The 72,089-nt window shown below is 48.1% G+C and overlaps 1 protein-coding gene across 2 annotated transcripts; it reads left to right on the top strand.

Annotated features, from left to right (window-relative positions):
* Positions 1 to 27,153: 27,153 nt before the first annotated feature.
* Positions 27,154 to 66,601, top strand: AGGF1 (angiogenic factor with G-patch and FHA domains 1). 2 transcript variants are annotated; one of them, XM_077287230.1, is made up of 14 exons: positions 27,154 to 27,612; positions 32,739 to 32,829; positions 37,301 to 37,461; positions 37,808 to 37,939; positions 41,227 to 41,409; positions 49,497 to 49,743; positions 54,286 to 54,397; positions 54,479 to 54,530; positions 56,879 to 56,980; positions 63,754 to 63,919; positions 64,336 to 64,418; positions 65,208 to 65,335; positions 65,718 to 65,817; positions 66,342 to 66,601. In XM_077287230.1, the coding sequence occupies exons 1-14, from the start codon at positions 27,337 to 27,339 to the stop codon at positions 66,534 to 66,536; spliced, it is 2,028 nt and encodes a 675-aa protein (XP_077143345.1). In that variant the 5' UTR covers positions 27,154 to 27,336; the 3' UTR covers positions 66,537 to 66,601. The 2 variants fall into 2 exon arrangements, with proteins under 2 accessions (XP_077143345.1, XP_077143355.1); XM_077287240.1 differs by lacking the exon at positions 49,497 to 49,743 and adding an exon at positions 42,882 to 42,948.
* Positions 66,602 to 72,089: the final 5,488 nt, after the last annotated feature.

Raw genomic sequence — 72,089 nt, 5'->3', positions numbered from 1 at the left:
TAGAGCAACATCAGGCTGACGCAACACAGGGGCAGAGGAAAAACGGCGCTTAAGCTCCCGAAAGGCCTCCACAGCATCAGGGGACCAATCAGCAACATCAGCACCCTTCTTAGTCAAATCGGTCAATGGCTTAGCAATATCCGAAAAACCAGCAATAAATCGACGATAAAAGTTAGCAAAGCCCAAAAATTTCTGAAGACTCTTAAGAGAAGAGGGCTGCGTCCAATCACAAATAGCTTGAACCTTGACAGGATCCATTTCAATGGAAGAGGGGGAAAAAATATATCCCAAAAAGGAAATCCTCTGTACCCCAAAAACACACTTAGAACCCTTCACACACAAAGAATTAGACCGCAAAACCTGAAAAACCCTCCTGACTTGCTGGACATGAGAGTCCCAGTCATCCGAAAAAATCAGAATATCATCCAGATACACAATCATAAATTTATCCAAATAATCGCGAAAAATATCATGCATAAAGGACTGGAAAACTGACGGAGCATTTGAAAGACCAAAAGGCATCACTAAATACTCAAAGTGGCCCTCGGGCGTATTAAATGCGGTTTTCCACTCATCCCCCTGCCTGATTCGCACCAAATTATACGCCCCACGAAGGTCAATCTTAGAGAACCACTTGGCCCCCTTTATGCGAGCAAACAAATCAGTCAGCAACGGCAATGGGTATTGATATTTAACAGTGATTTTATTCAAAAGCCGATAATCAATACATGGTCTCAAAGAGCCGTCTTTTTTTGACACAAAGAAAAAACCGGCTCCTAAGGGAGATGACGATGGATGAATATGTCCCTTTTCCAAGGACTCCTTTATATATTCTCGCATAGCAGCATGTTCAGGCACAGACAGATTAAATAAACGACCCTTTGGGTATTTACTACCCGGGATTAAATCTATGGCACAATCGCACTCTCGGTGCGGAGGTAACGAACCAAGCTTGGATTCTTCAAAGACGTCACGATAGTCAGACAGGAACTCAGGAATTTCAGAGGGAATAGATGATGAAATGGAAACCACAGGTACATCCCCATGAGCCCCCTTACATCCCCAGCTCAACACAGACATAGCTCTCCAGTCGAGGACTGGGTTGTGAGATTGCAGCCAAGGCAATCCTAGCACCAAATCATCATGTAGATTATACAGCACCAGAAAGCGAATAATCTCCTGGTGATCCGGATTAATACGCATAGTTACTTGTGTCCAGTATTGTGGTTTATTATTAGCCAATGGGGTGGAGTCAATCCCCTTCAGAGGAATAGGAGTCTCCAAAGGCTCTAAATCATACCCACAGCGTTTGGCAAAGGACCAATCCATAAGACTCAAAGCGGCGCCAGAGTCGACATAGGCGTCCGTGGTAATAGATGACAAAGAGCAAATCAGGGTCACAGATAGAATAAACTTAGACGGTGAGGTGCAAATGGAAACAGATTTACCAAGCTTTTTAGTGCGTTTAGAGCATGCTGATATAACATGAGTAGAATCACCACAATAGAAACACAACCCATTTTTCCGTCTAAAATTCTGCCGCTCGCTTCGGGACAGAATTCTATCACACTGCATACTCTCTGGCGACTTCTCAGTGGCCACCGCCAGATGGTGCACTGGTTTGCGCTCCCGCAAACGCCTATCGATCTGAATAGCCATTGTCATGGACTCATTCAGACCCGCAGGCACAGGGAACCCCACCATAACATCCTTAATGGCATCAGAGAGACCCTCTCTGAAAGTCGCCGCCAGGGCGCACTCATTCCACTGAGTAAGCACAGACCATTTACGGAATCTTTGGCAGTAAATTTCCGCTTCATCTTGCCCCTGAGATAGGGACATCAAAGTTTTTTCTGCCTGAAGCTCCAAATGAGGTTCGTCATAAAGCAACCCCAAGGCCAGAAAAAACGCATCCACATTGAGCAACGCAGGATCCCCTGGTGTCAATGAAAAAGCCCAGTCTTGAGGGTCGCCCCGGAGCAAGGAAATCACAATCCTGACCTGCTGTGCAGGGTCTCCGGCAGAGCGAGATTTCAGGGACAAAAATAATTTGCAATTATTTCGAAAATTCTGAAACCCAGATCTATTCCCCGAGAAAAATTCCGGCAAAGGAATTCTCGGCTCAGATACAGGTGCATGACAAACAAAATCTTGCAAATTTTGTACCTTCGTGGCGAGATTATTCAAACCTGCAGTTACACTCTGAAGATCCATTACAAACAGGTGGACACAGAGCCATTCAAGGGTTAAGAGGAGGTAAGAAGCAGCTAGACAGCAATTAAGGGCTAAGCAGCAAAACTCTGAAGGGAAAAAAAAAAAAAAAATTTCCCTTAAACACTTCTCTATCTCCTGCTTCAGCCCAAACAATTAACACTTTGTGGCCGGTCAAACTGTCATGATCTCAATGGCAAGAGAACATAGCATCAGCATATATAGGAACTAGCTCTTGGAAGATGGGAACTGAGCTGACCATGAACTAAACCTAACACACAACTAGCAGTGGCCGGGTAGCATGCCTACGTTGATTCTAGATGCCCAGCACCAGCCGGAGGACTAAATAATGCTAGCAGAGGAAAATATTAGTCCTAGCTCACCTCTAGAGAAATACCCCGAAAGGAGACAGAGGCCCCCCACATGTATTGGCGGTGAATTAAGATGAAATAACAAAACGTAGTATGAAAATAGGTTTAGCAAATTTGAGGTCCACTTACTACATAGCAGAAGACAGAAAGAACACTTTCATGGTCAGCTGAAAACCCTATCAAAACACCATCCAGAAATTACTTTAAAACTCTGGCATTAACTCATAACACCAGAGTGGCAATTCCTGTTCACAAGAGCTTTCCAGACACAGTAACGAAACTACAGCTGTGAACTGGAACAAAAATGCAAAAACAAACATGGACAAGAGTCCAACTTATCTAGTAGTTGTCTAGGAGCAGGAACAAGCACAGATAGGCTTCTGATAACATTGTTGACCGGCAAGCAACTAACAAAGCAGCAAGGTTATATAGCGACTCCCACATCTTGATGGGAACAGGTGAACAGAGAAGATGAAGACACCAGTTCAATTCCACCAGTAGCCACCGGGGGAGCCCAGAATCCAAATTCACAACAGCAGTGTCTGTGTAGAGGTAATACAGAGATCACTGGTGGTATTATACACAGGAGCTCTGTATATAGTGTATAGGTAATACAGTGATCACTGGTGACATTATACACAGGAGCTCTGTATATAGTATAGTGTATAGTGTCAGTGTATAGGTAACACTGACTCACCAGTGACGTCTCTAGGTGAAGTCCTTCATCTTTCATCCAGCACAGACCGCCATCATTTCTTCCAGCCAGGACTCATTTCTGCAGAAAATAACACAGTTATCTCGAGCTCCACTTGCAGAACACATTACTTAATTTTTCACAACTTCTGCATTACACCACATGAAGAAAAAGAGGCGACATAGTGTCACTCTACACAGTAACAGGACCGCCCCCCCAATTAAAACAGTATACTCAAAAAATAAAATAAATACATCACTGCAGTAATAATATCCCTTAATTAGCCCCTATGGTAATAATATTCCCCACCCTGGCCCCGTTTATCTCATTCCTGGCTCCAGCCATATGTTCTCGCATCCTGCCCTCATGAGTATCCATTCTACCCCATATGATCTCCCCATCCTGCCCCATCTGTCTCCATCGTATCCATCCTGCCCCATGATCCAATCCTGCCCCATGTCTTTCATTCTGCCCCGTGTCTCCAATCATGCCCTGTATCTACATTCTGCCCATGCCTCCAGTCCTGCCCTCAGTGTGTCCAGCAATCTACCCCAGTGTGTCCAGCATATTACCTCCAGTGTGTCCAGCAACCTGCCCCAGTATGTCCAGCATATTGCCCCAGTGTCCAGCAATCTGCCCCAGTGTGTCCAGCATTGCCTCCAGACAGTGTATCCAGCAATCTGCCCCAGTATGTCCGGCAATCTGCCCCAGTGTCCAGCAATCTGTCCCAGTATGTCCAGCATTGCCCCCAGACAGTGTGTCCAGGAATCTGCCCCAGTATGTCTGGCAATCTGCCCCAGTGTGTCCGGCAATCTGCCCCAGTGTGTCCGGCAATCTGCCCCAGTGTGTCCGGCAATCTGCCCCAGTGTGTCCAGCATATTACCCCCGTGTGTCCAACAATCTGCCCCCAGTCTGTCCAGCGTTCTGCCCCCAGTCTGTCCAGCGTTCTGCCCCCAGTCTGTCCAGCGTTCTGCCCCCAGTCTGTCCAGCGTTCTGCCCCCAGTCTGTCCAGCGTTCTGCCCCCAGTCTGTCCAGGGTTCTGCCCCCAGTCTGTCCAGCGTTCTGCCCCCAGTCTGTCCAGCGTTCTGCCCCCAGTCTGTCCAGCGTTCTGCCCCCAGTCTGTCCAGCGTTCTGCCCCCAGTCTGTCCAGCGTTCTGTCCCAGTGTGTCTCCAGCAATCTGCCCCCAGTGGGTGTCCAGCATTCTGCCCCCCCCCCCCCTCCAGTGTCCCCCACTGCTCCAGGGGCATCCGCCGCTCCGGGGGCCGCTCTGGGGGCCCCCCGGCCGCCACCCTCCCACCCTCCTTGAAGACGATACTCACCCTGCTGCCTGCTCCAGCGATGGTCTCGGCGTCTGCTCTGCACTGCATCTTCTTCCTGCTTGTGCTTGTGCGGTCATGTGATACTGATTAAAGTCATGAATATGCGCATATTCATGGCCTTAATGAAGCGGTACCACGTGACCGCACAAGCAGGAAGAAGATGCAGTGCAGAGCAGACGCCGAGACCATCGCTGGAGCAGGGTGAGTATCGTCTTCAAGGAGGGTGGGTGGGGGGCGGCCAGGGGGGCCCCCGGAGCAGTGGGGGCCCCTGGAGCAGTGGGGGCCCTGCCAGCAGGTGTCAGTGCCTGGGCCCACCGGGGGATCCACCGATTCCCCGGTGGGCCAGTCCGAGCCTGCTCGTGTGTAGGAGTAACTATGTGTGGCCATTATACTGTACGCAATATCATGTGTGGCCATTATACAGTATTGAGCATCACGTGTGGCCATTATACAGTATGGAGCATCATGTGTGGTCATTATTCAGTAAGGAGCACCATGTGTGGCGATTATACAGTATGGAGCGTCATGTGGGGCCATTATACAGTATTGAGCATCATGTGTGGACATTATACAGTATCGAGCATCATGTGTGGCCATTATACAGTATGGAGCATAATGATGGCCCCACAATGTACTGATTGAGTAAAACAAAAACAAAAAAAAATACTTACCTCGATTCATTCCCCGCTGCTCCAACCAGGCTGCAGCCGCAGCAGCAGAATTACTAGTGCAGGAAAGCAGAGAGCAAGCTCTATACTCACCGATTTCCAGGCTCCAGCAACATGTGCGTTGCAGCATTCAGTTGATGAACGCTGCGTGTGCGAGCCCGCCACACCCCAATGATACTGAACCACCAGGGGCGGGGCTAAAAATGGGCTGTCGGCCCCCAAACAGCAGGCTGGCAGCCCACTGGGCAAGTGCCCGGAAGGGCAGATTAGCAGTCCGGCCCTGGGGATTCATGAGTCTGCAGTCACACAGACTTGTCATTTTAGACCGTACAACCCCTTTAAGGGTATGTTCACACTGGGCGTTTTTGCTGCTTTTTTATGCTAATTTTTAGCTGCTTTTTACAGTACCAGCAAAGCCTATGAGATTTCAGAAATCTCATACACACATTGTTTTTTTGTCATCAGGATTTTGTGCTTTGCAGCTTTTTTTTTACATAGAGCATGTCACTTCTTTCAGCGTTTTTGCAGCATTTTTCACCCATTGACTTGAATGGATGGTGAAAAAAGGCTGCAAATACGCAGGTTGACTTTTTTGCAGCATATTTGCTGCAGAAAAGTCAAGGACAGCGGGATGTGACCTCACACTCGGCTCTACTACATGTAGATGGCAGGCTGCATGATGCGTCCATGCAGCCTGTCATGCCTCAGAGTGGACCTGAACCCCATTATTATTATTATTATTATTATTATTATTATTCTTTTTTATAGCGCCATTTATTCCATGGCGCTTTACATGTGAAATACGGGGCAAATATAGACAAATACATTAAACATGAGCAAAAACAAGGCACACGGGTACATAAGGAGGGAGGACCCTGCCCGCGAGGGCTCACAGTCTGCAGGGGATGGGTGATGATACACTAGGAGAGGGCAGAGCTGGTTGTGCGGCGGTTCAGTAGGTTCAGGATCACTGCAGGCTGTAGGCTTGTCGGAAGAGGTGAGTCTTCAGGTTCTTTTTGAAAGTTTCTATGGTAGGCGAGAGTCTGATGTGCTGGGGTAGAGAGTTCCAGAGTATGGGGGAAGCACGGGAGAAGTCTTGGATGCGGTTGTGGGAAGAAGAGATGAGAGGGGAGTAGAGAAGGAGGTCTTGAGAGGATCGGAGGTTGCGTGTTGGTAGGTACCGGGAGATCATGTCACAGATGTATGGAGGAGATAGGTTGTGGATGGCTTTGTAGGTCATTGTGAGGGTTTTGAACTGGAGTCTCTGGGCGATAGGAAGCCAGTGAAGGGCTTGGCATAGGGGAGAGGCTGGGGAATAGCGGGGAGACAGGTAGATTAGTCGAGCAGCAGAGTGTAGGATGGATTGGAGTGGTGCCAGAGTGCTAGAGGGGAGTCCAGAGAGTAGGAGGTTGCAGTAGTCGAGGTGGGAGATGATAAGGGCATGCACTAGTGTTTTTGTGGTGTCACGGTCAAGGAATGCGCGGATCCGGGAAATGTTTTTGAGTTTGAGGCGGCAGGAGGAAGCAAGGGCTTGGATATGTGGCTTGAAAGAGAGGGCAGAGTCGAGGATCACCCCGAGGCACCGGGCGTGTGGGACTGGGGAAAGTGAGCAGCCATTGACATTGATGGATAGGTCTGGTGGAGGGGTAGAGTGAGATGGGGGAAAGATGATGAATTCTGTTTTGTCCATGTTCAGTTGTAGAAAGCGAGCAGAAAAGAAGGCTGAAATAGCAGACAGACAGTGCGGGATTTTGGTAAGTAAGGAGGTGAGGTCAGGTCCGGATAGGTAGATCTGCGTGTCATCAGCATAGAGATGGTACTGCATACCGTGGGATTCTATGAGCTGTCCCAGACCGAAGGTGTAGATGGAGAAGAGTAGGGGTCCTAGAACAGAGCCTTGAGGAACACCGACTGACAAGGGGCGAGGTGAGGAGGTGGTGTGGCGGAGGGAGACACTGAATGTCCGATCTGTCAGATATGATGAGATTCAGGAAAGGGCCAAGTCTGTGATGTCAAGAGATGAGAGGATTTGTAGCAGAAGGGAGTGGTCCACAGTGTCAAAGGCAGAAGACAGGTCCAGGAGAAGGAGGACAGAGTAGTGTCGCTTGTTCCTGGCAGTTAGTAGGTCATTGGTGACTTTAGTTAGGGCAGTTTCAGTTGAGTGATGGGAACGGAAGCCAGATTGTAATCGATCAAAGAGGGAGCAGGAGGAGAGGTGAGAGGACAGTTCCAGATGGATGTGTTGCTCCAGCAATTTGGAGGCATAAGGAAGAAGAGATATCGGGTGATAGCTAGACACAGAGGATGGGTCGAGGGAGGGCTTTTTGAGGATGGGTGTGATCTTGGCATGTTTGAAGGATGAGGGGAAGACACCTGTTGTGAGTGAGAGGTTGAAGAGGTGCGTTAGGGTTGGGATGAAGACCGTGGAAAGGTTAGGGATGAGGTGGGATGGGAGCGGGTCGAGCGTGCAGGTGGTGAGGTGTGATCTTGACAGGAGGGTGGAGAGCTGATCTTCTGTCATGGTGGAGAAGCTGGTTTTGGAGGAGCAGGGGTGAGCAGCTAAGAGGGGTGCAGCGCCCCAGAGTCCTGGTCGTTGCAGTACTGTGGCTCCGCCACTAAGGGGAGCTATGGTGCGTCTGATGGCACTGAAGGAGTTCATCTGATCAGGTATCACAGACACCAATACATTTCACAGCCGGGCCTCCGGGGGGAGCTAATGGTTCTATTCACTAGGCCACTCCCCACCATAGTGGGTAAACTGGGGGTCAGGCAGGAAGTTAGAGGAGAAAGCTGACTGGGTTGGAACCAGGCAACACCTTGTGGCAGAGGGTGTTGTGGGGGAAGATACAGTAGGGTCTCTGTCAGGGGTGGGATCCTGGCAGAGGCTTGGCAACTTGAACGAACGTAACGGGACCGTGCCTGCTCAGGATAGCGGCGGTGCCCAAGGAAGGATTAGAAGCGAGATAGATTGTGCTGAGTGAGAAACGAGATCAAAGCAAGAGGAGAAATACCAGTAGGAGTCGTGCTGTAAGACCGAAGCAACATCCTACTGAGGCGCACTACCGGTGGCCGGAACGCCGAGGGAGTATCATAACATTCAGCTTCAAGCAATACTCCAAACAGCGGCAGGACAGTCAGTCTAAGGCGGGCTGTCTAACTTAAATCACCTATGCAGTCTTGGGGGGCAACTTGTGGAGAGGGGCGACTCTAGGGTCCCGGAAGAGCTCCGAGCCTACCCGTCAAACGGGTGCCATCCCAACCAGAACACCAGGGAGGGACGGAGGATTAGCAGAACATCATCTAATCGAGTTGTGAGGGAACTTAAGAAACAGACACAACAGTTGTGGGGACTTTCTGTAAGCACAGCAGGGAAGGACCACAACACCTAGCGCTAGAAGGAAGGCACAGATTTCCACCTGCTAGGAGAACTCCGGAGGTGCCATTGGGCCGGCCGGACTTGCGCAGCCTGGTTATCCGGATTCCGGACTGAGGACCCAGAGATCTTCAGTAAAGAGGTAAAGAGACTGCAACCTGGTGTCCTCGTTATTTACTGCACCGCACCACCACAGCCTCATCACTACCATCATCCAACATATCTATCACTGTACGCCCCTCGGCAGGGTAGCGGACCGGGCCTAGCCACCGTGACAACCCCAGAGCAGAGACTCAGAGGCCCGGGACCAGGTACCCCTCGGCCCTGCGGCAGTGGGGGCGCTGCAAAACTTGGCATCACGAACAGGATCTACTTAAGCCTGAGGAATCGGGTCATGTGTGCCTTGGAATTGTGATTTATTTTGCTTGAACTGTGACTTATTGCAAAGACTGTGGATTGCCACTTGCCGCCAAAAGTTCCCGCCAAAACCGCCGCCATTACAGCGCTAAGGAGAGCGCAGGAGGAGACGAAGGGCGTGGAAGTGGGCGTGAACAAGCTGGAGAGCGCGAAAAACAATGGCCGCCCAGTCTAAATATTTCTGCCCCTTGAGGACGTGTCCGTCAGCAGCCGAGATCCGCCTACTGATCCTCAATGGGGGGCGGAGACAACGAAAGCGAAACCGCCCACGAAGGAGAGAGCGGGAAAAGGACCAGGAAGAAGAATTCAGCGACATGGAGGACGCCATGGCCAACCGCCCAGAGCCGGAGCGTGGGGTCGGAGCCGAGGACTCCCCCAGCTACCCGGAGAGGCACCGCAGCCAGACCTCCATAGTTGACGCTGACCTCCTGCAGACCGGAGCGGACGAGCTGATCCACCAACTCCCGCAGACGCAGCTGAGCACTGAGGCCGGGTGGAAGAAGACCATCATCGGGAGCCTCACCAGACATCTGTCGGCAGTCTCGTCTGGTCCGGAGCAAGAAAGAAGTTCCAGCGCTCCGAAGCCAGAAAGCAAGGCCCTGCCGGAAAGCGAGATGCTGCGAGCAGAGATGACAACGTCGCAGCACGAGGCCCTGCAGCCAGCATTCCAGACCCCAGCGGAGGCAGAGCAGACCGGCACCGGAGGGACCGCATCTGAAGCAGGTATGAAGGACGACCCTGCCCTGATGACTGACACCACTCCCGCGACTGCTAGTGCCACAGCTGCTGACTCCGTTCCAGTGACTGATCTTGCAGCAGCCGCTACCTCTGCTGCAGCAAATGCCCCTACTCAAGCTGCGCAGACCTCCATCGCTGTGCATGACCTAACCGTACATGAAAGACGGATTAACGGCGTTTGTCCAGCACTGGGTGCAACCCTGGACTTCACCCTTCCCGGGCCAAGAGGGGTTAAGTGCCAGGTGCAGCCCTGGAAGCCGTCCAACTAAACCTCGGAAACCTGAAACTGTAAATAGTTAACTGTTTGTTTCCTGCTGTTTTGCTGCTAAAACCCGTTTAGGGTTATTCTTAAAGGGATCCTTTTGTTGACCCGGGATCCCTATTGTTTTGTTTGTTTTTCTGAGTTTTTGTTGTACAAGTTTCTAGTTGAAAAGAACTGCCGCAATCATGAACAGTGCATGATACAAACTTTTTGTACATAGTTTGCACCTTATTAAAGGTGCTCCCTACTGGTTTTACTTAAAGAAGGACTCTTTGTGAAGATACCACACTGGAACCTTTGCTGAGTATGGACTGGTAGCTTGAGAAGATATGCTACCTCATAGAGACTTGTTCCCCTCTTAAAGGGGATGTTCATTTGTTGCACGTAAATGGTGATATTGCTTTAAGACAGATAGCAATAATGTTCGATGAAAGAAAGTGATGATAATGTTTATATGAGAAAGTTATATGTATCCAACTAGTTAATTGTAAAGAAATGCTGATGATGTTCTCTGAAAAAGAAAGTGAAAGATAGAAGAAGGATGCAGTGGGCCCGTAGGGGTAGACGTGGTGTCCAGCCTGCATGTTAGTGAGAAAGATAATGAGAAGGTTTAATGTTCGATAAAAGAAACTGTTTTTGATAATGTTGATAGATAGTGGGGATAGAAGGTGAACCCTGAGTCCTCAGAGGAGTCATGTAAAAATGGCTCGGTGCTCTTAAACTGAAAGTAATGTTATGTTCTATACTGTGTATAGTAGTTGAAAAGGCAGTAGGCCCGGGCTGAACGGGGCGGTCCTGCATAGAAGGGAGAGGCAGTAGGTCTGGTGCCGTTAGGACAGGCGGTCCTGCAGATTTAAAGAAGGAGAATGGAAAAGTTAAATTACCTTATAATGTGATTATAAGAAGGTCTTTAGTGGATTCAGAGTGTATGTCCTTAAAGGCAATGTTAAATTATTGTTCAACAATTTTGCACTTAGTAGAATACCCGGTTGGGTAAGAAAAGTTATTTATAGCATGTTGCTATGATATCTAACCATGTTTGTAACGTTCAAGTGTCCTCACCTCCCATAAAGGGAAGCCCTGTTTAAGTATACTTATTGTATACTTAGAGTCCTGGTCGTTGCAGTACTGTGGCTCCGCCACTAAGGGGAGCTATGGTGCGTCTGATGGCACTGAAGGAGTTCATCTGATCAGGTATCACAGACACCAATACATTTCACAGCCGGGCCTCCGGGGGGAGCTAAGGGTTCTATTCACTAGGCCACTCCCCACCATAGTGGGTAAACTGGGGGTCAGGCAGGAAGTTAGAGGAGAAAGCTGACTGGGTTGGAACCAGGCAACACCTTGTGGCAGAGGGTGTTGTGGGGGAAGATACAGTAGGGTCTCTGTCAGGGGTGGGATCCTGGCAGAGGCTTGGCAACTTGAACGAACGTAACGGGACCGTGCCTGCTCAGGATAGCGGCGGTGCCCAAGGAAGGATTAGAAGCGAGATAGATTGTGCTGAGTGAGAAACGAGATCAAAGCAAGAGGAGAAATACCAGTAGGAGTCATGCTGTAAGACCGAAGCAACATCCTACTGAGGCGCACTACCGGTGGCCGGAACGCCGAGGGAGTATCATAACATTCAGCTTCAAGCAATACTCCAAACAGCGGCAGGACAGTCAGTCTAAGGCGGGCTGTCTAACTTAAATCACCTATGCAGTCTTGGGGGGCAACTTGTGGAGAGGGGCGACTCTAGGGTCCCGGAAGAGCTCCGAGCCTACCCGTCAAACGGGTGCCGTCCCAACCAGAACACCAGGGAGGGACGGAGGATTAGCAGAACATCATCTAATCGAGTTGTGAGGGAACTTAAGAAACAGACACAACAGTTGTGGGGACTTTCTGTAAGCACAGCAGGGAAGGACCACAACACCTAGCGCTAGAAGGAAGGCACAGATTTCCACCTGCTAGGAGAACTCCGGAGGTGCCATTGGGCCGGCCGGACTTGCGCAGCCTGGTTATCCGGATTCCGGACTGAGGACCCAGAGATCTTCAGTAAAGAGGTAAAGAGACTGCAACCTGGTGTCCTCGTTATTTACTGCACCGCACCACCACAGCCTCATCACTACCATCATCCAACATATCTATCACTGTACGCCCCTCGGCAGGGTAGCGGACCGGGCCTAGCCACCGTGACAACCCCAGAGCAGAGACTCAGAGGCCCGGTACCGGGTACCCCTCGGCCCTGCGGCAGTGGGGGCGCTGCAGGGGCAGTGGGCGCTGTGGGCCAAAGCTTTCTCTGATCGTATCGATCTTCTGTTTAAAGAAAGAGGCAAAGTCTTCAGCAGAAATGAGAGGGGAGGGAGGGGGTGCAGGGGGACGGAGTAGAGAATTGAAAGTGTTGAAAAGCTGTTTAGGGTTGTGAGACAGGGAGGATATGAGAGATGAGAAGTAAGTTTGTTTTGCGGCAGTGAGCGCGGACTTGAAGCTGGCGAGGGACTGCTTGTATGCGGTGAAGTGGTCAGCAGAGCGGGATCGCTTCCATCTTCGCTCAGCGATCCTGGAAGCCCGTCTCAGTTCTTTAGTCAGGCTGGTCAGCCAGGGCTGCCTGTCGACTGTACGAGTTTTGCTATGCATGAGCGGGGCGGCCGAATTGAGTGTTGCTGTTATTGTGGCGTTATAAAAAGCAGCAGCAGCATCTGTGTCATGAAGGGAGGCTATGTCGGTAAGAGGGAGAAGGGACTCAGAGAGTGATTGTAAGTTGAGATGTTTGAGATTTCTGCGAGGGAGTTCGTGGAGTGGGGGTTGCACACTAGGAGAGGAGAGGGAAGAGAATGTCAGTAGGTTGTGGTCAGACAGGGGGAGGGGTGAGTTAGTGAGATTAGTAAGGGAGCAGAGGCGGGTGAAGACGAGGTCCAGCATGTGGCCATCTTTGTGAGTGGCCTCAGAGGACCATTGAGTGAGGCCAAAGGAGGCAGTCAGTGATAAAAGTTTAGAGGCAGCTGAGGTGGAAGTGTCAATCGGGATGTTAAAATCACCCATGATGATAGTGGGGATGTCAACAGAGAGGAAATGAAGTAGCCATGTGGTGAAGTGGTCGAGAAAGGTGGAGATGGCTAGGTCTGGGGGGCGGTAGATGACAGCCAGCTGGAGGTTGGAGGGGGAATAGATGCGGATGGAGTGCACCTCAAATGAGGGAAGAGTAGCGGAGGGTGGTAGCGGGATTGGAGTGAAGGAGCAGGTGTCGGACAGGAGCAAGCCAACTCCTCCACCACGTTTGTTGGTGGAGCGAGAGGTGTGAGAGAGGTGGAGACCGCCGTAGGAAAGCGCAGCCGGAGAGGCTGAGTCAGAGGGGGTGAGCCAGGTTTCCGTGATGCCAAGGAAGGAGAGTTTGTTGGTGATGAAGAGGTCATGGATAAATGGCAGTTTGTTGCAGACGGAGCGTGCGTTCCATAGTGCTCCAGGTAAGGGGACCGGGGGAGTGGGGGCTGGATGAATGGGTATGAGGTTGTCATGGTTGGGAAAACGTGCGGAGGATCGAGGTAGGGGGTTAGAAATGAGCGTGGGGATGTGTTGAGGTTCATTCACTTGAATAGGGGGCCCGACAATACCGTGTTTGACACGTTGTCATATGCATGACAGCGCAGCAAACACCGCTTCTGATCATCCCTGCCGGTCAGAGAGCCGCGGTTCCCATGCTGTCAGAAGACAGCGGGAGCGCTCAGCTGTGATCAGAGGTATAAAGTTTACCTCCGGTTACTGGTCAACTAATGGGACAACTGATCCCATCATCCGACACCTGCTACCACTAATAACAACGAGAGCAGGAGAGGTAGATGGGGACATTCATCTGCAGCTCCTGCGCTATAAATAAGTAATTTAAAAAAAAGTGTGGGTTTCCCCCTATTTTTGATAACCAGCCAGACAAAACTCACAGATGGGGCTGGAACCCCCAGCAGTCAGCTTCAGCAAGTTTGGTTATCAAGAATAGAGGGGTCCTCACACTTTTTTAATATTATTTAAATAATTTTAAAAAACGGCGTGGGCCCCCCCCCCATTTTTTACAACAAGCCTTGCTAAAGCTGACAGTTGGGGTCTGGTATTCTAAGGCTGGTAAGGGGCCATGGATATTGCCCCCCCAGCCTAAAAATAGCTGCCCAAAAAAGGCACATCTATTAGATGCGCCAATTCTGGCGCTTTGCCCAGCTATTCCCAATTGCCCTGTAGCGGTGGCAAGTGGGGTTTTCAACCTGGACGGTGCTAAGGTGCGACCATCCTGGCTGAAAACCACTGGTGAATGAGATGCTGCGAGCGGAGCTTCAGTGACTAGTGGTGATGTCAATGAACCTGCGCTCCCTCTCAGCCTGAACTGTGTTGAACTCTGGACCGTGGAAAAATGCACTGTCATTTTCCCACGGCCCAGAGGTCACCGCAGTTCAGGCTGTGAGGGAGCGCCGACTCAGTGACATCACCGCTAGTCACTGAAGCTCCGCTCACAACATCTCATTCACCAGTGGTTTTCAGCCGGGACGGTCGCATCTTAGCACTGTCCAGGCTGAAAACTGTATATCCCTCAGATATGGATTACTGTGTGGGACACAACAACAGACAGGCATGGTATATTGTGGGTTATTTTACTTTTATTACAGGAAATTGAGGGCTTTGCAGAAATTATGTGTAGTTGTAAGTATGGTTTAATTAACAATAACACACTTAGGTAGGAGAAAAAAGGATCATCCCCGCGCTGCCGCAAGAATTCCAAAAATTGTAGAGGTTTCAACGTGGTTTATTCTACGTGTTTCAGGGTTCAGGTGATCCCTTCATCAGGACATACCACAAATATTGTACAAATATTGTATGGTACAATATTTGTGGTATGTCCTGATGAAGGGGTCACCTGAACCCTGAAACACGTAGAATAAACCACGTCGAAACCTCTACAATTTTTGGAATTCTTCTTGCGGCAGCGTGGGGATGATCCTTTTTTCTCCTACCCAAGTGTGTGTTTCAATCAGGTCCTGCACTGACCTGTGGATCTGCAGCAGCCGCCATTAATATATGTCCTTCCTTCAATCTCACCAGGTGAGTAGTTCTCTTGGTGGGCAACTTTGTGTAACGTTTGATAAGACCCTATTTGCGCTTTTGTGTCTCCCTCTTTTCTCTGATTAATTAAGAATAAGAAAGGAGCCCATGTGTTTCTTTCAATTAGGACTTTATTCTGGCTGTGTCTTTATTTACCATGCAAATATAGAATTAGTAATGGGGGTCTCTTATTGACGCCTCACTGTGTTACTAACCATGGGTCTTGATGTCACCTGAAGGTGACATCAACCCTCCAAACTATTATCCTACTTGCCACCGCTACAGGGCAAGTGGGAAGAGCGAAGCTAAGTGCCAGAATTGGCGCATCTTAAAGATGTGCCTTTTCTGGGGTGGCTGAGAGCTGATGTTTTTAGCTGGGGGGCAATATCCATAGCCCCTTCCTAGGCCATTAATATCAGCCTGCATTTGTCTGCATAGCCTTTGCTGGTTATTAATTATAGGGGGACCCCATGTCATTTTTTGGGTGGTCCCTCTTTTTAATAGCCAGTAAAGGTTAAGTATACAGCTGTGAGCTGATATTAATAGCCTGAGAAGCTCCATGGGTATTACCCCCTTCCCAGGCTATAAACAGCTTCCCCCAGTTGCTGGCTTTCCCTCTGCTGGTTTTGAAAATTGCTCGGGAGCCCCTGCCATTTTTTCCCGAAAAATAATCTTAATTAAATAAATGTCCAGTAATTTGCACACACACTGTACTAATTGTATTTGTCACTGACATCTACAGTACAGACCAAAAGTTTGGACACACCTTCTCATTTAAAGATTTTTCTGTATTTTCATGACTATGAAAATTGTAAATTCACACTGAAGGCATCAAAAGTTAACTATGAATTAACTCATGTGGAATTATATACTTAACAAAAAGTATGAAGCAACTGAAAATATGTCTTACATTCTAGGTTCTTCAAAGTAGCCACCATTTGCTTTGATGACTGCTTTGCACACTCTTGGCATTCTCTTGATGAGCTTCAAGAGGTAGTCACCGGAAATGGTTTTCACTTCACAGGTGTGCCCTGTCAAGTTTAATAAGTGGGATTTCTTGCCTTATAAATGGGGTTGGGACCATCAGTTGTGTTGAGCAGAAGTCTGGTGGATACACAGTTGATAGTCCTACTGAATAGACTGTTAGAATTTGTATTATGGCAAGAAAAAAGCAGCTAAGTAAAGAAAAATGAGTGGCCATCATTACTTTAAGAAATGAAGGTCAGTCAGTCGGAAAAATTGGGAAAACTTTGAAAGTGTCCCCAAGTGTAGTTGCAAAAACCATTAAGCGCTACAAAGAAACTGGCTCACGTGAGGAACGCCCCAGGAAAGACCAAGAGTCACCTCTGCTTCTGAGGATAAGTTTATCCGAGTCAACAGCCTCAGAAATCGCAGGTTAACAGCAGCTCAGATTAGAGACCAGGTCAATGCCACTCAGAGTTCTAGCAGCAGACACATCTCTACAACAACTGTTAAGAGGAGACTTTGTGAAGCAGGCCTTCATGGTAAAATAGCTGCTAGGAAACCACTGCTAACGACAGGCAACAAGCAGAAGCGACTTGTTTGGGCTAAAGAACACAAGGAATGGACATTAGACCAGTGGAAATCTGTGCTTTGGTCTGATGTGTCCAAATTTGAGATCTTTGGTTCCAACCACCATGTCTTTATCCGATGCATAAAAGGTGAACGGATGGACTCTACATGCCTGGTTCCCACCGTGAAGCATGGAGGAGGAGGTGTGATGGTGTGGGGGTGCTTTGCTGGTGACATTGTTGGGGATTTATTCAAAATTGAAGGCATACTGAACCAGCATGGCTACCACAGCATCTTGCAGCGGCATGCTATTCCATCCGCTTTGCGTTTAGTTGGACCATCATTTATTTTTCAACAGGACAATGACCCCAAACACACCTCCAGGCTGTCTAAGGGCTATTTGACCAAGATGGAGAGTGATGGGGTGCTACGTCAGTCACCGGGAATGGTCTTTCAACAATCTTGAAGGAGTTCCCAGAGATTCTTAGCACTTGTTAGCCCTTTTGCCTTGACTCTGCGGTCCAGCTCACCCCAAACCATCTCGATTGGGTTCAGGTCTGGTGACTGTGGAGGTCAGGTCATCTGGCGTAGCACCCCATCACTCTCCTTGCTTCACGGTGGGAACCAGGCATGTAGAGTTTATCCGTTCACCTTTTCTGCGTCGCACAAAGACACGGTGGCTGGAGCCAAAGATCTCAAATTTGGACTCATCAGACCAAAGCACAGATTTCCACTGGTCTATTGTCCATTCCTTGTGTTCTTTAGCCCAAACAAGTCTCTTCTGCTTGTTGCCTGTCCTTAGCAGTGGTTTTCTAGCAGCTATTTTACCATGAAGGCATTCTGCACAAAGTCTCCTCTTAACAGTTGTAGAGATGTGTCTGCTGCTAGAACTCCGTGTGGCATTGATTTGATCTCTAATCTGAGCTGCTGTTAACCTGCAATTTCTGAGGCTGGTGACTCGGATAAACTTATCCTCAGAAGCAGAGGTGACTCTTGGTCTTACTTTCCTGGGGCGATTCTCATGTGAGCCAGTTTCTTTGTAGCGCTTGATGGTTTTTGCCACTGCACTTGGGGATACTTTCAAAGTTTTCCCAATTTTTCGGACTGACTGACCTTCATTTCTTAAAGTAATGATGGCCACTCGTTTTTCTTTACTTAGCTGCTTTTTTTCTTGCCATAATACAAATTCTAACAGTCTATTCAGTAGGACTATCAGCTGTGTATCCACCAGACTTCTGCACAACACAACTGATGGTCCCAACCCCATTTATAAGGCAAGAAATGCCACTTATGAAACCTGACAGGGCACAACTGTGAAGTGAAAAATATTTCCGGTGACTACCTCTTGAAGCTCATCAAGAGAATGCCAAGAGTGTGCAAAGCAGTCATCAAAGCATAAGGTGTCTACTTTGAAGAACCTAGAATATAAGACATATTTTCAGTTGTTTCACACTTTTGTGTTAAGTATATAATTCCACTCGTGTTAATTCATAGTTTTGATGCCTTCAGTGTGAATGTACAATTTTTGTAGCCATGAAAATACAGAAAAATCTTAAAATGAGAAGGTGTGTCCAAACTTTTGGTCTGTACTATATATATATATATATATATATATATATATATATACACATACATATATATATATATATATATACACATACATATATATATATATATATATATATATATATATACACATATACACATATACTCACACACACACACATATACATACACACACACTGCTAAAAAAAATAAAGGGAACACTCAAATAACACATCCTAGATATGAATGAATGAAATATTCTCATTAAATACTTTGTTCTGTACAAAGTTGAATGTGCTGACAACAAAATCGCACAAAAATCATCAATGGAAATCAAACTTATTAACCAATGGAGGCCTGGATTTGGAACGATACTCAAAATTAAAGTGGAAAATGAGGTTACAGGCTGATCTAACTTCAGTGGAAATGCCTCAAGACAAGGAAATGATGCTCAGTAGTGTGTGTGGCCTCCACGTGCTTGTATGACCTCCCTACAACGCCTGGGCATGTTCCTGATGAGGTGGCGGATGGTCTCCTGAGGGATCTCCTCCCAGACCTGGACTAAAGCATCCGCCAACTGGACAGTCTGTGGTGCAACATGACGTTGGTGGATGGTGCGAGACATGATGTCTCAGATGTGTTCAAACGGATTCAGGCCTGGGGAATAGGCGGGCCAGTCCATAGCTTCAATGCCTTCATCTTGCAGGAACTGCTGACACACTCCAGCCACATGAGGTATGGCATTGTCCTGCATTAGGAGGAACCCAGGGCCAATCGCACCAGCATATGGTCTCACAGGAGGTCTGAGGATCTCATCTCGGTACCTAATGGCAGTCAGGCTACCTGTCACGGGGAGAGTAGGTGAGCGAGAGCTAATAACCCGGGCCCCTGCAATTTCCCTCAGACTAGGGAAATCCTGACTGACCCTCTACCTGGAGTTTACACTGATGGTGTGCATGTCCAGGCCTCGAACCTCACCCTGTCTCCTGTTTCAACCCTAGGCTGAAACCTCCGCCCACCACCCAGTGAAGAGGTAATACACCAATACCCACAGTAAGCCCAGACAAGGATAAAGGAAAATATACACCACGCCGCAGTCACTCAGGAATACACTATAAATGTGCAGGGCAAAATAAATACAAATATAGGAAGGAGTAAATAAGACTAAGGAAAATACACCACCAGCAACAAATCTCCAACAACCAGCTCTCCACTCCGGACCAAGATAACAACGCACAAGACAGAAGCTATAATCGGCGACGCCAAATGATCAGGAGAACTATTTAAAGGCAATGGGCATGGCCCAGCTTCCAATCCAAGCATCAGGTAAATTAACCCCGGAACAGCTAGATAAAATCTAGCCGACGCCAATGAGCAAATAGTGGTCAAAAGCGGAATTACCGCTGTCTGTCGAACGACCTGGTCTGAACAGCGTCCGACATGACACTACCTCTGGCGAGCACATGGTGGGGCTGTGCGGCCCTGCAAAGAAATGCCACCCCACACCATTACTGACCCACTGCCAAACTGGTCATGCTGAAGGATGTTGCAGGCAGCAGATCGCTCTCCACGGTGTCCCCAGACTCTGTCACTTCTGTCACATATGCTCAGTGTGAATACTGATTTCATCTGTGAAGAGCACAGGGCGCCAGTGGCGAATTTGCCAATCCTGGTATTCTGTGGCAAATGCCAAGGGTCCTGCACAGTGTTGGGCAGTGAGCACAACCCCCATCTGTGAACGTCTGGCACTCAGATCATCCTCATGGAGTTGGTTTCTAACCGTTTTGCAGACACATGCACATTTGTGTCATGCTGGAGGTCATTTTGCAGGGCTCTGGCAGTGCTCCTCCTGGTCCTCCTTGCACAAAGGCTGAGGCAGCGGTCCTGCTGCTGGGTTGTTGCCCTCCTACGGCCCTCTCCACATCTCTCCATGTACTGGCCTGTCTCCTGGTAGCGCCTTCAGCCTCTGTACACTATGTTGACAGACAGAGCAAACCTTCTTGGCACAGCTCCCATTGATGTGCCATCCTGGATGAGCTGCACTACCTGAGCTACTTGTTTGGATTGTAGAGTCCGCTGTTACGCCTGCGACCGCAGACGCGGCCGAGCTGATGCCTCCATGTCGCCTGACCATGACGCCATGACATGGGCGAGAGTCCCAAGTAGGAACGCAATGTGGACCCACTGACCACAGAGTAACCTGGACCTACCCAGACTAGGGAAGGGCAGCGAGCAGGGTCTTGTGGCAGCTGAGCATGTGAACAAGATGTTGATATGCAGAACTAGATTACACCGCGCAACTTCAGGTATGAAGAAACAAAGTTTACTTCAATGAAAGCACAGTACATAACAAAACATAATGATGTCAGGATCCCGATTCCACACGTCTAGGAAGGGTACACGTCTCAGACATCAGACAATGGCAGGAGTCATTACGGGTTGATGTAGTCCATGATCATCTGGCACGGGCATACTAGAATGGCCTCTCTCTCAGGCCACAGGCGTAGCACAGGCTCAGCAGGAGAACATCAGACACCGATCCCGGAAGGACGTCGTCACTGGGCGGACCTCAGGACATCAGGACACAGTCAGGACATCAGGACACAGGCAGGACACCTTGGACAGACATCAGACGATGGCAGGAGACATCATGGGTTGATGCAGTCCAGGGTCATCTGGCACGGGCTTACTAGGACGGCCTCTCTCTCAGGCCTCAGGCGTAGCACAGGCTCAGAAGGAGAACATCAGACACCGATATCGGAAGGACGTCATCACAGGGTAGACCTAAGGCCATCAGGACACAGGCAGGACATCAGGACACAGGCTGGACATCAGGACACAGGCTGGACATCTGGGACACTGGCGTGGCAGCCCAGGTCATCAGCTGGGACACTGGCGTGGCAGCCCAGGGCATCAGGACATCGGACACAGGAAGGACATCAAGACATAAGCAGGACATCAGACACAGGATAGACATCTGGGACACTGGCGTGGCAGCCCAGGTAATTTGCTGGGACACTGGCGTGGCAGCTCAGGGCATCAGGACATCGGAGACAGGCTGGGACTCAGATGGCACAGGACCAGGTAGCGGTGGTCAACAGGTTCCTAGCTACGGCCGTCATGCTCTGGTCATCGGACCTAGGAAGGAACTCAAGCGTGATGGTGCAAGCACCGCCATACTGGACCTGGGCCAGACGGGGTTAGCCCCGCATAGCAGGCTGAGCACAGCATAGTAAGAGTTCAGTAGAAACTCCTGACTCCATCTTTAAAACAAGAAGCCCAGGAGTACAGTCACTGGGTATGGGGTGTCAGACACAAAAGGACTTCAGGAACATAACACAAAGCACAAAGTTCAGACAGGATCAGGTACTGGATATGCAGCCTCCAGGACAGGCGGATCTGGATACTCTGCCCCCAGAACAGGCAGAAAACACAAAACACAAACGGACTGGATATGCAGCCTCAAGGATAGGCGGATCTGGGTACTCTGCCCCCAGAGTAGGCGGGATCTGGGTACTCTGCCCCCAGAACAGGCGGAAAAACAAGATACAAACGGATCTGGGTATTCTTCCCCCAGAGTAGGCGGGATCTGGGTACTCTGCCCCCAGAACAGGCGGTAGACAGGTATCAGCTCTACCAGAACAGACTGCAGACAGAACGGGAGCTTTATACCTAACTCACAAGGCAGGACACAGAAACACAATGCAATGCTCTGGCCCCGCCCAACAGGAAAGAGAGAGTTTATATAGGAGCTGCCCCTCAGCAATCGGCTGAGGGAGCAACACAGGTGCACACACAAACCCTGATAAAAGCAGGGCAGGTGTGGCCGCGCGCACCCTAAGCACAAACAAACCATAAGGCTACGTTCACATTTGCGTTGTGCGCCGCAGCGCACAACGCAAACAAAAACGCGGCAAAACGCACGCTAAAACGCTGCGTTTTGCGCCGCATGCGTCGTTTTTGGCCGAAAGTTGGACGCAAAAAAAATGCAACTTGATGCGTTTCTTGCGTCCAACGCTTGCGGCCATGCGGCGCTAAACGCAGCACAACGCATGTCCATGCGCCCCCATGTTAAATATAGGGGCGCATGACGCATGCGGCGCCCGACGCTGCGGCGCTGACCGCAAATGTGAACTTAGCCTTACTGCACAGTCAGCAGAGGAACTGTGGCTTTGGGCACCTGGCAGCGACTGCTAGCCTGAACACACGTGGAAAGTCATGCACCAGCTGCAGAGGAGATCGCATCCCGCGGATAGCTTCCACAGCAGCAGCCAGGGACCGCACATGCGGGTGGTCATGCAGCAGGGCAAAGACATCACAGCACATGTACAGCTTACGCAGAGGCACGGGGAACTGAGCAGCATTCATACAGGTAACAGACAACAGCATCCCTGCACATTAGGGGGAGAGGAGAAAGGGTTAAAGCAGAGACATGCAGAGTAACACTGAAGAAACAATGTATAAACCCAGCGGTGTTACATCTGCCTCATGCTACCAGAGTGTGAAAGCACAACCAACATTCAAAAGTGACCAAAACATCAGCCAGAAACAGGGCCGGACTGGCCATAGGGCACTTCTGGCAAATGCCAGAAGGGCCGGTGCCAGTGGTGGGCCGCTCAATCCGCCGCCCCCGCCGTCGCATTCAACTATACCGGCGTATAGACGCCGGTACAGTTGAATGCAATGATGGAGGAGAGAGCGTCTACAGACGCTCCTCTCCCATCATTCCCCGCTCTGCCTCTGACACTGCGGGTGCGCGATGACGTCATATCATCGCGCACCTGCTGTGTCCCGGGCAGACTGCAGCTGCTGAGACAGGAGCAGGAACCAGGAAGCAACGCTGGGCACGAGGAGAGGTGAGGAGAGTTTTTTTTTTTTCTGGACTGTGGGGCCATTCTCGGAGGAGGTGAGGGGAGGAAGAGAAGAGATGTGGGCTGTATATAGTTCTCTGTGGGCTGTGCTCTGTGCTGTATACTGCTGTGGGCTGTATATAGTTCTCTGTGGGCTGTGCTCTGTGCTGTATACTGCTGTGGGCTGTGCTCTGTGCTGTATACTACTGTGGGCTGTATATAGCTCTCTGTGGGCTGTGCTCTGTGCTGTATACTGCTGTGGGCTGTATATAGTTCTCTGTGGGCTGTGCTCTGTGCTGTATACTGCTGTGGGCTGTATATAGTTCTCTGTGGGCTGTGCTCTGTGCTGTATACTGCTGTGGGCTGTATATAGTTCTCTGGGCTGTGCTCTGTGCTGTATATAGTTCTCTGTGGGCTGTGCTCTGTGCTGTATACTACTGTGGGCTGTATATAGCTCTCTGTGGGCTGTGCTCTGTGCTGTATACTACTGTGGGCTGTATATAGTTCTCTGTGGGCTGTGCTCTGTGCTGTATACTGCTGTGGGCTGTATATAGTTCTCTGTGGGCTGTGCTCTGTGCTGTATACTACTGTGTGCTCTGTGCTATATATAGTTCTCTGTGGGCTGTGCTCTGTGCTGTATACTGCTGTGGGCTGTATATAGCTCTCTGTGGGCTGTGCTCTGTGCTGTATACTACTGTGGGCTGTATATAGTACTCTGTGGGCTGTGCTCTGTGCTGTATACTGCTGTGGGCTGTATATAGTTCTCTGTGGGCTGTGCTCTGTGCTGTATACTGCTGTGGGCTGTATATAGCTCTCTGTGGGCTGTGCTCTGTGCTGTATACTGCTGTGGGCTGTATATAGTTCTCTGTGGGCTGTGCTCTGTGCTGTATACTGCTGTGGGCTGTATATAGCTCTCTGTGGGCTGTGCTCTGTGCTGTATACTGCTGTGGGCTGTATATAGTTCTCTGTGGGCTGTGCTCTGTGCTGTATACTGCTGTGGGCTGTATATAGCTCTCTGTGGGCTGTGCTCTGTGCTGTATACTGCTGTGGGCTGTATATAGTTCTCTGTGGGCTGTGCTCTGTGCTGTATACTGCTGTGGGCTGTATATAGCTCTCTGTGGGCTGTGCTGTATACTGCTGTGGGCTGTATATAGTTCTCTGTGGGCTGTGCTCTGTGCTGTATACTGCTGTGGGCTGTATATAGTTCTCTGTGGGCTGTGCTCTGTGCTGTATACTGCTGTGGGCTGTATATAGCTCTCTGTGGGCTGTGCTCTGTGCTGTATACTACTGTGTGCTCTGTGCTATATATAGTTCTCTGGGCTGTGCTCTGTGCTGTATACTACTGTGTGCTGTATATAGTTCTCTGTGGGCTGTGCTGTATATAGTACTCTGTGGGCTGTGCTGTATATAGTACTCTGTGGGCTGTGCTGTATATAATACTCTGGGCTGTGCTGTATATAGTACTCTGTGGGCTGTGCTGTATATAGTACTCTGTGGGCTGTGCTGTATATAGTACTCTGTGGGCTGTGCTGTATATAGTACTCTCTGGGCTGTGCTTTATATAGTACTCTGGGCTGTGCTGTATATAGTACTCTGGGCTGTGCTTTATATAGTTCTCTGTGGGCTGTGCTGTATATAGTTCTCTGTGGGCTGTGCTGTATATAGTACTCTCTGGGCTGTGCTGTATATAGTACTCTCTGGGCTGTGCTGTATATAGTACTCTCTGGGCTGTGCTTTATATAGTACTCTGGGCTGTGCTGTATATAGTACTCTGGGCTGTGCTTTATATAGTTCTCTGTGGGCTGTGCTGTATATAGTTCTCTGTGGGCTGTGCTGTATATAGTTCTCTGTGGGTTGTGCTGTATATATTACTTTGTGGGCTGTGCTGTATATATTACTTTGTGGGCTGTGCTGTATATATTACTCTGTGGGCTGTGCTGTATACTACTGTGTGGACTGTGCTGTATACTTCTACGTGGGCTGTGCTGTATACTACTGTGTGGTCTGTGCTGTATACTACTGTGTGGTCTGTGCTGAATACTGCTGTGTGGGCTGTGTTATCTACTACGCGAGCTGTGCTATAGTATGCAGGCTGTGCTGTATACTATGCGGTTTGTGCTATATAATATGCGGGCTTTGCTATATACTATGGGGAGTATATTATATTCTATGGGGGAGGCCATGTTATGTACTATGTGGCTGTGTTATATACTATTGTGGGGGTATATTATATTCTATGGGGGAGGCTGCGTTATATACTATGGGGGGCTGCATTATATTCTATGGGGGGCTACATTATATATTATGGGGAGGTGGGCTGTATTATATTCTATGGGGGTTACATACTCTGGGGTGGCTGCATTATACTCTGTGGGGTGGCTGCATTATACTCTGGGGTGGCTGTATTATACTCTGGGGTGGCTGCATTATACTCTGGGGTGGCTGTATTATACTCTGGGGTGGCTGCATTATACTATATGTGGGCTGCATTATACTGTATCGAGGACTATGGGGAATACGTTATACTATATGAAGAACTATGGGGTGCATTATACTATGGGAAGTGAATTGTACTACATGGATGACTGTGGCGGTGCATTATACTATATGGAGCACTATGAGGATTGTATTATGCTATATGGAGGACTATGAGGATTGTATTATGCTATATGGAGGACTATGAGGAGTGTATTATACTATGTGGAGGACTGAGCAGTGTATTTTAATATATGGAGGACTATAGGGAGTGTATTATACTATATGGAGGACTATGGAGCACATTATAATATATGGAGGACTATGGGGTGTATTTTACTAAACAAGTAAAATGCTGCATATTCGGATTGTTTTTGCTGGAACAAAAAGCCTTGTTGTCAGCAGCACATTGCCAGTGTAAACTGTAGATGTGCTGCTGAAAACATGATACTGTATGGTGATCTATTAGTGATCGTTCTTTCTCATCATTATTCCTCAGCTGGTGGAAAGAGGCCGGGAAACAAGCGTTGAACAACTTCAGTATTGTCGATCAAACTCGTTTAGCGGCCTGAACTCAGCGCACGTAAATACAACAGAAAGGCTTCTGTGTGATGTGCAATATGTTAGCATTTGGGGACCCATTTTAAACTTTGCCTAGGGCCCCACTTTGCCTAAAACCGGCCCTGCCTACAAGTGTACAAAGATATTATACAGTCACCATGTGACAAGTGGGCCTGTGTAACTTCAAATGCCAGGGCTGAATTTTAGTCCCAGTCCGGCCCTGGCCAGAAAGCATTGGTACTGAGATGTGGTCTGTGGTCTCCACCTGCAGAATCACTCCTTTATTGAGTGTGTCTTGATAATTGTCAATAATTTCCATCTCGTCTCTATTCCATTTACACAACAGCATGTGAAATCGATTGTCAAACAGTGTTGCTTCCTAAGTGGACAGTTTGATTTCACAGAAGTTTGATTTACTTGGAGTTATAGTCTGTTGTTTCGGTGTTCCCTTTATTTTTTTGAGCAGTGTATATATGTAGTATATCCTGTCAGTGTGATTTTACTGTAGCAGTACGTGAATTGCTGGCTTTTCAAAGGACGTATGGTTCTACAGGAAGTAGTCTTTTTTCTCTGGGGGCACTCAACTTTATTAGCATGCACAGAGACCCAAGTTGGGCCCAAAAACGCATGAAAAAAACTGCACTAAAAATACTGGAAAAAAACCCTCAGACCGTGCAATCACATTTTTTCTTCATTTCACCCCACATGAATTCCTCCCCCGGTTTTCCTGTACATTATGGTATAATGAATGCTGTCACTGAGCTACAATAATCGCACCCTCGTGCTGCTCCGTGGGCGAAAATATGAGAAAGTTATCAGTCTTACCAGAGGGATAGGAAAAACAAAAGCGCAAAAAGACTTCATGTCAAGAAGGGGTTAAAGGGAGCGCTTTGGCTGCAGTTATGGGGGCGTGTATGAATATTGGAGGGATTTATACAAAGTAACAGATTCTGCCTGAAAAAAGGAAAGTTGCAAAAATTAAATATCAGCATTCAGCACCAGAGCAGCCTGACCGCTGCCCCCCTGAGGACACTGGCGGCACTACACAAGCACCAGCTCCCAGACCCAACCAGCGGCGCACAGAGTACAGCCAGGTATCTGCGTCACGTGATCATAGAGGAGTCACGTGGTATGGAACAGTCACGTGTCGTTCACTAGTCACGTGTTTCCCTGCGACCGGAGCGTTGAAGCAGGAAGGGAAACTAGTTGCTAATGAAGGGGAACCGGCCAGAGACGTGATGTGATTTTCGGGGTGTTATGGCCGGTCACGGAGAAGACGTCTCTCCACCCCCAGATCTGGATGAGGCAGATGAGATACTAACGAGTGCTGAGGACTGTCCGGATCAGTCATGGCCGGAGGTGGAGGATGCTGCAAAAACCCCGCCGTCTTCCGCTCTCAGCTGCCGGGTACAAGCCCTGGAGGAAGAACTGAGGAACTGCCAGGAGGAGCTGCGCAGCATCCAGAGACAGCTGAGCCTGAGCCAGAGACTGCACCGCAGCGCGGAGGCCACCAATCAGGAGCTGCGGAAACAGGCCAGTCACCCATAGCAACCATGACACTCACTTCCAACCAATCAGATCTCTTCTTTCACTCTCAAACCTGCAACAACAAAAAAAATGAAAGCAGCACGCTGATTGGTAGATGGGAGACAATGCTGTTTTAATTTTATGGCAAGTTTTTTATAACTGATGGCCATAAGCTTGTGATACACAGGAGCTGACGTCCAGCGCTTCCCCCGTACACAGGAGCTGACGTCCAGCGCTTCCCCCGTACACAGGAGCTGACGTCCAGAGACTCCCCCCCATACATAGGAGCTGACGTCCAGCGACACCCCCCCCCCCCCCCCCCCCGTACACAGGAACTGACGTCCAGCGACTCCTCCATACACAGGAGCTGACGTCCAGCGACCCCCCCCCCCCCCGTACACAGGAGGTGACGTCCAGCGACTCCCCCCGTACACAGGAGGTGACGTCCAGCGACTCCTCCATACACAGGAGCTGACGTCCAGCAACCCCCCCCCGTACACAGGAGCTGACGTCCAGCGACTCCCCCCCCCCGTACACAGGAGCTGACGTCCAGAGACTCCCCCCGTACATAGGAGCTGACGTCCAGCGACTCCCCCCGTACACAGGAGGTGACGTCCTGTGACCCCCCCCCCCCCGTACACAGGAGGTGACGTCCAGCGACCCCCCCCCCGTACACAGGAGCTGACGTCCTGCGACCCCCCCCCCCCGTACACAGGAGCTGACGTCCTGCGACCCCCCCCCCGTACACAGGAGGTGACGTCCAGCGACTCCCCCCGTACACAGGAGGTGACGTCCAGCGACTCCTCCATACACAGGAGCTGACGTCCAGCGACCCCCCCCCCCGTACACAGGAGGTGACGTCCAGCGACCCCCCCCCCCCGTACACAGGAGCTGACGTCCTGCGACCCCCCCCCCCCCGTACACAGGAGCTGACGTCCTGCGACCCCCCCCCCGTACACAGGAGGTGACGTCCAGCGACTCCCCCCGTACACAGGAGGTGACGTCCAGCGACTCCTCCATACACAGGAGCTGACGTCCAGCGACCCCCCCCCCCCCCGTACACAGGAGCTGACGTCCTGTGACCCCCCCCCTGTACACAGGAGCTGACGTCCTGCGACCCCCCCCCCCCCCCGTACACAGGAGCTGATGTCCTGCGACCTCCCCCCGTACACAGGAGGTGACGTCCAGCGACTCCCCCCCTACACAGGAGGTGACGTCCAGCGACTCCTCCATACACAGGAGGTGACGTCCAGCGACTCCCCCCCCCCCCCCGTACACAGGAGCTGACTTCCTGCGACCCCCCCGTACACAGGAGCTGACGTCCTGCGACCCCCCCCGTACATAGGAGCTGACGTCCAGCAACCCCCCCCCCCCCCGTACACAGGAGCTAACGTCCTGCGACCCCCCCCCCGTACACAGGAGCTGACGTCCTGCGACCCCCCCCCCCCGTACACAGGAGCTGACGTCCTGCGACACCCCCCCCCCCCACCCCCCGTACACAGGAGGTGACGTCCAGCGACTCCCCCCGTACACAGGAGGTGACGTCCAGCGACTCCCCCCATACACAGGAGCTGACGTCCAGCGACTCCCCCCGTACACAGGAGGTGATGTCCAGCGATCTCTCCCCATACACAGGAGCTGACATCCAGCGATCTCTCCCGACTCCCCCGTACACAGGAGCTGACATCCAGCGATCTCTCCCGACTCCCCCGTACACAGGAGCTGACATCCAGCGATCTCTCCCGACTCCCCCGTACACAGGAGCTGACATCCAGCGATCTCTCCCGACTCCCCCGTACACAGGAGCTGACATCCAGCGATCTCTCCCGACTCCCCCGTACACAGGAGCTGACATCCAGCGATCTCTCCCGACTCCCCCGTACACAGGAGCTGACATCCAGCGATCTCTCCCGACTCCCCCGTACACAGGAGCTGACATCCAGCGATCTCTCCCGACTCCCCCGTACACAGGAGCTGACATCCAGCGATCTCTCCCGACTCCCCCGTACACAGGAGCTGACATCCAGCGATCTCTCCCGACTCCCCCGTACACAGGAGCTGACATCCAGCGATCTCTCCCGACTCCCCCGTACACAGGAGCTGACATCCAGCGATCTCTCCCGACTCCCCCGTACACAGGAGCTGACATCCAGCGATCTCTCCCGACTCCCCCGTACACAGGAGCTGACATCCAGCGATCTCTCCCGACTCCCCCGTACACAGGAGCTGACATCCAGCGATCTCTCCCGACTCCCCCGTACACAGGAGCTGACGTCCGGCGATCTCTCCCGACTCCCTCGTACACAGGAGCTGACGTCCAGCGATCTCCCCCGTACACAGGAGCTGACATCCAGCGATGTCTCCCGACTCCCCCGTACACAGGAGCTGACGTCCGGTGATCTCTCCCGACTCCCCCGTACACAGGAGCTGACGTCCAGCGCTCTCTCCCGACTCCCCCGTACACAGGAGCTGACGACCAGCGCTCTCCCCCGACTCCCCCTTTCACAGGAGCTGACATCCAGCGATCTCTTCCGACTCCCCCGTACACAGGAACTGACATCCAGCGATCTCCCCTGTACACAGGAGCTGACGTCCAGCTCTCTCTCCCGACTCCCCCGTACACAGGAGCCGACTTCAAAATGGCCGCCATGGTCACCACCCATCTTGAAAAGATTTCCCCCTCCCATATACTAATATGCCACAAACAGAAAGTTGATATCACCGACCATTCCCATTTTTTTTAGTTGTATCCATTAGTGATGAGCGAGTGTACTCGTTGCTTGGGTTTTCCTTCGAGTATTTGTTAGTGTTCGGAGATTTAGTTTTCATCGCGGCAGCTGAATGATTTACAGCTATTATCCAGGCTGAGTACATGTGGGGGTTGCCTGGTTGCTAGGGAATCCACACATATAATCAAGCAGGCTAACAGATGTAAATCATGCGGCTGAGGCGATGAAAACTTAATCTCCGAACACTAACAAATACTTGGAGACCACCTGAGCGTGCTCTGGAAAACCCGAGCAACGAGTACACTCGCTCATCACTAGTATCCATATACATGGCCCACCCTGTATATTCATTCTGTGATTGTAACAGAAACGGAAGCAATGGGTTAATCTGCACTGCCGTGGAAAGGAATAGCAGATGCAGATCCAATTTTAAGCGGTTTAATCATCAGTGCCTTTCAAAGTTTCACAACTTCATCAGGACAAACCACAATACAGTCACAATCAGCACAGGCAGAAATAAATAGACGAGGTGTTCAAATAAAGGGGGTCCTTATAAGTGGCATCTTCTCTGACTGAAGTCCTTCCGATAACTGTCTCCATGTAGCACAGACGCCATGAAGAGATTTGATGCCCAGAGCTAGTCTCCACAGACTTACCTCTTCTCCATCTTCAGTAGCGATTCCCAGCACCATACCCTTAAAAATTTAAGTATCATTATACTGCCCCATGAACATATCTCCCATGCTGCATGCCTGAATAAATAATTGCCTGTGCTTCCTACTTAAAATATCCCCCCCCCCCCCCCCCCCCACACACACACACACACACACACACACACACACACACACACACACACACTGCCCCTCCGCAAAATTTCCCTACTCACAGCCCCTCTGGCAAATGTCCTCCTTACTGCTCCCCTGCAAAACCTCCCCACACTGCCTCTCTTCAAAATATCTCCCAAACACTTCACTCTGTAAAATATCCTCTGCACACTTCCCCTCTGTAAATTGTCCCCCGCACTGCCCCTTTACAAAATATACACCTTTTAAAGTGGCTGTCCAACATACCCACCTACATTGCCTCTCTGCAAAATACCACCCCACACACACTGTGCCTCTGTTAAATATCCCCAGTACAGTGCCCCTTTGAATAAAGTCCCCACCACCACCTCTTGGAAAACTATGTACCTTTTCAAAATTGTCACTCCCATTACATGCTGACACAATAACATTAAACCCCTCCCCACCTCATCCACAATAATAAGGCATTGAATCTTTGGCTTCTTGAAGGAGCGCTTAGCATTGGCTGCGTCGTCTCTTCTCCCGCTGCTTCAGTGCCCTCAGCATTGTGATGATATCTTCAGCGTGCTGACCGCATCACGCTGCTGCACATTTGGGTTCAGGACTGACGAGCACGGCGCTGCTCCTCTCCCTGCTCCTCTCCCTGCTCCTCTCCCTGCTCCTCTCCCTGCTCCTCTCCCTGCTCCTCTCCCTGCTCCTCTCCCTGCTCCTCTCCCTGCTCCTCTCCCTGCTCCTCTCCCTGCTCCTCTCTCTGCTCCTGTCCCTGCTCCTGTCTCTGCTGCTCTCTCTGCTCCTCTCCCTGCTCCTGTGCCTTCTCCTGTTCCCTCTCCTGTCCCTGCTCCTGTCCTCGCTTCTGTCCCTGCTCCTCTCTCTGCTCCTGTCCCCGCTCCTGTCCCCGCTCCTCTCTGCTCCTGTCCCCGCTCCTGTCCCTGCTCCTCTCTGCTCCTCTCTCTGCTCCTGTCCCCGCTCCTGTTCCCTGCTCCTGTCCCCGCTTCTATCCCCGCTCCTGTCCCTGCTCCTGTCCCCGCTCCTCTCTCTCCTCCTGTTCCCGCTCCTGTTACCTCTTCTGTCCCCGCTTCTGTCCCTGCTCCATTCTCTGCTCCTCTCCCTGCTCCTGTCCCTGCTCCACACTGTTAAAATGTATTCGCCTCTAAAAGACACAAATACATTTGAGTATAAGAGGGAGCATCCCATCCCGGACAGCTCTGCAGGCCACACAACAACCTTCGTAGCGCTTTTTTTTTTTGTCATTCAAAATCCACAGCAGCAAATCTTCTTAGTTTTGTACCAGTACAGGACCGCTCCTTATGAAAGAGCCCTGGGAGGTGGGAAAAAACCTGATGCCCCTCTCCCGGACAGCATTACTTCTCCATGCTCAGCTCTGCAGCCCCCCTCTAATCCCTTAGCATCAACATTCGGCGGAGTGTCTCGTGAGTGTTGCTGCTGATCAGTGATGAGCCGCGACATTACCTGTGAACATTTTCTTACATAAGTGAATTACCAGGATGATCGTGTATTGTGCAGAAAGAATTGTCTATCATGTGCAATATATTTCTATGTACAGTATTTTATAAATTCCTTCTTTTTGATCTGTTGACAGGTAGAGAAATTAAGTGAAGAAATCCATGAATTTAATAAGCGTGAAAAGGTTGACCAGGAAGTGCAGACAGAGGAGTATTCATCATGGCCGGGTAAGGATGGCTGTGTGCCATGAGGCTAGAATTGGAATTTGTACACTAGTATAATCATATAATTAATGGGGTTATTTCATGAGGTATCTTATGGCTGCCTCTTGTGGAGCGGCACAGCTGCCTCTTGTGGAGCAGGTGCCCTACAGCCTCTTGTGGAGCGGCACGGCTGCCTCTTGTGGAGTGGCCCCACTGCCTCTTGTGGAGCGGCACGGCTGCCTCTTGTGGAGTGACCCCGCTGCCTCTTGTGGAGTGGCCCCACTGCCTCTTGTGGAGCGGCACGGCTGCCTCTTGTGGAGTGGCCCCACTGCCTCTTGTGGAGCGGCACGGCTGCCTCTTGTGGAGTGGCCCCACTGCCTCTTGTGGAGTGGCACGGCTGCCTCTTGTGGAGTGGCCCTACTGCCTCTTGTGGAGCGGCACGGCTTTCTCTTGTGGAGCGGCACGGCTGCCTCTTGTGGAGTGGCCCCGCTGCCTCTTGTGGAGTGACCCCGCTGCCTCTTGTGGAGTGGCCCCGCTGCCTCTTGTGGAGTGGCCCCGCTGCCTCTTGTGGAGTGGCCCCGCTGCCTCTTGTGGAGTGGCCCCGCTGCCTCTTGTGGAGTGGCCCCGCTGCCTCTTGTGGAGTGGCCCCGCTGCCTCTTGTGGAGTGGCCCCGCTGCCTCTTGTGGAGTGGCCCCGCTGCCTCTTGTGGAGTGGCCCCGCTGCCTCTTGTGGAGTGGCCCCGCTGCCTCTTGTGGAGTGGCCCCGCTGCCTCTTGTGGAGTGGCCCCGCTGCCTCTTGTGGAGTGGCCCCGCTGCCTCTTGTGGAGTGGCCCCGCTGCCTCTTGTGGAGGGGCCCCGCTGCCTCTTGTGGAGCGGCCCCGCTGCCTCTTGTGGAGCGGCCCCGCTGCCTCTTGTGGAGCGGCCCCGCTGCCTCTTGTGGAGCGGCCCCGCTGCCTCTTGTGGAGCGGCCCCGCTGCCTCTTGTGGAGCGGCCCCGCTGCCTCTTGTGGAGCGGCCCCGCTGCCTCTTGTGGAGCGGCCCCGCTGCCTCTTGTGGAGCGGCCCCGCTGCCTCTTGTGGAGCGGCCCCGCTGCCTCTTGTGGAGCGGCCCCGCTGCCTCTTGTGGAGCGGCCCCGCTGCCTCTTGTGGAGCGGCCCCGCTGCCTCTTGTGGAGCGGCCCCGCTGCCTCTTGTGGAGCGGCCCCGCTGCCTCTTGTGGAGCGGCCCCGCTGCCTCTTGTGGAGCGGCCCCGCTGCCTCTTGTGGAGCGGCCCCGCTGCCTCTTGTGGAGCGGCCCCGCTGCCTCTTGTGGAGCGGCCCCGCTGCCTCTTGTGGAGCGGCCCCGCTGCCTCTTGTGGAGGGGCCCCGCTGCCTCTTGTGGAGGGGCCCCGCTGCCTCTTGTGGAGGGGCCCCGCTGCCTCTTGTGGAGGGGCCCCGCTGCCTCTTGTGGAGCGGCCCCGCTGCCTCTTGTGGAGGGGCCCCGCTGCCTCTTGTGGAGCGGCCCCGCTGCCTCTTGTGGAGGGGCCCCGCTGCCTCTTGTGGAGCGGCCCCGCTGCCTCCTGATTACTTTGGGAACTCTGGACTCTTATTGATTGACAGTTTGGACCAACGTTGTTTCTCAGGCCCTTACTGTGCGCTCTTCAATGTGACAAGGAAATGCAGCTTTGCCCCTGCAGCATCAGCGGAGCGCCGGCACATTGAAGCTATATAGAGAAGAGCTTGTGAGTGCTCCACTCTGGCAAGAGTACTGACCGGCCACTGCTGGTAAACTGCAGAGGTGGCCAGTCACCTAGACAACAAGCAGTAAACAATGACATTAATAAGCCCCCCATTCTTGAGAACGAACATGATTACAAAGTTGCCTGTTTTTGCAAGCACACTGAAATTGTACCCACTTAAAGGGAACCTGTCACCACGTTTTTGGAAGATGGGATAAAAATAGCGTTAAATAGGGGCAGAGGTGGGCGTTACATTAGTGTGTGTGTTATGCGTTTATTACCCACCTAAGTTGCCGAAATAACTTTGCAAAGTCTCCGTTTTCGCCTGTCAATCAGGCTGGTCAGGTCACATGGGTGTGGTGTCTTCACCCAGATTTGGCGTAGTTTTCCGTTGGTGGCGTAGTGGTGTGCGCATGCCCAAAGTCCGGAATCCTCTTCCAGGGGATTTAAAATAGCGCGGTGTTCGTTATTGCATTGGTGATCGGTGGGCGCGGCCATCTTCCTTTGGCCGCGCGTGCGCAGAAGCGGCGCTCTGCTGGCCGCGGCTTCAGGAAAATGGCCGCGGGATGCCGCGCGTGCGCAGATGGATATCGCGGCGGCCATTTTCCTGAAGCCGCGGCCAGCAGAGCGCCGCTTCTGCGCACGCGCGGCCAAAGGAAGATGGCCGCGCCCACCGATCACCAATGCAATAACGAACACCGCGCTATTTTAAATCCCCTGGAAGAGGATTCCGGACTTTGGGCATGCGCACACCACTACGCCACCAACGGAAAACTACGCCAAATCTGGGGGAAGACAACGCCCATGCGACCTGACCAGCCTGATGGACAGGCGAAAACGGAGACTTTGCAAAGTTATTTCGGCAACTTAGGTGGGTAATAAACGCATAACACACACACTAATGTAACGCCCACCTCTGCCCCTATTTAACGCTATTTTTATCCCATCTTCCAAAAACGTGGTGACAGGTTCCCTTTAATATAGGGAGACTAACCCTTTAACATCATATGTGGGGTGGCAGGTGTCTGATAATCATCTGTATTGTATTTTTTCCTGGCTGTAATAGAAAGCAGCCCTTTGTGCACTGACTTTTTAGAAAACTCCATGTAAAGAGCGTGACCAGCAGTTCCCAGTTAATTTCAAGCTAAACTAGTAATCCAGTCTCGAAAAGATGGAAGATGTAATAATAGCATCCAAAAAGACGTGTTTTAATCTGCCCATTGGATATGTTGAGTATGCGCTAATATAGACATTTTCTAGATTTGTACTTATTTGGAACAAGTGGAGCTGCAGTATAAAGTATGAGGGTGGCTTCAGAACTCAGTCATTGGGCATACTCAGCCGTGAGCTGCACTGCTGTATAGGCGGCATACCGAGGTACGGAAGAGGCCTCTAGTGCGTCAGATACAGTCCTACTTGTAAAACACACGTAGGCTGCCGTCAGACATCATAGCCTCATTACAAGGCTACACACTTGTCATGTAAATGGAGATTGGGTTTCTATTACCTAACAGACCGGACATTCAGCGTCTCCCACTCACACACCACCTCCTCACCTCGCCCCCTATCTGTCGGAGTCCTGCAAGGTTCAGTTCTAGGGCCCCTGCTCTTCTCCATCTACACCTTTGGCCGCGGACAGCTCATAGAATCTGACGGCTTTCAGTATCACCTCTATGCTGATGACACACAGATCTACATCTCTGGACCAGATATCACCGGCCTACTAATCAGAATCCCTCAATGTCTGTCCACTATTTCATCCTTCTTCTCCGCTAGATTTCTAAAACTTAACATGGACAAAACAGAATTCATCATCTTTCCCCATCTCACGCGACCCCCCCAATGAACCTATCCATTACAGTGCATGGCTGCCCACTCTCCCCAGTCCCACAAGCTCGCTGCCTCGGGGTAATCCTTGACGCTGATCTCTCCTTCAAACCACATATCCAAGCCCTTTCCACTTCCTGCCGACTTCAACTCAAAAATATTTCACAAATCCGTACATTCCTAAACCAAGAATCTGTAAAAACCCTAGTCCATGCCCTCATCATCTCCCGCCTTGACTACTGCAACCTGTGGCTACTGTGGCCTCCCCTCGAACACTCTCGCACCCCTCCAATCTATTCTAAACTCTGCTGCCCGACTAATCCACCTGTCCCCCCGCTATTCCCCAGCCTCTCCCCTCTGTCAATCCCTTCACTGGCTCCCCATTACCCAGAGACTCCAGTACAAAAGCCTAACCATGACATACAAAGCCATCCACAACCTGTCTCCTCCATACATCTGTGACCTCGTCTCCCGGTACTTACCTACACGTAACCCCCGATCCTCACAAGATCTCCTTCTCTACTCCCCTCTCATCTCTTCTTCCCACAATCGCATACAAGATTTCTCTCGCGCATCACCCCTACTCTGGAACTCTCTACCACAACACATCAGACTCTCACCTACCATCGAAACCTTCAAAAAGAACCTGAAGACCTACGTCTTCCGACAAGCCTACAACCTGCAGTAACCACCGATGACCAAACCGCTACACGACCAGCTCTATCCTCGCCTACTGTATCCTCACCCTTCCCTTGTAGATTGTGAGCCTTCGCGGGCAGGGTCCTCACTCCTCCTGTACCAGTTGTGACTTGTATTGTTCAAGATTATTGTACTTGTTTTTATTATGTATACCCCTCCTCACATGTAAAGCGCCATGGAATAAATGGCACTGTAATAATAAATAATAATAATATTATAGAGAGAGGATGAGCTTATAACATTCATTACTTTTCAGATTCCTATTATTACCAGTATTCCTATGAGAATTACACCCACACTGATGCCCACGAGGTGGAGGCAAGTAATGGCAGCGAGTCTGCTATAGATAGGTCACAGGATGCAGGAGAAAGTACGAGTCTGTGTGACGGAGGAGGGCAAGAGGCTGATAATTGTCAGGTAAGGAATCTGGGACATGAAATCCAGCTGGTAACACATACCCCGCTGTGATCTATAGTCCATGGGCCTAAGAGACTTCTCCATGCAGAATGTTTAGTTGCCTATTAGTTTGCTCATGTTAAAAATAATAAAATCCACAGCATTACTCACCTTCCCCAGGTCCAGTGCTGCCTTTCCGCAGTTGTTCCTGATCTTTAACGAGCTGCATCTGTGGCATTGTGACTACAGTGCATGTAACCGCTGCAGGCAATCACTGAGCTCACAGGCACAAGCTTAAGATTGAGAAATGATATTGTGTACAGCACTGCAGGACTTGTTTGCAAAAAAGTCTTCTTCATCTTTCTAGGAAGAGAGCGGAACGTCACTTGCCGAAAGCCTGAGAGCAACCGCAGAAGCCGCCTTATCTCAGACTGGATTTACCTACGATGAGAATACTGGGATGTATTACGACCACAGTACTGGTTTTTACTATGATTCGGTATGTGTCTATAGTGCACATTCATCTAGCAGAATATATATACCGTATATACTCGAGTATAAGCCGAGATTTTCAGCCCACTTTTTTGGGTTGAAAGTCCCCCTCTCGGCTTATACTCGAGTCATACCCAGGGGTCGGCAGGGGAGGGGGAGCGGGGGCTGTCTAATTATACTCACCTACTCCTGGCACGGTCCCTGCACATCCCTGGCTTCCCCGGCAGCTTCTTCCTGTACTGAGCGGTCATATGGTACCGCTCATTACAGTAATGAACATGCGGCTCCACCTTCCATAGGGGTGGAGCTGCATATTCATTACTGTAATGAGCGGTAACGGTGACCGCTTAGTACAGGAAGAAGCTGCGGCCCCGAGAAGCAGGGACTGCACAGCGCCAGGAGCAGGTGAGTATAACAGGGAGGGGAGCGCAGCGCTGCACGATATTCACCTGATCCTCGTTCCAGCCACCGCTCCGTATTCAGTGTCTTCTGCAGTGACGCTCAGGTCAGAGGGCGCGGTGACGTGGTTAGTGCGTGCCCTCTGCCTGAACGTCAGTGCAGAAGATGCTGAAGATGGAGCTGCGCCGGAACGAGGAGCAGGTGAATATTGAAAGTGCCGGGGGCCTGAGCGACAGAGAGGTGAGTATGTGATTTTTTTTTTTTTTTTATCGCAGCAACAGCAAATGGGGCAAGTGTCTGTATGGAGCATCTTATGGGGCCATAACGTTTGTGCAGCACTATATGGGGCAAGTGTCTGTATGGGGCCATAACGTTTGGTCAGCACTATATGAGGCAAGTGTCTGTATGGAGCATCTTATGGGGCCATAACGTTTGTGCAGCACTATATGGGGTAAGTGTCTGTATGGGGCCATAATCAATGTTTTTGCAGCACTATATGGGGCAAGTTCACAAAATAGAGCTGATGGCCTGTGTATATGACACTTCCATTAAATTAACATATTTCAAAATAGAGAGGAAAGGAACGGAAGCAACTGTCATCTAATATCAAACTTTATTGAATGTAATAAAAGACAAAACAGAATCAATTATGAATATTTAAAAACCATATATATAGAAAAATACATAAAAAATGGAGACCATATGCAAAAAAGACCGCACAAAACCAGTCATGCAGCTAGTTAAATATACATAGGTTTGTCTATATGTGCACAGGGTGCCTATTACACTGATTAGCTTCTCTATAACTGTTCGAGGTGTATAGTATCAATTTAATAAAGCTAACCCAGCATTTTTAGTAGTAATGCACCACTACTTAGGAGGCATAAAGGTTGAGTATAAAGAAATAAAGTGCATAGTGCAATACATCAAGCTATTTGCCACCATATAGTATCCAAGTTATTAAAGGTGCAACTGCAGTTGATGGAGCATCCACCTAGTCAGCAGTCCTTAGGCCCCATATATTATACGTGCATATGCAGAGATTTAGACAAATGTAAACACAAATAAATATAAAGTGACTGTGCTACATAACCTGATTGTGCGGTCCTGAGCCCCAACGCGCGTTTCGCGTCTAGCTTCGTCCGGGGGAATGTATGCTGAGGTGTTAATTAAGGCGCTTTTTATAGTGGTCGGCTAGTTAGGCCATATTGGTGTCCACAGTGTAAAGACCGGCTATTGCGCTTGCGCAGGTAAGCTCCCCGCATCACTTCCTCTCCCCCCGTGTGCGACTACAGGGGGAGGAGTCAGCGACGCTAAGGAAGCGTTGCCATAGCAGCGCGGCGATCCATACGGCCGTGTTGTTATTACTATAGAGGCGAGTCAGAAGAGTGTGGAGGGAGGACTTTGTAGATAGAGGATAGCTGCACCTTTTATGTGGCTCCCCTGCCCACTATGGGATGTAAACAGTGAGCAATCTACTTAAATCATAATATGTATATGATATAGTATACATTTTGACACGTGATTGATTCAATATAAATTGGACAACCTCGAATGCAATGTTCTGTTGTTTATATTATATATTTAATAACAGAAAACATATACACCCATTTGGTCATCCCTAGGCCAGTATTTACAATGGGATGTCCCTGCTTTGGTCTAATGGGTATAGTTGGCCATTTTAATTGGTTAGCTATGGCTGTATATGTTTTGCGGGTTTAGATTTGAAAGGACTACATATGGGTTTACGTCCTGTAAGGACCTCCATATATATAGAGAGTGGGTCACTGTATTGCACTATGCACTTTATTTCTTTATACTCAACCTTTATGCCTCCTAAGTAGTGGTGCATTACTACTAAAAATGCTGGGTTAGCTTTATTAAATTGATACTATACACCTCGAACAGTTATAGAGAAGCTAATCAGTGTAATAGGCACCCTGTGCACATATAGACAAACCTATGTATATTTAACTAGCTGCATGACTGGTTTTGTGTGGTCTTTTTTGCATATGGTCTCCATTTTTTATGTATTTTTCTATATATATGGTTTTTAAATATTCATAATTGATTCTGTTTTGTCTTTTATTACATTCAATAAAGTTTGATATTAGATGACAGTTGCTTCCGTTCCTTTCCTCTCTATTTTGATATATGGGGCAAGTGTCTGTATGGGGCCATAACGTTTGTGAGCACTATATGGGGCAAGTGTCTGTATGGGGCCATAACGTTTGTGCAGCACTATATGGGGCAAGTGTCTGTATGGGGCCATAACGTTTGTGCAGCACTATATGGGGCAAGTGTCTGTATGAAGCATCTTATGGGGCCATAATCAATGTTTGTGCAGCACTATATGGGGCAAATATCTTTATGGAGCATCTTATGGGGCCATAATTAACGTTTGTGGAGCATTACGGTATATGGGGCAAGTGTCTGTATGGAGCATCTTATGGGGCCATTATTAACCTTTATGCAGGATCATATGGGGCGTATTTTGTATGGAGCATCTTATGGGGCCATCATAAACTTTATGGAGCATTATATGGGGCTCCTGATTCAATATGGACACTCAAAAACACTTAACCTAATGATGTCTCAATTAATTTTACTTTTATTGGTATCTATTTTTATTTTTGAAATTTACCGGTAGCTGCTGCATTTCCCACCCTAGGCTTCTACTCGAGTCATTAAGTTTTCCCAGTTTTTTGTGGCAAAATTAGGGCTCTCAGCTTATACTCGAGTATATACTGTAATAATATATATATAACGCGGCCGAGTGCTACATGGGGTTTTATCGGATAGCACCCGGCTCAGTGTTAGGCTATGGGGCAGTCACACCTGCGATTATTTTCTCAGGCTGATTTCATAACTTGCATTCTTTATTTCCTTTTAAAGGAATCCCAGTTATATTATGATCCTTCAACTGGGATTTATTACTACTGCGATGTGGAAAATGGTCGCTACCTCTTTCATTCAAAGGTGGATTTTCAGTCATTTGTAAACCCAGACCCTCAACCAAGCACTGAGAAAAAGAAGAAAAAGAAACGTGAGGCCAGCAGTCAGCAAGAGGATAACAAAGTCAGTAACGAGCTCTGTGCATGTGCAGTTGTCGGAATAATGTGTCATCATTTAAAGGGGTTGTCTCCCTTACAGTCTTCATGAGCACACTGCTCTTCTGTATGCTGGCATCCAGCTTTCTGAGGTCAGTGTGAGCTGGCGGCATGCCTAGGCTATTGTTCCGAACTGTGTGCTCTCCAATGCTGCTTGCAGAGGCAGCGTGACCTCTGTAGCAGAGGCAGCGTCACCTCTGTAGCATCGGAGGAGTACAGGAGCGCTTTGTTGGCCAGCCTCAGAAAATGGCTTGATAACTAGCTGTGAATTATAGAATTGAGTCCCTCTGTTCTTGAGAACGTAGAGGATTTTTTGTAAAAGGTACATTCCATACCTACTATTTTTATTTATTTTTAATGTCTTCAAAAGGAGATTTGTAGTTAAATTTCCGCGCTGCCGCTAAGATGAATTTCAGGAGAGTATAGTTGATTCACAGTGGTTTTATTCAACGCGTTTCAGGGGTCTCATGCCCCCTTCATCAGGAAATATGGTATTTCCTGATGAAGGGGGCATGAGACCCCTGAAACGCGTTGAATAAAACCACTGTGAATCAACTATACTCTCCTGAAATTCATCTTAGCGGCAGCGCGGAAATTTAACTACAAATCTCCTTTTGAAGACATTATTTTCTCTGGTCGGTGAAGACCTGTGGATCTGCAGCAGCCGCTATCTATATGCTCTAATCTCATCCTAACCAGGTGAGCAAATTTGGTGTATATTCTCCTCTGTGTAACGTGGATAAGACCCTATTGCGCTTTTTGTCTCCCCATTGTTTTGCAATATTTATTTTTAAAGCACTTGGCAATTTTATCAATTTGATAAGACAAGACAACCCCTTTAAATGATTTACTGGTTTCAGGTACTTTATAGAAATGATGAGGGAATTCCATACCTACAATTGCCTAATGCTCCTATGGAAAGAAGCCGTTTCCATAAAATGTATATTAGGCAATTGCAGTTTATCTAATTCCCAAACAATTTCTGTACCGTAATGTAAAACCTCGCCATTTCCACTTTAGACAAAGCATGGTGTCTATGTGACCATGTAGTAGCCGCCATATTGTCCATCTAAAGGGAACCATATGTTTAACAGAAATGAAAATTGGGCTTTCCCAGGTGTAAATGACCTCTGAACTGTACTAGATGACCTCTGACACAATGACTGGCCATACATTAGGGTTCAGCCGCTGCTCTGTCTGGTGTAATAAGAATTTGGTCTGAAGATACCATACACCTATAGATTATGTCCCTGGAGTGAGGGGACAGGGCAGGAAGGTCCTCCCACGATGTCCTGAGAGATGTTAGGGCCCTCTGACACTTTTTCACCAGTGATTGTCGCTACGTTTGTGTCTTTTGGGCACGAGAGGCAGGTTTTGTTTTCCAGAAATGCTCCTTTTGTAACCCATTCCAGATATGATGACTGTTCGTCCTGTCTTTAGGTACTAGCCTTGACAGCAAACATGGTTGGCTTGAGGATTTCTTCTTATGGATACTCTCCATGCAAAGGTAGAGTTGATTTGTTTTATTGTACCTTGATGGGCAGGTGAATATTGAGATTTGGATGTTCTCCTTTTTCCCCACACAGGTTCCCCTTCTTTAGATCGCGTTACTTTTTCCAGTGAGTGAAATTTGTTCTTGCTTTTTAGTGAATATGTAAAAAACAGATTAGGCTTGGACATTAAGTACAGGCACCTTCTACTTGTGATACATGCTCTTAAAGGACTGTTTCCATAGGGACGTTTATGGCTTATCAGTGGGATATCCCACTAATGTCTAAGGTGGGAACCCAACCTTTGTGATCTACAGTTGTCTCGAGAACAGGGTCCCATTGCAAGAAGTGGTCACATGTACACAGCTCTCCCCACTTATATTGATTTTCCAAAAATTACATAGCAAGTCTGTATGCCAATATTGAGACCTCCTAAGCAAATGAATGGAGAGGGCAAATGCCCTGGATGACAGTGATGTGAAATGGGGTCCTCTTCTCATGGCTTGTATGATATCCATCTCCCTTGGTCATTATGGCATAGCCACACATGCAGACATCCCAGGTGGGACAACACCTTTAAAGTTGTGAAATCCCTTGTTCAGGCACATGTTTTCCCTACAGAGGATACTACCGGGATGATGAAGTATTACATGGGAAATGGACGCTCACAGGAGCAGCCCTTACTTGGTGCTTCTCTTCTTCTAGAAGTTAGAATGGGTTTCTGACTGAGGAGCATCTTTTTATTTGGGTGGATGGCGCAGCCTCTGTGATTTGCTGTGGTTCTGTGCATAATTACTGAGAAATGGGCTCATTCTTATTTAGCTCAGAAGCTAAGATTTAATTCATTATAGCTGAGGGTCCCAAATTTTAGTACATGGAAAAAATGTCAGAACTGAAATGGCAAATATCTTTTCCATCTTTATAGTTAAATGTTAGACACATGTAAAATGTTCTTCAGCTGATGTATGGTTCATGAATACACCTGAACACATGCTATAGAGGTGAGCAAAATGGGTGTCAGGCTCCTCGTCTAGTGGCCATGTCTGCACTTCCACGGCACCTGGTCAGAGCAATACAAGTTTCCTACTATCTGCTGGCACCTTCTCTGGTTAGTAGGCATCCACTGATGATGATGATGTTTAGGTCATAGTAACTAGATAAAATAAATTTGCAGGACCCAGGTCTACCAGCCAAGTCAGTAATTCATAGCCGCTGGACATGAGCCCTGCGAACTGCCTCCTACCTGCCGGCATCCCCAGCTGCTCTTGGCATGATATCATATGGTAATATGAAGAGTTTATTCTCTAAATGAGAGCTCATTGCCCTAAGATGAGCACTACGGGCTGACCATCATGCTATGTAGCTGTAAGGGGAAGGTGAAATTATTGTATATAAAGGCAGCCAGTATAGCTGGGGATGTTGTTGTTATTATTATTATTATTATAGCACCATTTATTCCATGGCTCTTTACATGTGAGGAGGGGTATGCATAATAAAAAATCAAGTACAGTAATCTTAAACAATACAAGTCACAACTGGTACAGAAGGAGAGAGGACCCTGCCTGCGAGGGCTCACAATCTACAAGGGATGGGTGAGGATACAGTAGGTGAGGGTAGACCTGGTCATGCAGTGGTTTGGTGGATACTGCAGGTTGTAGGCTTGTCGGAAGAGGTTGGTCTTCAGGTTCCTTTTGAAGATTTCCATAGGCGAGAGTCTGATATGTTGTGGTAGAGAGTTCCAGAGGAGGGGGATGCAAGGGAGAAATCTTGTATGCTATTGGGGGAGGAGGAGATAAGAGGGGAGTAGAGAAGGAGATCTTGTGAGGATAGGTAAGTTGCATGCAGGTAAGTACCGGGAGACTAGGTCACAGATGCAAGTTGTTGATGGCTTTGTATGTTATGGATAGAGTTTTGAACTGGGATCTCTGGGTAATGGGGAGCCAGTGAAGGGATTGACAGAAGGGAGAGGCCGAGGAATAGCAGGGGGACAGGTGGATTAGTCGGGCAGCAAAGTTTACAATAAGTTGGAGGGGTGTTAGAGGGGAGGCCACGGAGCAGGATGTTGCAGTGGTCAAGGCGGGAGATGATGATGGCATGCATTAGTGTTTTTGCTGATTGTTGTTTGAGGAATGTCCAGATCCAGGAAATATTTTTTGAGTTGAAGTCAGCAGGAAGTGGAGAGGGATTGGATATGTGGTTTGAAGGAGAGATCAGGGTCAAGGATTACCTCTAGGAGGTAGTGAGTTTGTGAGACTGACTGGGGAGAGTGAGCAGCCATTTACTTTAATGGATAGGTCTGTTGGGGGAGTCGAGTGAGATGGGGGAAAGATGATGAATTCTGTTTTGGCCATATCAAGTTTTAGAAATCTAGAGGAGAAGAAGGATGAAATAGTGGACAGACATTGAGGGATTCTGGTTAGTAGGGAGGTGATATCTGGTCCAGAGAGGTAGATATGCGTGTCATCTGCATAGATACCGTGAGATTCTATGAGCTGTCCCAGGCCGAAGGTGTAAATGGAGAAGATCAGAAGCCCTAGATCTAAACCTTGCAGAACTCGCGACAGATAAGAGGTGGTGTGTGAGTGGGAAACACTGAATGACCTGTCTGTTAGGTATGATGAGATCCAAGATAGGGCCAAGTCTGTGATGCCAAGAGATGAGTAGGTCTGTAGTAATAGCAAATGGTCCACTGTGTCAAAGGCAGAGGACAGACCGGTCCAGGAGAAGGAGGACAGAGTAGTGTCGCTTGGCTTTGGCGGTTAATACAGTGCCTTGCGAAAGTATTCGGCTCTCTGGAACTTTTCAACCTTTTCCCACATATCATGCTTCAAACATAAAGATACCAAATGTAAATTTTTGGTGAATAATCAACAACAAGTGGAACACAATTGTGAAGTTGAATGAAATTTATTGGTTATTTTACATTTTTGTGGAAATTCAAAAACTGAAAAGTGGGGCGTGCAATATTATTCGGCCCCTTTAACTTAATACTTTGTTGCACCACCTTTTGCTGCGAAACAGCTGCAAGTCGCTTGGGGTATGTCTCTATCCGTTTTGTACCTCGAGAGACTGAAATTCTTGCCCATTCTTCCTTGGCAAACAGCTCAAGCTCAGTGAGGTTTGATGGAGATCATTTGTGAACAGCAGTTTTCAGCTCTTTCCACAGATTCTCTTTTGGATTGAGGTCTGGACTTTGACTTGGCCATTCTAACACCTGGATACATTTATTTGTGAACCATTCCATTGTAGATTTTGATTTATGTTTGGGATCATTGTCTTGTTGGAAGACAAATCTCCGTCCCAGTCTCAGGTCTTTTGCAGACTCCCAACAGGTTTTCTTCGAGAATGGTCCTGTATTTGGCTCCATCCACCTTCCCATCAATTTTAACCATGTTCCCTGTCCCTGCTGAAGAAAAGCAGGCCCAAACCATGATGCTGCCACCACCTTGTTTGACAGTGGGGATGGTGTGTTCAGGGTGATGAGCTGTGTTGCCTTTACGCCAAACATATCGTTTGGCATTGTTGCCAAAAAGTTTGATTTTGGTTTAATCTGACCAGAGCACCTTCTTCCACATGTTTGGTGTGTCTCCCAGGTGGCTTGTTGCACACATTAAGGGTATGTGCACACGTTCAGGTTTTTTCGCGTTTTTTTCGCTATAAAAACGCTATAAAAACTCATTAAAAATGCATACATTATGCATCCTATCATTTAGAATGCATTCTGCATATTTTGTGCACATGGTGCATTTTTTTCCACGAAAAAAACGCATCGCGGTAAAAAAAGCAGCATGTTCATTAATTTTGCGGATTTTCCGTATTTTTCCCGCAATTCTATGCATTTGGGAAAAAACGCACAAAAAAAGCGTCAAAAACGCATGAAAAAACGCATGCGGATTTCTGGCAGAAATGTCCGGTTTTCGTCAGGAAAATTTCTGCTAGAAATCCTGACGTGTGCACATAGCCTAAACGACACTTTTTATGGATATCTTTGAGAAATGGCTTTCTTCTTGCCACTCTTCCATAAAGGCCAGATTTGTGCAGTGTACGACTGATTGTTGTCCTATGGACAGACTGTCCCACCTCAGCTGTAGGTCTCTGCAGTTCATCCAGAGTGATCATGGGCCTCTTGGCTGCATCTCTGATCAGTCTTCTCCTTGTTTGAGATGAAAGTTTAGATGGACGGCCGGGTCTTGGTAGATTTGCAGTGGTAGGATATTCCTTCCATTTCAATATGATCACTTGCACAGTGCTTCTTTGGGATGTTTAAAGTTTTGGAAATCATTTTGTATCCAAATCCGGCTTTAAACTTTTCCACAACAGTATCATGGACCTGCCTGTTGTGTTCCTTGGTCGTCATGATTCTCTCTGTGCTTCAAACAGAACCCTGAGACTATCACAGAGCACGTGCATTTATATGGAGACTTGATTACACACAGGTGGATTATATTTATCATCATTAGGCATTTAGAACAACATTGGATCATTCAGAGATCCACAATGAACTTCTAGAGTGAGTTTGCTGCACTGAAAGTAAAGGCCGAATAATATTGCACACCGCACTTTTCAGTTTTTTAATTTTTACAAAAATTTAAAATAACCAATACATTTCATTCAACTTCACAATTGTGTTCCACTTGTTGTTGATTCTTCACCAAAAATTTACATTTGGTATCTTTATGTTTGAAGCATGATATGTGGGAAAAAGTTGAAAAGTTCCAGGGAGCCGAATACTTTCGCTAGGCACTGTAGGTCATTGGTGACTTTAGTTAGGGCAGTTTCAGTGGAGTGATGCAGTCGGAAGCCAGATTGTAAGCGGTCAAAGAGGGAGCAGGAAGAGAGGTGGACAGTTCAAGATGGACATGTTGCTCCAGTAGTTTGGAGGCATAGGGGAGAAGTGATATGTGGTGATAGCTAGATACAGAGGATGGGTCAAGATAGGGCTTTTTGAGGATAGGTGTGATTGATGCATGTTTGCAGCATGAGGTGAAAACACCAGTTGTTAGTGATAGGTTGAAGAGATGGGTTAGGGTTGGGATGAAGACTGTGGTGAGGTTTGGAATGAAGTGGGATGGAATCGAGTCAAGTGCTCAGGTGGTGAGATGGGATCTTGAGAGTAGAGTGGAAAGTTGATCTTCTGTAATGGTGGAGAAGTTGGTTTTGGAGGAGAAGGGCTTAGCAGTTAGGAGGAAGGGCTCTGGGGGTTATAGACCAAATCTTTCTCTGATGTTACCAATCTTCTGCTTGAAGAATGAGGAAAAGTCTTTAGCGGAGATGAGTGGAGAGGGAGGCGGTGCTGGGGGATGAAGGAGAGAATTGAAAGTGTTGAGTAGCTGTTTAGGATTGTGAGACAGGGAGGATATGAGAGATGAGAAGTAGGTTTTTTTGCTGCAGTGAGTGTGGCCTTGAAAGTAGTCAGGTTCTGTTTGAATGCAATGAAGTGCTCGTTGGAGTGGGATCTTTTCCATCTCTGCTGAGTAACCCTAGAAGCCCGCCTCAGTTATTTGGTCAGGCTGGTGTGCCAGGGTTTTCTGTTGATTCTACGAGCTTTGGTATGTGTGAGAGGGCCAACCGATTCCAGAGTTGCAGCTATTGTGTTATATAAAGCGGCAGCAGCGTCTGCATGTGATCCGTCCACTTCTGGATCTAAGTGTTTCCAGAGCATCTCAGAACTGTAATTGCATGCTCCTTAATTCCAGAGCGTACATTTTTCTTCCTTTTGAATAAGGTTGCATAAACTCCATTTACATGCATGGGATGTGAGTTGTTCTCCAATTTTCCCCAGATTTTAACCTGCTAAAATCTGGGTGAAATTCAACATTAGCAGACTTTATCAGCCCATTACCTTAAGGTGAAACAGACTATAATTTTTAATTTGCGGTTTGTGACATTGAAGACGATGTGCCTTCTATTCAGCCTCTGACATTTGCCAAATCCCCTGACAAGTGGGAGATCTGCAGTCACTGCTCAGGTGTAGTGTTTGTAATGTATGAGAAACTTGCTATAATGAATGCCATTGTTTTGTCATTTGTGTGGATTTATTATAATAGGCCCCAGAGCAGCTGGGAATGATAAATCATCCATTGGTCCACTACGTAACTCCACTAATGTATGGCCAGGGGAAATGACAACACTGTGTAATAAGCTGATCAAGTGGGGTCCCAAAAGAGTGCGCCATACTTAATGTCGGCCTGTCTCCCCCCAACAGATGATGGGAAAATAATATGGAGATTGCATTCCAATGTCCAATCCTTTTATTCCCAGGTAAAATAAGCCACCCTAGAGGAACCTGCCAGTGGCTTATTCCCCTCTCCCCGTACGGGACACATGCATGCTTAGCTGAATAGAGTGTGCATATGTGCAGGAGCTGTTGACTGATCGAGTATATGGCCAACAGCTATTTTCTGTGTATGGCTGCCTTAAATGTTAGTGATTATTCTAAGTGGTTCTGTAAGAAGATCAGTTTGTTTTTGGCCATTTATTGCTCTGGGAAAGCTCAACTTTCAGTAAATTAGGTTACGAAAATCAAGATTTATGTCTATGCTGAGTATTGTCCGTTTTTCCCAAGGCGTCTTTGGAGATGAGAACATCGTCTTCCTGTAACACAGCCCATGACAAAATAAGCCCATATGACAGGGACGAGCCTGCCGGGAGAAATAAGAGGCCTAAGCTGAGCAGTGATTGTGTAGACAGCGCCTCCTCTTCAGGTGACAGTGAGCCCGAGGAAGGGGAGGTCACTGATTCTGAGAAGACGGCCAGCGAGGAGGACGAGTCCAGCGCAAGCAGCGTCTCCTCCCATAACTCTGACGTAGAAGGTGACCTGACTTGCATTTAGAACTGAAATCTGCATAAAGTCATTGATCAGTAAGGGGCACATTTATCAACCGTATCCTTAGAAAATAAGTAAAAATGTATTTCATTAAAACCCAAAGTGCCCTGAATGTATCAAAATGGCACACTACATAATGTACATTACATGGGCAAAAGTATTGGGGCACTACCCGTTACACCTACAGCAGCTTTATGACCTCCCTTTATAAATCCACAGGCATTAATATGGAGTTGGCTCCATTGCAGCTATTCTGCGAAGGCTTCCAAGTGATTTTAGCATTTGTGGGAATATTTGCCCATTCCCCAGATGAGCATATGAGAGGTCAGGCACTGATGTCGGAAGAGAGGGCCGGGCTCAAATTTCTGTTCTAGTTCATCCCAAAGGTGTTGGATGGGGTTGAAATCAGGGCTCTGTGCAGCTTTTTTAACCCCTTCAAGACAATCGCCGTACATGCAAAACGCTGCCGGTGGTGCGTTCACGCAAACCGCCGCACATGTACGGCGTGACGATCGTGCGGGCTTGCTGTGAGCGCCGGTGCGATCAAAAGCGAGTGTCAGCGCTATATGAGAGCTGACACCCTGTAGCTACGCCCAGTATCGGTGCTCAGTAGTGACAGCGACATCGATCAGCCCCCGAATGCAAATGTGAACTTAGCCTAAGACCTTCCTTTGAACATTAGGTCCAGTCAGGAGGGATGTGTCCCAATACTTTTCATCTTTCAGGCCCCTACTCATTAAGCCGTTTATGCCAGTTCTCTAGTGCGAAACCGCTTGAAATGATGCTAAATATTTTCAACTTTTAGTGTTTTACGCCAGTCTGAACAGGGGCGTCATTTTTCAGAAGAGCAGGCGGAGCTCTGTAGGAAGGGGCAGAGCCACTTGCCATCGCAAATTTCATTATAACTTCAGTAATGTCGGACAGAAATAAAATCCAGCACCAGACCAACATCTCTTGTGGTGGCGCACAGCAGCTGAAAGACAAATTCATTACCTCCTACTCCAGCAGCGCACGGGTTCACCAGGAGCAGAGTAGGTAACGCCTGTCGTGGTGAATCTCGGCCATAGTGTATTAACCCTCACAACATATCAGAAACGTGTTACATTATTCGTATACCTGTATTAAATCATAATAATATTTAGCTCCTCCATTTCTAGTTTAGTTTTGTGCCTTTCAATGTATGCAACTTTGGCAAACAAGGTTTAAAAAAAATGTAGTGAATTGTATGTTCAACGCCACTTTTCTCACATTTAGCCCCCATTTCATTTGATAAATGTGCCCCTTTCTAACTGGTTAGACTTTTTTATGATGTCACATTTTGCACTGTAGATGTAAGAAGCAAAGGGTCACATATCATGTATGTAATAATTATTCACCGACAAGTTAATGTTGTATTGGACATTGGGGTTCAGATTGCTGCTTGATATTGTTTAGTCCCCCGTGGGGGATAACAACTAGAAATGTCTGACAGCTGCTTATTTGCCTCTTCGTATTGGGGCAAAGTCAGACGGCCGTATAAATCAGACTGAGATTGGACCATATGCTTGGACTGGCCGCGGCTCTCCCGACCACAGTGTGACGGCTCCTTCATATATCTCTATGCAGCTGTCATGCTCGGGTCAGGAGAGCCGCGGCCAGTCCGAGCATTGCGGTTCGATCACAGTCTGAGTTATATGGCTGTCTGACTGTGTTAGGAGTCGAGTTTCCGCCGCTGCACAGGGGGAATCTCGAAACCATGTCTGCTGGGGTCTCTCATTCTGCATCAGCCGCAGTGGAGCCTGCTCAGCGGAGATGTCGGTCCCAGCCTCTCGCTCAGTCTGATTCTGTGCAAAGGGTTACTGCTGCCTTTCCAGGCCCAGCCATTGTAGCCTGTACTGATCAGCGGCGAGCAGACGTCTCTGGGACTAAGTCCTGCTTTTCCCCTTCTGAGCATGCCCAAAGGAAGCTCAACGAGGTCTGGGGTCACATGCTCAGGTACTGCAGTAGCTCCTATTGGTCCTCTAGGAAGGTCCTGAAGCTGCTCAGTTACTGTAGCAGTTCTCATTGGTCCTCTAGGAAGGTCCTGAAGCTGCTCAGTTACTGTAGCAGTTCTCATTGGTCCTCTAGGAAGGTCCTGAACTTGCTGCAGCTATAAAAAGTTTGCATGGCCGCACGGCCTTGCGCTAGTATACACTTGTTTATGTGTGTGTGTTGTGAGTGAAAGTCACTCTTTAATCATACCCTCCCTTGTTTGAATGCTCGCGTAAGGAGGATGATTGTAATCTAGCGCCCGACTAGTAACCAACACTGGTACACACACAGCGTCTATTACTGTGACCGCCAGTGCGGCGCCGTGCGCTATCACCGCGCTTTCCAAACCCAAGTCTGGGTGGTGAGTGGAGTCCGCCAGTGCGGCACCGCATGCACTCTCGTGCTACTTTATTATTATTTCCGTTACGTGCGGTACTGCAGCCCTGTGACACAACAGGGTTCGCTTCTTTCACACAGGGTGAAGCTAACCCGTGTGTATCCTCATTGTACCGCCATATGGTCCATCATTGCTTAGCAGCAGGTTCCATCTCTGCACGGTGGACCCCGGGCTGCGAACGCACCTTATTGCTTTTCTCTAATTATTTGGTGCGTTCCGCTAGCCCTAACAGACTATGCTCTAAAGGTAAATTTGCACTTGGAGGATTTGCTCAAATTTTACTTGCAGGTTGAGCAGATAACAAGTCTGCAGCTGCTTACAGTACGAGGCAAGTAGATGAGATTTCACAAATCTTGCTCAAATGCTGCGGACTTTTTCTCTGTAGAAATGAAATCGTTTTTCAGAATTACAAATAATCAGGATTCTCCTGATGAAGAACTGCTGTGGATTTTCACAAAAGATTTCATCACATTAAAGGGAATCCGTCAGCAAGTTTTTGCCACCTTATCAGAGAGCTGCATAATGTAGGCAAAAAGAAGCTGAATCCAAGGATGTATCGGTCAATTACTGGGTGTAGCCGTTCTGACATTGGAGCTTTTAGATTTAGCAATTAAGCAGAGCTGAGAAAGCGAACCTCACCCACACCACAGCTAACCCCGCCCACACCACAGCTAACCCCGCCCACACCACAGCTAACCCTGCCCACACAAGACTCTTTATGTACAAAGTCCATAGACAGTGAGCTGCCTATCGCAGGAGGGGGCGTGTGAAACCAGGGCTCACACCAGCTAGACACAGCAATGATAAACTACTGGTGCTAAAATAATCATTGTAAGCAAACGGGAGCTTGATAAGAGAGGCATCACTGAAATCTGTGTTTTAACCCCTACAGCATGCTGTCTTCATATTACATAGCAAAAACCTGCTGTCAGATTCCCTTTAATTTAGTAGCAGTGAAATCAGAGCAATCCTGACTCTAGTTGGTTTACTCTCAGATCTGTAATGGAAAATGACTCCATTCTGAATACCCCTAGGCCTCATGTACTGTTATTACAAATCCATGCTGTGTGAATCCTTAGTAAAGCACTCATAATGTTATAGGAATATACAGTAACACTGCATGCCTCACATTTCATGCAAAGACGTCTTCACACGGAATATGTGAAGAGCCATGCTTCAACTCTTTCCATGTTACACCATATCACTGCTGGACCTTGTATGTTGCAAAAAAGGGTGGTCTTCAATGGGTTAGCAGTTTTGGCAGAAAAGTTTCCTAATATATATATTAGTTCTCTACATACCCTGTCTTCAGTGCTGACATCATGTGCCACCAATAACTGAGCTCAGCTGCTCTGTCCACATTGACAGCCTGAGCCGTTCAGCTCATGGAGTGGCTACAACACTTTTGACGTGACATTGGTGCTGAAAACAATAACGGACTTCAGGAGCAGCAATGGGGTCACCCATAGGGTTTGTGCACACTAAGTCTTTTTGCAGAGTTTTCGGAGCAGAAACTGAGCAGAATCTCCAAATTTTGCTGTGGATTTGGAGAGTTTTGCTTAGTTTGTGCTTCAAAAACTCATAAAATTCCTAGTGCAGACATGGGTATTGTGTATTTCCCTCTGACATGGTACCTACATCTTTCACTGAAGCCTTCGGCATTGGATGTAGCCATTCCTGATGTAGACCTAGTGAGGCAATACAGTGTCTACTTGACACTTGTTTCGTCACCTCCATCAGGAGAGCGTGAATCCTGTTCTACCCCAGAAAACCAGTAAGGTTAACTGACAATATAAAATAATTCAATAATACATTAATTAACCACTCTTAAAGCTTTTCATAGCCAACCAGGTTGCTCAGGGATTTTACACTTGTGGATCTTGACTTTCAAATAGGCGCCTGATTTAGATCACCTAAGTATCTAGTTTGGCTTAATAATATCATGGTGATGTTCTGTATTAATAATCTGCATAATTGGGTCTTGAAAATAAAGGTTTAATTAAACTATGAAACGCGTTGCTAAACAGAAGTCAGCAAGTGGCAAGCATAACATACATAAAGGGAAAATATGAATAAATGTTCAGTTCTCACTAACGTCCTGATTGTTTGTGACTTGTGCAGACACCGAGCAAATCTGGCCTCCATGTATTCGAGTGATCGTGGTAAGGTCACCAGTGCTACAGAAAGGATCCCTGTTTATTATAACAGCCGAGAAAAGTGCCACCATTGGAAGGTAGGTGCAGAGAATGGGAAAATGTGACCTAAATTCACTGCAGATGGCTTCTTGTCACTAACACGTTTTCTTATTGTGTAGGGAGAAGAACCTGGGTCATGACATTCGTATTCCAGAGGTTGGCGTGAGCAAGGTGAGCACATATTAGGTTATTCTTATGGCGTATCGGTACTGATGAACTTGTCACATTGAACGTGCTTCTATTTTACTATATAACGTAGTTTTTCTCAATAAGTTGAGTAATTTTGCAAATCCTTTGCTTCTCCTACAAATGAGTTGTAATGCCATTTTTAACACCAGAGACAGTTTTGGTCAACAACCCCCAGAGCCCTTCCTCCCGACTTCCCAGCCCTCCACCTCCAAAACCAACTTCTCCACCATTACAGAAGATCAACTCTCCACTCAACTCTCAAGATCGCATCTCACCACCTGTGCACTTGACCCGCTCCCTTCCCACTTCATCCCAAACCTCACCACAGTCTTCATCCCAACCCTAACCCATCTCTTCAACCTATCACTAACAACTGGTGTTTTCCCCTCAAGCTTTAAACATGCCTCAAACACACCTATCCTCAAAAAGCCCTCTCTTGACCCATCCTCTGTATCTAGCTATCGCCCTATATCACTTCTCCCCTATGCCTCCAAACTACTGGAACAACACGTCTACCTTAAACTGTCCTCCCATCTCTCTTCTTGCTCCCTCTTTGACCACTTACAATCTGGCTTCCGGTCACACCATTCCACTGAAACTGCCCTAACTAAGGTCACCAATGACCTCTTAGCCGCCAAGAGCAAGCGACACTACTCTGTCCTCCTCCTCCTCGGCCTGTCGGCTGCCTTTAACACAGTGGACCATTCCCTATTATTACAGACCCTCTCATCCCTTGGCATCACAGACTTGGCCCTATCCTGGATCTCATCATACCTAACAGACCGAACATTCAGCGTCTCCCACACACACCACCTCCTCACCTCGCCTCCTATCTGTCGGAGTCCCACAAGGTTCAGTCCTAGGGTCCCTGCACTTCTCCATTTACACCTTTGGTCTGGGACAGCTCATAGAATCTCATGGCTTTCAGTATCACCTCTATGCTGATGACACACAGATATACATCTCTGGACCAGATATCACCTCCCTACTAACCAGAATCCCTCAATGTCTATCCGCTATTTCATCCTTCTTCTCTGCTAGATTTCTGAAACTTAACATGGACAAAACAGAATTCATCATCTTTCCCCCATCTCACGCGACCCCCCCAACGAACCTATCCATTACAGTAAATGGCTGCCACTCTCCCCAGTCCCACAAGCTCGCTGCCTCGGGGTAATCCTTGGCGCTGATCTCTCCTTCAAACCACATATCCAAGCCCTTTCCACTTCCTGCCGACTTCAACTCAAAAATATTTCACGAATCCGTACATTCCTCAACCAAGAATCTGCAAAAACCCAATCCATGACCTCATCATCTCTCGCCTTGACTACTGCAACTTCCTGCTCTGTGGCCTCCCCTCTAACACTATCACACCCCTCCAATCTATTCTAAACTCTGCTGCCCGACTAATCCACCTGTTCCCCCGCTATTCCCCGGCCTCTCCCCTCTGTCAATCCCTTCACTGGCTCCCCATTGCCCAGAGACTCCAGTACAAAACCCTAACCATGACGTACAAAGCGATCCACAACCTGTCTCCTCCTTACATCTGTGACCTCGTCTCCCGGTACTTTCCTACACGTAACCCCCGATCCTCACAAGATCTCCTTCTCTACTCCCCTCTTATCTCCTCTTCCCACAATCGTATACAATATTTCTCTCGCGTATCACCTCTACTCTGGAACCCTCTACCACAACACATCAGACTCTCGCCTACCATCGAAACCTTCAAAAAGAACCTGAAGACCCACCTCTTCCGACAAGCCTATAACCTGCAGTAACCACCGATCAAACAAACCGCTGCATGACCAGCTCTATCCTCACCTACTGTATTCTCACCCATCCCTTGTAGATTGTGAGCCTTCGCTGGCAGAATCCTCTCTCCTCCTGTACCAGTTATAACTTGTATTGTTTAAGATTATTGTACTTGTTTTTATTATGTATACCCCTCCTCACATGTAAAGCGCCATGGAATAAATGGCGCTATAACAATAAATGATGATAATAATAATAGTCCAGAGCTGCATTCATAATTCTGCAAACTTCCATGTGGAGATCTCCTGGCTGGTGTGCACTGATGATTTGTATTCTAGGGTATGTTATCTTTACACCTGGCTCTGTTCAGCATCAAGTAGGAAAAAATAACTGTTTCCAAGTATCAAAAAGGCTCTGCTAAGCTTTCATTGGTGCATCGGTCATAGGTTGGCTGTGTTTTAGCCAGAACATCTAAGAACGTAAATACAATGATTTCTTTCCTTCTCTACTGTAAGTCCGTGCGATATATAGAATTAGTGGGAATTATTTAATAAGCTCCTATTTTCTGGTGTCTTTAGTTTCATGCAGAAGTTTACTTTGACCATAGTTTGCAGAGCTATGTACTTGTGGACCAAGGCAGCCAGAATGGCACAATCATTAATGGCAACCAGATTTTGCAGGTACGTACATTCTCTTCCATAATCATAGAAACTTTTGACATAAATGTAGTGATAGAAATACTGTTGTTCATGAAAGCATCTTTACCTACACACTGGTTAATAAAGATGGTGGTCTTTGGACAGCTAAAGAGAAATGCAACCCTACAGCTTCTCCGTGCCTTGTATCATCATTTCTGACCTACGGTCACCAAAGGTTCATTGTTGTCAGACTTCGAGGAACTGCCTGTAATCTCCTGGTCTGAATTATAGAAAAAGTGATATTACATAGTTGATGCAACCCATTAATTCACCATATAGATCCTGCTAATTCCGGACAATACTCAGTACTCACAGATTTGCAGGCTTCCTAATTCTAGTGGCGCAGCTGTTCCCAATAATGACGATATATGTCCTTTTCTCCTACGCCTCATTGGGGGACACAGGACCATGGGTGTTATGCTGCTGCCACTAGGAGGACACTAAGTAATACAGAAAGAATAGCTCCTCCCCTGCAGTATACACTCTCCTGCTGGCTCCAAGTGAACCAGTTCTTGCTTAGTGTCTGTAGGAGGCACTTGGGTGTGCTTTCAGACCCCACCATTTTTATTTTTATTCTATTTTTCCCTTAACGGAGCGAATGGGGGCGATGGATCCTTTCTAGGTTCCGATCTCCCCCGAACCATCAACAGGCGAGAACGCGGAGCGTCCCTCCCCGTACCCTTTCCTGCACTGTTGGATGCCAGCCCTGAGCCCACCTTACGGGTGACGGTTCCTTCGCGTTCCGATCTCCCCCCTCTATAGCAGGCGACCACATGGAGTAGCCCTCCATTTACCTCTCCTGGAGCCAGGTGCATAGCCGGACATGATGTTTATGGCGTCTGTGCAGCCCCCCACTGCATCACCACTGTTATAGCGGATGCTGGAAGGCGGCAGAAGCTCTCCACCCCCTCCCTGACTATGGCGACAGTGGATTGAGCACCGGCCCACTGCATCTACCGTGAGTACACCTGCGGGGCCGAGGCGCTGGGGGGTCCTGGTCCCTGGGAATAAGGGAGGTCCGCACATACCTTTAAGCCGGGTGCGTGGGTAATGTCTGTCTGCAAAAATAGCGGCCGCGGCGCTGCAGGCCGCAACCGCAAGCTTAAAATTTAGCCTCCCCGGGGACTCAAGACACAGGACCTGGGTAAGCTGCAGAAACATAGCTTAACCCTTCCCCTGCTAGTAAGCGCTCTCCTCAAGGCTACACTATGTCTCAATCAAAGCCTAACAAAAAGTCTGGGAAAACCCACACTTTGTTTTTTGCTGCTTGTACCGCTTGTAAGGTATCTCTTCCCCGGGGTCACAATACTGCGTTAGGCTCAGCTTGTGAACCGGTGACTGCTCAGGAACCACCTGTTACTGATACCGAACCTAGTGAGCCTAGTCCCCCTGAGTGGGCTACCTCCCTTAACCGGGCTAAGGCATCCCTGGCCAAAGCGTTAGACTCGTTCCGAGATCCTTCCTCTAACCAGGGCACCTTTATGGATAACTCTTCTGATGATCAGAACCCCTTGTACACTAGGGGTCGTACCTTACGAAGGAGCTCTCGCTCTTCCAGGAAAAGGACTCATGCCTTGTCCCCAGTCCATCACCGGGAATCGGGTTCTGAGAGTTCCATTTCTCACTCCCCGTCCCTTGGGGCTAGTAGAGAACCTGGCTCAGAGGACGATTCTGACACGTCCCTAGATCAGGAATTTCAATCAGGAGAATCTAGACTCTCTCATTGAGTCAGTAAACAAGGCGCTGAAGCTAGATGAGGAACCTTTATCTAAACCGGATCATGCTGAGTCCTTTAAGAGGACCAAGCGGGCTCACAGAGTGTTCGCCAATCATCCCGAATTTAAGGAAATCGTTGAATGTCATAGGATCCGTCCAGATTAACGCTTCACAAGGAAAAAGCCCATGGAGTCAAAATATCCCTTTGCTCCTGATCTAAGAAAAGATTGGTCACAGTCTCCTCTGGTAGATCCTCCAGTATCGCGCCTAGCTACTAAATCTATTTTATCCTCTTCGGGGGGCGCCTCGATTAAAGACCCCACCGATCGTCAGATCGACAATATGGCTCGTTCAGCTTTTGAAGCCTCGGCAGCCGCACTCTTTCCATCTTTTGCTGCTACATGGGTGGCTAAGGCTATGACCCATTGGGCTGAGGTCTTGTCTTCAGCTGTTCTGGATACCAATCTTCCCCCCGAGGTAGCAGACCTTGCTACTCAGATAGCCAGAGCTGGGGATTTTCTAGTGACCGCATCTCTGGATGCCGCTGACTGCGCTTCTCAAGCAGCAGCAAACGCCATCACCATTCAGAGGTCCTTATGGCTCAGGGACTGGCGTGCGGATTCTGCTTCCAAAAAGTCATTGACTTCTTTACCTCTTTACCATATCAGAGCGGTCGCCTTTTTGGCGAAAAACTCGCTCAATAATTAATTTCCGACGCCACTGGAGGGAAGAGTAAATTTCTCCCACAACAGAAACTCTTTCGGAAGCAGCAACAGCAGGCTCGGTCCCGATTTTTTTTCGTTCCAACTCAAATTGGTCCTCTACTTCCACATCTTCCGGACCCGGCCGGGCACAACGTAGGGGTAGAGGTCCCCAGACCTCTTACAAACCTTCCCCTTCATGGAGAGGCAGGCATAGGCAGTCCGGATCCAGGGGGACCAGACCGGGCAGATCTCCCACACAATGACTCCCGGTGGTATCCGGAGGACACCCTCAAAGTAGGCTGCCGCCTTCTTTCCTTCTCCAACGCGTGGCTCTCGGTCGTTCACGACGAATGGGTCCGCTACCTATTGTCCTCCGGATACAAGATAGAATTCTTTTCTCGTCCACCAAATTGTTTTTTTCCTGTCTTCGCCTCCCAGGGCAAAGGCATCAGAGTTTTTTTCAAGCCATAAGCTCTCTAAAAAAAGACGGGGTTATTTTCCTGGTCCCTCAAAGCGAAAGGTTGCAAAGTTTTTATTCAAACCTGTTCATTGTTCCAAAGAAGGACGGTACAGTACGGCCCATACTGGACCTAAAACTGCTGAACAAGTTCGTCAGGGTATGACGGTTCCGAATGGAATCGCTTCGTTCTGTCATCGCCTCCATGGCAAAAAGGCATCCAGGATGCGTACCTCCACATTCCCTTCTCACCAGAGGCTTCTTCGCTTTGCAGTTCAGGAACAACACTTCCAATTCGTTGCTTTGCCTTTCGGCTTCGCCTTCGCTCTCAGGGTATTTACCAAGGTCATGGCGGCCGCCGTGGCCATCCTTCACGCCCGAGGTGTGGTACTACCGTATCTAGACGATATCATCATCAAAGGCCCCTCTTTCCACGCCTGCAAGGAGGCTGTGAACATCACAATAGATTCTCTTTCTCGCCTGGGTTGGAAGATAAACTTCAAAAAATCTTTCCCAGTACCGGCTCAGCGAATTTCCTTTCTAGGAATGATACTGGACTCGTCCCAGGGGTTGGTGCTTCTTCCCCCGGAAAAGATCTCAGCCTTACAGCGGGAAGCTCAGAAGCTCTCTCAACCTCGCACTCACTCTCTGCACTTCAGTATGAGAGTCCTCGGGAGGATGGTAGCAGCCTTGGAGGCGGTTCCATTTGCCCAATTACACCTCCGTCCCTTACAGCATGCCCTCCTGGCTGTTTGGGACAGGAACCCGTTCTCCCTCGACCGTCGGTTCTTCCTTCCCCAGCGAGTCAGACAGTCTCTCAGGTGGTGGACATTAAAGTCCTCCCTGAATCAAGGGAAGTGTTTTCTTCCAGTACATTGGCTAGTTGTGACAACAGATGCCAGTCTTCTAGGCTGGGGAGCGGTGTTCTAACATCACACTGCTCAGGGCCGCTGGTAACTTCAGGAATTACGCCTTCCGATCAACATCTTAGAAATTCGGGCAATCAGGTTACCTCTTCTCCAATTCCATCCCTTCCTGGCGGATCGTCCCATCAGGATTCAGTCCGACAATGCCACTGCAGTAGCATACATCAACCGACAAGGTGGAACCCGCAGCATGGCATCCATGAACGAGGTAGGTTACATTCTCCGTTGGGCCGAGGAAAACCGCTCAATGATTTCTGCGGTTCACATGCCGGGAGTGGACAGTCGTCAAGGCCTCGACTCCGGGGAGTGGTCTCTCCATCCGGAGATCTTTCACCAGATCTGCTGTCGTTGGGAAACTCCGGATGTGGATCTGATGGCCTCACGGCTAAATTCCAAGGTTCCCGACTTCATAGCTTGGTCCCACGATCCAGCAGCTATCGGGGCATTTGCACTCGTACTCCCGTGGCATCATTTTCGGCTTCTGTACATATTTCCCCCCGCTCCCCTTACTGCCGAGAGTCATCAAGAAGATCAGAGCAGAGGGAGTACCAGTAATCCTGATTGAGCCAGATTGGCTGCGCCGGGCGTGGTACGCGGAACTAGTTCAACTAGTCGCCGATGTTCCCTGGCGATTACCGAATCGTGCAGACCTGCTATCACAGGGCCCCATTTACCACCAGAACTCCGAGGTCCTGTGTTTGACGGCATGGCCGTTGAGTCCTGGGTTCTAACCCAGGCAGGTTTCTCTCCGGAAGTCATCTCTACCATGATCAGTGCTAGAAAGCCTACGTCTATGCGCATTTATCATCGCACTTGGGAAAACCTTCTTTTCCTGGTGCAATGAGCGTGAACGTTCTCAAATTTTTACAAACGGGTTTGGACTTAGGTCTCGCCTTTAGTTCTCTCAAGGGGCAGATTTCAGTCCTGTCCGTTCTGTTCCAAAGCAGGATTGCCAACAGATTACAAGTGAAGACGTTCATTCAGGGAGTCTCCCACAGGGTGCCACCCTATAAGATGCCGTTGGAACCATGGGACCTTAATCTGGTCCTCGGATCCTTGCAAGAAGCTCCTTTCGAACCTTCCCTATCCTTTCTTTCATGGAAGGTTGCCTTCCTGGTTGCGGTCACGTCCATTAGACGAGTCTCAGAGCTGGCGGCTTTGTCTTGTCAAGTTCCCTTCCTGAATTTTCATCAGGATAAGGTGGTTTTGAGAACATCCCCGTCCTTTTTGCCAAAAGTTGTCTCATCCTTTCATCTCAATCAGGAGATTGTCTTAGCGTCTCTCTGTCCGGCAATAGTACATCGCATTGAGAAGGCCCTCCACACACTTGATTTAGTGAGAGCTCTCAAGAGATACGTCTCGCGGACGGCATCCTTCCACAGGACGGATGCCCTGTTTGTGCTCCCAGAGGGGCCAAGGAAGGGGTTTCCCGCTTCCAAGGCGACAATAGCCAAATGGATTCGTTCAGCTATTCAGGAGTCCTACCGAGTCAGAGGTCATCCTGTCCCAGCAGGGATTAAGGCTCATTCCACTCGGTCAGTGGGTGCGTCTTGGGCCATCCGGCACCAAGCTTCAGCAGCACAAGTTTGCAGAGCTGCGACCTGGTCCAGTCTGCATACGTTTACAAAACATTACCATATTCATTCACGTGACCGTCGGCAGACGAATTTTGCAGGCGGCTGGGCCGCATCTGTAGCCTGTGGGTACAAGGAGCAATTACAGTTGATTGTTCCCCACCTAGGGACTGATTTAGGACTTCCCATGGTCCTGTATCCCCCAATGAGGCGTAGGAGAAACAGGGATTTTTGTGTACTCACCGTAAAATCCTTTCCTCCGAGCCAATCATTGGGGGACACGGCACCCAACCTGTTTAGCCTAACGGCTTTGGTTTTCTGTGTTGGTTTGGTTTTGACATAGTTTATCCTGGTTAAATGTTAAGTGTTGTGAATTCTGCTCTTGGGCTCCCTCCGGTGGTTGTTAGTGGTAGTGCAGTGGTCTCTGGATTATAGGCCAGGACAGGTGTTTCTGCTTATTGCAGCTCTATTAGGTATTTAGGTTTGTAGGATCCATCAATCCCTGCCAGTTGTCCATTGTATCTTGGAGGGATTGCATCTCTGTCTGGCTCCACTGCCCTGCTGTCATTTCAGCTAAGATAAGTGCCTTGTTTTGGTTCTCTGTAGCACGCATGCAGTGTGCTTTTATGTGCAGTGCAATCTATTGTGTTTTTGTCCAGCTTGATTTTTCTGTCATGCTGGTTTCTCTGGAGATGCAGATATACATCCTATGTCTTTAGTTAGATGTAGTATATAGTATTTTCTGCTGTGGAATTTTCTAGTGTTTTAATACTGACCGCTTAGAACTCTGTCCTATCCTTTCTATCTAGCTAGAAGGGCCTCTTTTGCTAAACTCTGTTTTTTCTGCCTGTGTACGTATTTCCTCTTAAACTCACAGTCAATATTTGTGGGGGGCTGCCTATTCTTTGGGGCTCTGCTCTGAGGCAAGATAGGATTTCCCATTTCCACCTTTAGGGGTATTTAGTCCTCCGGCTGTGTCGAGGTGTCTAGGCCTGGTTAGGTACATCCCACGGCTACTTCTAGTTGCGGTGTCAGTATTAGGATTGCGGTCAGTACAGGTACCACCTACTCCAGAGATAGTCTCATGCGGCTCCAGGGTCACCGGATCATAACAGTTAAGCTCCTACTGCTTTGTTACCGAACTGGTTCACTTGGAAGCCAGCAGGAGGGTGTATACTGCAGGGGAGGAGCTATTCTTTCTGTATTACTTAGTGTCCTCCTAGTGGCAGCAGCACAACACCCATGGTCCTTTGTCTCCCAATGATTGGCTCGGAGAAAAGGATTTTACGGTGGGTACACAAAAATCCCTGTATATACAACTGACATTGCACTTCTATATTTTCTATGATAAATGTTTTGTCCCTATTCTATAATTCAGCCTAAAATCATCTGTGAGCCCGTTATGATACATCACGGGGATGAGGTCAAGTTTGGAGAGACTGTGCTTTCATTTCACGTGCACCCTGGTAGCGAAACCTGTGACGGCTGTGAACCTGGACAAGTCCGAGCACATCTGCGATTAAATCAGAAGGAAGAATACTCTGGTAAGGCTTGGTGTTTGTGCCCATTATTGGGTGCTTACTCTCAGGATGTATGTGCTTCACAGTGGCCTCAGTCCATGCATTTTTATTAAAAAAAAAAACAAACTGCATACCACTTGGTATAGATTTTTTATTTTCCCAGTGTCCTTCTGTATATCAAAGCAAAGTTTGCAGCGCTTTCCTACAGAGTAAGGGCAGATACCTCCCTGCCCAAGGTCTGGTGAAAAAGGACCTATGGGGATTACAGCAAACATTGCGTAAAACTCTCAATGTATACAGTAGTCTATGTGCACAGATGAAGTGTCCACTTGGCCTACGTCGTACTTTTATATTTCACATGTATTGGTATGTGACTGCAAAACAATAGCTTAACATTCTATATAAAGGTGAAATGGTGATCACTGTTCATTCTTTGTCAGCTGGACCCATCCTAAGCAAGGAAGAAAAAGAAAAACTACGACGAAAGGGGCTCAAGCAAATCCGTGACAAATATGGTTTACAGGTAAGAGAACAGACATTTATAACCTGAAAAGAAAAATATACTGTACTTCTCCCTACACCAGCGACTGACTGTTCTTGACCGCATGAATAAGCCGGGATGTGTACCTGAATCTTACATCTAAAACAGGTTATTTGGCCGTACAGGAACGCTCCATAAAATGATTGTGCTCCACTTTCCACATGCCATAACATACTGAAATGGAGGTGCATAAAGTGTAATACTTAAATTAGGGATAACAAGTAAAGGACGTGATGTGACTTAATTAAAATATAAAGTATTTTGGTGTATTAAAACGCTACTAACAAAGAGATATGGCAAAACTAATTAGCAGTTCAGACTAATATTGTGAATACCATATTATCTATGCGCCTGGATAAGACGACCTGATTTCATGATAATAGTAAAACCTTTTTGTCAGGAGAGTTTTAATATACCTATTTTTAATTATGTTACTTTATTTCCTATCCCTGATTTATTTGCTCCTGGTGGTGTGCACTTGGTGAATAATTAATAATCAGACTGCCCAGTGAAAGCCGTATACATTTAGTGCATAAGTATAATAAAGACATACAGTTTAGTCCAGTAAATGTATCCGCTGTTCTGTAGAAACGGCCGTAGAGACATTAAAGCAAACAGAGTTTTACTGAAGCATCTTCTACTTCAAAACTTTGGGGGTATGCCGCCGTCTAAAAGATGTGTGCACATATCCTTGGGGTGTATTCAGATGGTAAGCTTAAAAATTACATCTAAAAGATGGATGAATATTGTATTCCTTTCTATGCTTTTTAGACTGTTGAATATGAAGACAACAAAGTGTTGAAAAACTCAAAATACAAAGACCGAGCCGGAAGACGCCGAAAAGTGGTGGGGAGTGAAGGCACATTCCAGAGAGATGACGCCCCGGCATCTGTACATGTGTACGTTTTGGGAGGGGGGAAAAATCCTGAATTTTATTTATTTATTTTTTTAATTAAAATTCATACTAAAACTAACCTTTTTTTATATACAGTATATATGACTGCACTTTACTCATGTACTTTGAGCCATGTTCACACATTGAATTTTTTTGATACTTTTTTTTCTGCAAACTTTCAGCTGCATTTCACAGTACTAAGTTTGAGATTTTCAGAAATCTCATGCAAACAGCTTGTTTTTTTCCTGTTTTGCCAAATGGTACCAAATATGTAGCAAAAACTAAGAAAAACCTGCTTTTTGAAAGCAGCTTAAACTTGGCATTAAACAAACGCTGCAAAAACGCAACATGTGATCATAGCCTTAATAGTCGTTTCCTTCATGCAGAGAAATTAATGACAGCAACAAAGGAAGACAGATGTTAGAGAAGATGGGATGGAAAAAAGGAGAAGGGCTCGGCAAATCCGGCGATGGAATGAAAGACCCGGTAAGTTATTGAGAATGCTTTTAGCAATTTGTTTCAACACACAATACAGAACCACTATAGAGGGGTTGTCCCATAGACGCTGGGCTTCATGAGAAGCGTACAAAGGCCTCCAACGGCCATGACAGTCCACCTGTGTCTAACTACTTTTTACTGCAGTATCAAAGGGTTAAGATACAGCGCTCAGAGCTGGATCCAATCCCTGCAGTTAGAGGCAGGAGCCGGCTGTATACCACAGCTTGCACCGACCATGTACTCCATATATTGTAAGCTGGGAAAAGGGTTAAATTACTGCGCTTCCTTTACGATGCAAATTCTGTATCAAAAATCCATGGAAGTGTACAGTACAATAGATCTGCAGCAGGTCAGTTCTGCTGAGGAGTTATCACAGATTTTACACATTGCATTGGGTGCAATTTGTGGCAAATTATCATGTAGATCGATTCCAAATTTTGCTTTGACATTGACCACAGAAAAGTCAGCAGCACGTGGACCCAGCTTAATAAATACATTTGTTTTATCACCAGATCCACCTCCAGCTGCATAAGAAGCAGGCGGGCCTGGGGGCTCATAACGCCTCTTCTGTGGAAGATATTCAGAGCTCTACTCGAAATAAGAAGAACTGGGAGAAAGCACGAGAGAGATACGCCGAAAACTTTGAGGAGTCTAATAAGAACGATGCAAAAAAAGCCACTTCTTGGGTCAAAAGCACAGTACAGTGATATGAACTGACTGTAAATAAATCTCGGGTCTATTTTATATATTAAAAAAAAAAAATACGAATTGATGTGACGCGACTCTTTAGATACTTGTACCTGAGGCCAGGTTCTCCCTTGAAAGGTTTCTTCAGGTTTTCATTGCAGGTCTGGGCAGATAAATGGCAATGGAAAGTTTTAACATAAAATTGGATTTGTTCCAGTCCTTTATATGTAACCTGTTCAAGACGGACTAATTTTTTATTTTTGAAGCTTCATTATTTTCCTTCCTTTCTTCCAAGAGACATAAGCCATAATTATCTTATAGCCACATACATGGTTTTTGTTTTTTTTTGAGGGACAAGTGATAGTTTTGAATTATGTATTATTATGTACTGGAAAAAAAAAGTACTGTGAAATAGGGGCAGAAAAACTGCAATTCCACCATGGTTATTCTGGCATCTGTTGTGCAGCAAAAACAACATGAAACTACCAAACTTGCATGGAGTAATATATTATAAAGGTGTGTGTGTATATAATATATTATACAGAGGGGAAAAAAGTATTTAGTCAGCCACCAATTGTGCAAGGTCTCCCACTTAAAAAGATGAGAGGTCTGTAATTGACATCATAGATAGACCACAACTATGAAAGTCAAAATGAGAAAACAAATCCAGAATATCACCTTGTCTGATTTTGCAAGATTTATTTTGCAAATTATGGTGGAAAATAAGTATTTGGTCATTAACAAAAGTTCATCTCAATATTTTGTTATATATCCTTTGTTGGCAATGACAGAGGTCAAACGTTTTCTGTAAGTCTTCACACTGTTGGTGGTATGTTGGCCCAATCCTCCATGCAGGTCTCCACTAGAGCAATGATGTTTTGGGCCTGTCGCTGGGCAATACGGACTTTCAACTCCCTCCGAAGGTTTTCAATGGGGTTGAGATCTGGAGACTGGCTAGGCCACTCCAGGACCTTCATATGCTGCTTACGAAGCCACTCTTTCGTTGCTCTGGCGGTGTGCTTGGGATTATAATCATGCTGAAAGACCCATCCACGTTTCATCTTCAATGCCTTTGCTGATGGAAGGAGGATTGCACTCAAAATCTCACAATACATGGCCCCATTCATTCTTTCATGTACATGGATCAGGCGTCCTGGTCCCTTTGCAGAGAAACAGCCCCAAAGCATGATGTTGCCACCCCCATGCTTCACAGTAGGTATGGTATTCTTTAGATGCAACTCCTCATTCTGTCTCCTCCAAACACGACGAGTTTTGTTTCTACCAAAGAGTTCTACTTTGGTTTCATCAGACCATATGACATTCTCCCAATACTCTTCTGGATAATCCAAATGCTCTATAGCAAACTTCAGACGGGCCCGGACATGTACTGGCTTAAGCAGGGGGACATGTCTGGCACTACAGGATCTGAGTCCCTGGCAGAGTACTGTGTTACTGATGGTAGCCTTTGTTACGGTGGTCCCAGCTCTATGCAAGTCATTCACTAGGTCCCTCCGTGTTGTTCTGGGATTTTTGCTCACCGTTCTTGTGATCATTTTGACCCCATGGGGTGAGATCTTGCTTGGAGCCCCAGATCGAGGGAGATTATCAGTGGTCTTGTATGTCTTCCATTTTCTTATTATTGCTCCCACAGTTGATTTCATCACACCAAGCTGCTTGCCTATTGCAGATTCAGTCTTCCCAGCCTGGTGCAGGGCTACAATTTTGTTTCTGGTGTCCTTCGACAGCTCTTTGGTCTTCCCCATAATGGAGTTTGGAGTGTGACTGTTTGAGGTTGTGGACAGGTGTCTTTTATACTGATAACAAGTTCAAACAGGTGCCATTACTACAGTTAATGAGTGGAGGACAGAGGAGCCTCTTAAAGACGAAGTTACAGGTCTGTGAGAGCCAGAAATCTTGCATGTTTTAAGGTGACCAAATACTTCTTTTCCACCATAATTTGCAAAATAAATCTTGCCAAATCAGACAGTTGATTTTTTTGGATTTGTTTTCTCATTTTGACTCTCATAGTTGTGGTCTACCTATGATGTCAATTACAGGCCTCTCTCATGTTTTTAAGTGGGAGAACTTGCACAATTGGTGACTGGCTAAATATTTAATTCCCGTGGTATGTGTGTGTGTGTGTGTGTATATATATATATATATATATATGTATGTATATCTATATATATATATGTATGTATATCTATATATATAATTTGTCTAAGGGGTACTTCCGTCTTTCTGTCGGCAACTTCCGTCACGGATATTCATTCGCTGATTGGTCTCGCCAGCTGCCTGTCATGGCTTCCGCGACCAATCAGCGACGGGCACAGTCCGATTAGTCCCTCCCTACTCCCCTGCAGTCACTGCCCGGCGCCCGCTCCATACTCCCCGCAGTCACGGCTCACACAGGGTTAGTGCCAGCGGTAACGGACTGCGTTATGCCGCGGGTAACTCACTCCGTTACCGCCGCTATTAACCCTGTGTGACCAAGTTTTTACTATTGAGGCTGCCTATGCAGCCTCAATAGTAAAAACATCTAATGTTAAAAAAAAATCATTATATACTCACCTTCCGCCGCCTTTCCGACGCTCCGGTGACCGGTCCATGCAAGCGGCAGGTTCCGGTGCTAAGGTTGGTGTGCAACAAGGACCTGCCATGACGTCACGGTCATGTGACCGCAACGTCATCACAGGCCCTGCGCGAGAAGGACCTGCCGTGACGTTAGTCATGTGACCGCGACGTCATCGCAGGCCCACACCCTCGGACCGACCGGAAGCTGCCGCCTGAACCGAACACAGGCAACAGGACTACAAGGGGCCCCTCGGAAGGTGAGTATATGTTCTTTATTTTTTAACCTGTGACATACGTGGCTGGGCAATATTCTACGTGGCACTGGGCAATATACTACGTCACTGGGCAATATACTACGTGGCACTGGGCAATATACTACGTCACTGGGCAATATACTACGTGGCACTGGGCAATATACTACGTCACTGGGCAATATACTACGTGGCTGTGCAATATACTACATCACTGGGCAATATACTACATCACTGGGCAATATACTACAGTACGTGGACATGCATATTCTAGATTTCCCGATGTGTTAGAATCGGGCTACCATCTAGTATGTATGTGTGTGTGTGTGTATATATATATATATATATATATATATATATATATATATATATATATACACACACTAGATGGTGGCCCGATTCTAACGCATTGGGTATTCTAGAATATGCATGTCCACGTAGTATATTGCACAGTCCACGTAGTATATTGGTCAGACACGTAGTATATTGCCCAGTGATGTAGTATATTGCCCAGTGATGTAGTGTATTGCCCAGTGACGTAGTATATTGCCCAGTGATGTAGTATATTGCCCAGTGATGTAGTATACAGCACAGAGCCACGTAGTATATTGCCCAGTGACGTAGTATATTGCCCAGTGACGTAGTATATTGGCCAGCCGCGTAGTATATTGGCCAGCCGCGTAGTATATTGGCCAGCCACGTAGTATATTGGCCAGCCACGGAGTATAATGGCCAGCCACGTAGTATATTGCCGAGCCACGGAGTATATTGCCCAGCGACGTAGTATATTGCCCAGCGACGTAGTATACAGCACAGAGCCACGTAGTATATTGCCCAGCGACGTAGTATATTGCCCAGCCATGTAGTATATTGCCCAGCGACGTAGTATATTGCCCAGCCACGTAGTATATTGCCCAGCGACGTAGTATATTGCCCAGCGACGTAGTATATTGCCCAGCGACGTAGTATATTGCCCAGCGACGTAGTATATTGCCCAGCGACGTAGTATATTGCCCAGTGACGTAGTATATTGCCCAGTGATGTAGTATACAGCACAGAGCAACGTAGTATATTGCCCAGTGACGTAGTATATTGCCCAGCTATGTAGTATATTGCCCAGTGACGTAGTATATTGGCCAGCCGCGTAGTATATTGGTCAGCCGCGTAGTATATTGGCCAGCCACGTAGTATATTGCCCAGCCATGTAGTATATTGCCCAGCGACGTAGTATATTGCCCAGCGACGTAGTATACAGCACAGAGCCACGTAGTATATTGCCGAGCGACGTAGTATATTGCCCAGCGACGTAGTATACAGCACAGAGCCACGTAGTATATTGCCCAGCGACGTAGTATATTGCCCAGCCATGTAGTATATTGCCCAGCGACGTAGTATATTGCCCAGCCACGTAGTATATTGCCCAGCCACGTAGTATATTGCCCAGCGACGTAGTATATTGCCCAGCCATGTAGAATATTTCCCAGTGACGTAGTATATTGCCCAGCGACGTAGTATATTGCCCAGCCATGTAGTATATTGCCCAGCCACGTAGTATATTGCCCAGTGACGTAGCATACAGCACAGAGCCACGCAGTATATTGCACAGCGATGTAGTATACAGCACAGAGCCACATAGTATATTGCCCAGCCACATAGTATATTGCCTAGCCACGTATGTCACAGGTTAAAAAATAAACATACTCACCTTCCGATCCGAGGGCCCCTTGTAGTTCTAACATACTCACCATACTTGTAGTTCTGTCGCCTGTGCGAGGTACAGGCGGCAGCTTCCGGTCCCAGCCTGCTCGCGCAGGGCCTGTGATGACGTCGCGGTCACATGACCGTGACGTCACGGCAGGTCCTTCTGCCAGACCATCCGTGCCAACGGAACGTGGCGGTTGCATCGCGAGGAGCGGGAAAGGCGGCGTAGGTGAGTATATAATCTTTTTTTTTTTATTATTATTATTTTTAACATTAGATGTTTTTACTATTGGTGCTGCATAGGCTGCGTCAGTAGTAAAAAAAATTTGGTCACACAGGGTTAATAGCAGCGTAACGGAGTGCGTTACCCGCGCCATAACGCGGTCCGTTACCACCGGCATTAACCCTGTGTGAGCGGTGACTGCGGGGAGTATGGAATGGGCGCCGGGCACTGACTGCAGGGGAGTAGGGAGGGACTAATCGGACTGTGGCCGTTGCTGATTGGTCGCGGCAGCCATGACAGGCAGCTGCCGAGACCAATCAGCGACTTGGATTCCATGACAGACAGAGGCCGCGACCAATGAATATCCGTGACAGAAGGACAGACAGACGGAAGTGACCCTTAGACAATTATATAGTGTATATATATACACTCACCGGCCACTTTATTAGGTACACCATGCTAGTAACGGGTTGGACCCCCTTTTGCCTTCAGAACTGCCTCAATTCTTCGTGGCATAGATTCAACAAGGTGCTGGAAGCATTCCTCAGAGATTTTGGTCCATATTGACATGATGGCAACACACAGTTGCCGCAGATTTGTCGGCTGCACATCCCAAAGATGCTCCATACAAGGCAGGATGGATCCATGCTTTCATGTTGTTTACGCCAAATTCTGACCCTACCATCCGAATGTCGCAGCAGAAATCGAGACTCATCAGACCAAGCAACGTTTTTCCAATCTTCTACTGTCCAACTTCGATGAGCTTGTACAAATTGTAGCCTCAGTTTCCTGTTCTTAGCTGAAAGGAGTGGTACCCGGTGTGG

The sequence above is a fragment of the Ranitomeya variabilis genome, chromosome 1, assembly GCF_051348905.1.
Source record: "Ranitomeya variabilis isolate aRanVar5 chromosome 1, aRanVar5.hap1, whole genome shotgun sequence".
In the NCBI taxonomy this organism is placed as follows: domain Eukaryota; kingdom Metazoa; phylum Chordata; class Amphibia; order Anura; family Dendrobatidae; genus Ranitomeya; species Ranitomeya variabilis.
This window is presented reverse-complemented; position numbering and strand designations above follow the sequence as displayed.

Bases quoted from the DNA above. Each gene is read 5' to 3' on its own strand.
- AGGF1 (XM_077287230.1), top strand. From the start codon at position 27,337: ATGGCCGGTCACGGAGAAGACGTCTCTCCACCCCCAGATCTGGATGAG. The intron at 32,830-37,300 runs GTAAGGATGGCT...ATTACTTTTCAG, and splicing joins GGAGTATTCATCATGGCCGG to ATTCCTATTATTACCAGTAT. The intron at 64,419-65,207 runs GTAAGAGAACAG...TATGCTTTTTAG, and splicing joins GTGACAAATATGGTTTACAG to ACTGTTGAATATGAAGACAA.